General features: G+C 46.5%; 10 non-coding genes across 10 annotated transcripts; all 10 read right to left on the bottom strand.

Moving 5' to 3' along the window:
* Positions 1-7,296: 7,296 nt before the first annotated feature.
* On the bottom strand, positions 7,297-7,369 carry Trnak-cuu (transfer RNA lysine (anticodon CUU)). Its single transcript has one exon. It is a non-coding gene; the product is annotated as a tRNA-Lys (tRNA).
* Positions 7,370-29,535: 22,166 nt separating this feature from the next.
* On the bottom strand, positions 29,536-29,608 carry Trnak-cuu (transfer RNA lysine (anticodon CUU)). The gene has a single exon. It is a non-coding gene; the product is annotated as a tRNA-Lys (tRNA).
* A 10,072-nt stretch (positions 29,609-39,680) lies between these two features.
* On the bottom strand, positions 39,681-39,753 carry Trnak-cuu (transfer RNA lysine (anticodon CUU)). The gene has a single exon. It is a non-coding gene; the product is annotated as a tRNA-Lys (tRNA).
* Positions 39,754-42,705: 2,952 nt separating this feature from the next.
* On the bottom strand, positions 42,706-42,778 carry Trnak-cuu (transfer RNA lysine (anticodon CUU)). The gene has a single exon. It is a non-coding gene; the product is annotated as a tRNA-Lys (tRNA).
* An 11,260-nt stretch (positions 42,779-54,038) lies between these two features.
* Positions 54,039-54,111, bottom strand: Trnak-cuu (transfer RNA lysine (anticodon CUU)). The gene has a single exon. It is a non-coding gene; the product is annotated as a tRNA-Lys (tRNA).
* Positions 54,112-60,129: 6,018 nt separating this feature from the next.
* On the bottom strand, positions 60,130-60,202 carry Trnak-cuu (transfer RNA lysine (anticodon CUU)). The gene has a single exon. It is a non-coding gene; the product is annotated as a tRNA-Lys (tRNA).
* Positions 60,203-61,661: 1,459 nt separating this feature from the next.
* Trnak-cuu (transfer RNA lysine (anticodon CUU)) lies at positions 61,662-61,734 on the bottom strand. Its single transcript has one exon. It is a non-coding gene; the product is annotated as a tRNA-Lys (tRNA).
* Positions 61,735-63,184: 1,450 nt separating this feature from the next.
* On the bottom strand, positions 63,185-63,257 carry Trnak-cuu (transfer RNA lysine (anticodon CUU)). The gene has a single exon. It is a non-coding gene; the product is annotated as a tRNA-Lys (tRNA).
* A 1,435-nt stretch (positions 63,258-64,692) lies between these two features.
* Positions 64,693-64,765, bottom strand: Trnak-cuu (transfer RNA lysine (anticodon CUU)). Its single transcript has one exon. It is a non-coding gene; the product is annotated as a tRNA-Lys (tRNA).
* A 160-nt stretch (positions 64,766-64,925) lies between these two features.
* Trnak-cuu (transfer RNA lysine (anticodon CUU)) lies at positions 64,926-64,998 on the bottom strand. Its single transcript has one exon. It is a non-coding gene; the product is annotated as a tRNA-Lys (tRNA).
* Between the last annotated feature and the right edge of the window lie 7,091 nt (positions 64,999-72,089).

The following is a 72,089-nucleotide window of genomic DNA, read 5'->3' as shown; positions in this document are numbered from 1 at the left end:
TACCACTGAGCTAAAGAGGCGCGGCCTAGCGGTACTCTTGGGTACTTCGTCCTTACGGTCGTCTGCATCATCAGACTTCAGCTGACAACACTTCATATTACCGGCTAATATTTGCAGCTATGGCGACCCATTACTGCTTGGCTACACATCTGACACGTAACCGATGTGCTCTCCAAACAACAACACTTGCATTTCAGAACATGTCTTCCACACATGTCTACAAAATCACCTTCACATTCAAATACAGTTTTCTTGTGACTGACAGAGACGTAGGCAAAGTTTAAAGTTGCTATTTCCATTACATCTCCTTAATCAGAAAAACGGTAATTTACATCTGCAGCGGAACAAAATTCCGTTCCGCCCAGCGTGTGGCTCGACCCCACGACCCTAGGATTAAGAGCCTGATGCTCTACCGACTGAGCTAGCCGGCTACCTCGGTAAATACCTGCCGGATAGCACGTCACACAGTACTCGTTTGTGTTGGGTGGTCCCATACAGAATCTCTCCATGCTGCCTAATGTTTTCTTAACGTCACACTCGTCACGTACTTCACTTTTATGTCATAATCATTTCTGAGAGGTAAAGAAATTGCATGACAGCATGCAGAGCTAGTGGCGTCAAAATTAACACACATACTTTATATGACTCAAAAGCCGAACGAGTTACTTTCCGACGTTGTTTTAGATGTGCAAGTGCCAGTCAAAACTCGCGGTGTCGGCACTCTGCCGACCATTTCGCTAGTTAACACCGGTCTTGTTGTGTGTGTTTCAAGCTCAAGAGCATTTCGAAGCAAAAAATGGTCAACAGCAACATTCAGACGGTTTCGTTCTGCTCAATTGCTACATTAAAACGGTATGTTTCTTTTTCAGAACTGGAAAAAAACGAGCGTGACAACATTCGAACCCGTAATCATCAGATCCGAAGTCCGACGCCTTATCCATTTTTTTTTTTTTTTTCAAAATTCCGTTCCGCCCAGCGTGTTGCTCGAACCCACGACCCTGGGATTAAGAGTCTGACGCTCTACCGACTTTTTTTTTAAATCATTAACTTTATTTAAGAATCGTTACAATTTTTAATACAATGAAAAAACAAAATGAAACCGCACCGCAAGGTACGTAGAATCTAACGCAGATCGGCCACATGAGAGCATAGCACACTACTGACTTTATTTTTTTTTAATGCATCCTCTGCAAAAACAAAAACGAAAGAAAATCGTTGTACAACAAATCACAAAATGTAAAGGAAAAGGGATACAGGGATGTTGTTTTTATTTATTATATTTATTTATTTTCCACAATCACCCTGTTAAAAGGAACATGTAGATCATGTAGATCATTTCATGGTATAGTATGTGCATTACATATGGAGCGTTGAGAGAAGCGTGAGGTTCATTATCAGCTGTCAAATGTGCACACCGACTGCACCCGGCACATCTCAACTGCGTGGGGGGTCGAGGAAGACTGCCTGAAGATAGTTGGCAAAGGTTTTCCGATAGTGTGACCATCTATGAACCTCATAGTGGGCTTGCTGTAAGAAATACCAAAAGTCGAGTCGCGACTTGGCAGCTTCCCCATAGAGGTACGCGATCGTACAACCTTTGACCCAGATGATCGACTGTGATTTAGTCGCCGGAAAGTAGTCACTCTCCGGATGTAGGAAGGAAGCAGGTGTAATATGTTGCGGGGTCACACGGAGGTAGCAAGCCACCATCTGTCGTCCTAGGAGCCATACGTCCTCCACCGCTATACAAGTTAAGCGGTGATGGTCGTCATCCACTTGGCGACATTTCGGGCACAGTGGAGTGTCCACTAGTCCAATTGCATGGAGTCGTTGGTTGGTGTTGAACTTGCCACAGGTGACAGAGAACCACAGTGCCCGAACGAAGGTAGGAAAGAATTTTTGGTGCACATGTCTCCAAATCTTCGGCCAATGCAACGTGGGGTGTTTCAGTTCAATGACATTACGACTTATCCGTCGTAGCAGCCAAACATAAAAATCCTTCGCGCATGGTGGTCTCGTGCGCGGAAGCTCGTCTCTGATATAACTAAGTTCCACGATAAATGTTGATACATGCGCAAAATGTGGCGTAATGTTGCCCACCGCCACCGGAGGTGTGAGGGACGCTGGAACTAGGAGATCCAGTAGGCGGGATGTAAGGGAATCGCGCCCGCTACGCCATTGCTTGTACATCGTGGCTAGAAGGAGCGCCGTTGCTCGGCAGCGAACATTCGTAAGTCCGAGTCCCCCCTTGTCCGTAGGGAGCGTGAGCGTTGCGTATCGCACCTTGAGGGGCGACCCAATCATCACAAAATAGCCTAGTGCTGATTGAAGTCGATGCCCGAGTGTGAGTGGTAGGGGCAGGATCTGCGAAATATGCACCATTCGAGAAACCACATAAGTGTTCAGATATTCGACTCGCTGCAAAGGATCAAGGCGTCGTAGGAGATGTTGGCGGACCATGGTACGTGTTGTCTGTAAAATACGTCGGTAGTTAACTGCCGCAGTATGTTTCACAGATGAGGTAAAGTCTATGCCGAGATAGCGGAATTGTTGCACATAAGGAAATGGACTGATTTCTTCCGGCGTAAGGCCCTTTCCAACCGGCATTGCTGCCGATTTGTTCATGTTCACTGCACTACCCGCCGTCACACTGTGGTCCAACAACAGTTCAAGAACCGTCTTCACCTCTTCCTCAGAACGAACGAGCAGCAGGAGGTCGTCCGCATAAGCACGACATTTGAAGGTGTAGCCCCGCAGTTCCACCCCAGAAAGAGAATTTGTTAGCCTCCCAATTAATGGTTCCAACGCTATCGCGAACAGCAGCATCGAAAGAGGGCAGCCCTGGCGAATGGAACGTCGAATTTGAATGGGTCCTGCTATACACCCATTAACATGTACCAAGGATTGTGCGCTCCCATAAATCCTTCTAATGAGACCAGTAAAACAGTCTGGAAATCCCATTTGTTCCAGTACAGCGTACAGATAGTTGTGGCGCACCTTATCAAAAGCACTGTCAAAATCAACCGCCACCATCGCCGCTTTAAGCCGGCACTCCTCCGCCAGCGCTATTACATCACGGCATTCGCCAGTAGCTGTTTGCACATTCACCGATCCACCCTGTGTCGTCTGTTCTGGGGAGAGAACGCTACGAATTAACATACGACATCGGGACGCTAGCATCCGTGCAAAGATCTTATAGACCTCATTAAGCAGGGTGATGGGGCGATAATGTGTGACCGTAATTCCTGGCTTCGGTTTATGTACTGGCACCAAGAGGCCTTCCATAAAAGCCGGTGGAATAGGTGCATCGGAATTTAACAACTCGTTGTACATTTCCGTCCATCGCGGTGCCATTTCGTTGCGAAATTCTCGATAAAATTCAGCAGGAAGTCCATCAATGCCTGGGGAGCGATTCAACGCACCCTTTGCGATCGCATCATGTACTTCCTCACAGCTAATAGCTTCCAATAAGGTTCCAGCGTCTTCCACCGTTAGTGTACGGGAGACGTATGTGGCTATACGTGCGAGGTCATCAACACGGGCTGCTTCCTCCCGATAGATGTGTTGGTAATGGTCGACGAATGCAGAGACAATGTCCGCGTCACTCTTCGGTCTTCACGGGTAATTAACTCCCGTACCAAAACGCGTCGTCGGTGCTTTCGTTCATTCACGACGTGGTGCATGGAAGGAATCTCGTGTTGTATCGTATCGTGACATCTGGCGCGCAACATGGTTCCCTGAAGATGTTTCCGAGCTAAAGCCACTAATTTAGCTTTTATCCTTTTGCGTTCGATCCAGACGTCCGGTCCCGGCGGATCATCGTCCAGTTCGCGCAGCGCTGCAAAATAAAAGTTGGTCGTACGGCGGCGCCATTCGGCCATCTCCCTGCTATATGAGATGAACGTACGGCGAAGCGCCGGTTTAGCACAAGTCAGCCACCAATCAAGCTTCGTCGCATACCTTCCAACCTTTCGCTCGCACATCGTCCATGTCTCAAGGATCCGTTGACGACATTCGGGATCATGCAGATGTTGAATGTTTAATTTCCACGGGGCCTTGCTGTTCCACACCTCTCTACGGGGAAGAAGCACCGTACAGATGTAAGCGCTGTGATCGGAAAATGCCAATGGCCAGCGTTCCGCGTCCTGGACATCATTTGCATGAGCCCGTGAGATATAAATGCGATCTAATCTGCTCGCCGAATGACTGGTCACATAGGTGTATCCCGGTGCATCTCCATGTCGTAATTCCCACGTGTCACTAAGTACAAGGTCGCTGACAACGATTCGCAACTCCTGGCTGATGTTTGCTTGCGGCCATTGGTCTTTCTGGCTGAGAACACAGTTGAAATCTCCACCAATTATTACACATTCATAACGTCCATGGAAAAGTGGTGCAATATCTTCTGCATAAAATCGCGCCCTTTCCCGCCGCCGATTGTTTCCCGACGGTGCATAAAGATTGATGATGCGTGTCCCAAACGTCGTGAAAGCCATTCCCCGGGCCGACGGAAGGTAACACACGTTTTCCATGGGTAAGCCATCTCGCACGTAAACTGCCACCCCACTCCCATTGCGATCTCCATGTGACGAATAGGATTGGTAGCCTGCGATGTGTGGGAGTGCAGCTATGTGGACTTCCTGCAGCAAAGCAATATCCGCATCAGATGCCCAAATCGTTTCCTTCAGTAGGTGTATTTTGGTTGGTGAACGCACGTCATTTATATTTAATGTCGCAATACGGTTCGCATGGCGTTGAATCCCACTCTGTCGAGGCGCAACAATATCTCCCTGCATCGGCGCTGGGGGCTGAGTTAGAAGACGTTCTCTCGCCCCTCTCTCTTCACCTTCAGCAATTACTAGGCCGTCTTTGTGAGTGCCGGCTGCCTCTGTATGACGTCCGGCGCCTCCTCAATATCGTCATACCACATCTTTGCAGGCAGTGATATATTCGTGTCCATAGCCACAGCATCTGCGTCTGGAGAGCCAACTGGTTGTCGTTCCTCTTCAGCATCACCACGTCCCGCTACCGTCAATGTGACAGACCGCTGCGGGTCTGATCGAACAGTTTCCATTGCCTCATCCTGCTTTGTAGAGGCTATTGTGTCGTCTTGCTCCACAGGCGCATCGTCGTCGGGGCAAGGGGAGTCATCCCTAGGAGATGTCGTGCGACGACGCCGTTTCCTCCTTTTCGGGGAACGTTGTTTGCATGATATTCCTTCCGTGTCCTCAGATTGTAGGGAATCACGGCTGCCCGACAGAAAAGCATCCGTAGGAACTGGAAGTGTTTCGAGTCCCATCGTTGTAGTTGGCGGGAGTTTGGTCGAAACTGATGTTGTCGTCACAGAGTGCGTTCCAGACGGAACAGCATCCGTAGTGGCTGGAACTGCTTCGTGTACTATCGGTGTGCTTGGTAGGAGTTCGGTGTCAACTGGTGTTGTCGCCGTAGATGGTATGCTAGATGGAGCAGCATCCTCTGTCATCCCTACGTCTGCTACAAGGTTTCGGAGAGTGCCATCGGAAACTTCCACCGGGGCTGTGTCCTTTCGGTCATCAGCGGACGCAGTGAGGGCTTTGGCATAGGTGATCGGTAGTACTGTCATCGCCGGCGACGGTTCCCGCACATCTGAAGGCAGTTGCGTAATCCGCCGTCGCATACAGTTCGACCTGAGGTGTCACTCCTGGCCACAGCCAGAACATGTATGTGGTTGCATATCGTAAATCACCACCGCCCTACAACCACCAATTGTCAGATAGGACGGTACATGCTTCTGAAGATCAATAGTGATCTGTCTCACTCCGTTAAGCACGGGGTACGTGGCGAATTGTGTCCAGCGTTCTGCTGTGTGACCATGTACCGTGCCGTATGGCTTAAAAGCCTCAATAACTTCGTCAGCCGGGAACTCAAATGGCAGCTCAAAAACACGTATTGTCCGTACACCCAGACCAGCATGTTCTACAGTTACAGTGCCGACATTCCCGTCACTATGGCAAAATCGGAGACCTGCTTTTGTCGCCCGTAGAATTCTCTCACACGCCGCGTCATTTACCATCTTAACATACACCGTGGGACTAACGACGGACAGGTGAATTCCGACAATATCGTTTGGCGGTATCTTGACGTCCTCACGTATGAATCGTTCCACTGCTAAAGCCTTTGGTCTTTCGTAGTCTTTGCAGAAATTGAATCGTAATGTAGTTTTTCTGTACTTGTTCGCCATGATCGTTGTTATTAGCCCGCGCGCAGACTAAGTCCACAAGTAAACAAACACTCGCACACGCCGCACAGGCGGAAGTATCGGACCTCCGCTCCGCACGGCCGCTAGCGCCGAACTGATCCATTAGGCCACATGGTCACTGACGACCAACTATATCATGTATACGACTCATCTCGGAACGCTTACACCCCTGAGGATTTGTGTTTTCGTTTTACACAGCCGCTGCCCCTTGCTCTTTCCCAACCATTCGTTACATTCAACCTCTTACGAGACCGACCAAATAAAGACTGAGAAACAAGACCACACACTTTGTGCATTCGGAATCGAAGGCAGGGCGTCCCTCGCCGCATTTGCTACGATGGCATTTGCTACTTCTGCAGAAGCGGCGGCGGCGGCGACGACGACGACGACGACGACGACGACGACGACGACGACGACGACGACCGCGAGAGGCTCTGAGATATGTGAGAAATACATCTATAAAATGTAATTCAGACTGCCTCTTCCCACTTTATGCTGTACCGTTTTGGCAAATGCTTTATCTGCGCCATTCGCCTTAATCACATCTGAGAGTAATTCTTAAAAAAAAACGCCTGTCGCTAATTGTTCGTCATCACAGATACTGTTTGCTATACGGCCACGACGCGCAACTGATTTCCGAAATTCATCTTTCTCCTGTGTGGATGGAACGTCCGATGCCTGGTTTATTAGAGCAGTGCTCTACCACTGAGCTAAAGAGGTGCGACCTAGCGGTACTCTTGGGTACTTCGTCCTTACGGTCGTCTGCATCATCAGACTTCAGCTGACAACACTTCATATTACCGGCTAATATTTGCAGCTATGGCGACCCATTACTGCTTGGCTACACATCTGACACGTAACCGATGTGCTCTCCAAACAACAACACTTGCATTTCAGAATATGTCTTCCACACATGTCTACAAAATCACCTTCACATTCAAATACAGTTTCCTTGTGACTGACAGAGACGTAGGCAAAGTTTAAAGTTGCTATTTCCATTACATCTCCTTAATCAGAAAAACGGTAATTTATATCTGCAGCAGAACAAAATTCCATTCCGCCCAGCGTGTGGCTCGAACCCACGACCATAGGATTAAGAGTCTGACGCTCTACCGACTGAGCTAGCCGGCTACCTCGGTGAATACCTGCCTGATAGCACGTCACACAGTACTCGTTTGGGTTGGGTGGTCCCATACAGAATCTCTCCATGCTGCCTAATGTTTTCCTAACGTCACACTCGTCACGAACTTCACTTTTATGTCATAATCATTTCTGAGAGGTAAAGAAATTGCATGACAGCATGCAGAGCTAGTGGCGTCAAAATTAACACACATACTTTATGTGACTCAAAAGCCGAACGAGTTACTTTCCGACGTTGTTTTAGATGTGCAAGTGCCAGTCAAAACTCGCGGTGTCGGCACTCTGCCGACCATTTCGCTAGTTAACACCGGTCTTGTTGTGTGTGTTTCAAGCTCAAGAGCATTTTGAAGCAAAAAATGGTCAACAGCAACATTCAGACGGTTTCGTACTGCTCAATTGCTCCATTAAAACGGTATGTTTCTTTTTCAGAACTGGAAAAAAACGAGCGTGACAACATACGAACCTGTAATCATCAGATCCGAAGTCCGACGCCTTATCCATTAGGCCACATGGTCACTGACGACCAACTATAACATGTGTACGACTCATCTCGAAACGCTCACACCCCTGAGGATTTGTGTTTTCGTTTTACACAGCCGCTGCCCCTTGCTCTTTCCCACCCATTCGTTACATTCAAACTCTTACGAGACCGACCAAATATAGACTGAGAAACAAGACCACACACTTTGTGCATTCGGAATCGAAGGCAGGGCGTCCCTCGCCGCATTTGCTACGATGGCCATTTGCTACTTCTGCAGAAGCGGCGGCGGCGACGACGACGACGACGACGACCGCGAGAGGCTCTGAGATATGTGAGAAATACATCTATAAAATGTAATTCAGACTGCCTCGTCCCACTTTATGCTGTACCGCTTTGGCAAATGCTTTATCTGCGCCATTCGCCTTAATCACATCTGAAAGTAATTCTTAAAAAAACGCCTGTCGCTAATTGTTCGTCATCACAGATACTGTTTGCTATACGGCCACGACGCGCAACTGATTTCCAAAATTCATCTTTCTCCTGTGTGGATGGAACGTCCGATGCCTGGTTTATTAGAGCAGTGCTCTACCACTTTTTTTTTTTTTTTTTTTTTTTTTTTTTTCTTTATAGGGAGGTTCTGACTCAGTGGGCATTCTCTGGAGCCTCTTTGCTGCTGAGATTAGAAAAACAGTCCTCTGGGCCGGATTTGAACCAGCGACCTATGGATAACTGTGAATCCTCCACTACAGTCCACCGCTCTACCAACTTTTTTTTTTTTTTTTTTTTTTTTTTTTTCTCTTTTTTTTTTTAAATAATTTAGAACAAAAATAGCCACCGCTCTACCAACTTTTTTTTTTTTTTTTTTTTTTTTTTTTTTTTTTTTTTTTTCCACGACCCTGAGATTAAGAGTCTCATGCTCTACCGACTTTTTTTTTTTTTTTTTTTTTTTTTTATCATATTTTGTATTTTTTTTTTTGGTTTTTTATTTTTTTATGTCTTTTTTAGTTTTATATATATTCCTGGGTGAGAGCCAGGTATCCTAGCCACTTTTTTTTTTTTTTTTTTTTTTTTTTTTTTTTTTTTCAATGAAGTAGTGGCAGGCAGGCGGCGGCAAAGAGGGCAGGGGTCAAGAATCCTGAGGCCTGGCCTCGATGTCGCCCCCATACCAGTCACCCATTTGTATATGTGAAATTTTTTTAATTTTTTTTATTTTTTATTTATAATTTTGTTTGAACCACTTTTTTTTTTCCTCTTTTTTTTTTTTTTTTTTTATGAGGATCTTCCAGAAGGGATCCATTCTTCCACCAGAACTCAATCCATTTCTTCTAGGTGAGTGAGGCGTTAACGGCAAAAAAAAAAAATGATGACACTATCAACTATGTTAAGCAGTGTCGAACTAAAGTACCTTTTCTGGTTAGGATTAATAAATAAATAAATAAGAAATAAGTGATTAAAAAGGAATCTTCTCCTTTGTTGGTGCAAAATATAAGAAAACGAAAAGTGTTTGTTTTTTTCTCTAGTGTTGTCTTCACATCTTTCGTCTGTTATTGTCCTCTGCTGCTCCTCAATGATGTAGCGAATAGTCGGTTTCGCCTTACTTCGAAAGAAGGTTAAACATGCATTCATGTCTCGTGGTATAGTTTCGGGCGTTCTTTAAATATTACGTTCCCCGTCATGGCAAGACTGACGGGTCGAGTGTCGAATCGCATATCACACAATGGTCTTGCTTAAAAAGTTGGCAAAGGTCGCCTTGTAGTTACGTTCGCGTGCGATCATGCTGTGCTGCAGGGTCAGGTATAGAACGAAATCGTCTTTGTTCTTATCGCCAGTACTAAAAATATAGTGCACTGTGTGACCTATTATCCAGTTGACAGCATTCCGCTTTGTCCTGGGAAATGGGATTGCTTCAGGGTTGAGAAAGTCAGCTGGCGTTATCGCAGATGGTGAGGTCCTCTTGATGCTCGACAGTTTCTGTCGGGCGTAACCCCATATATCTTTCGTGGTACCACAGACGAAACGGTGTTCTTCGCTGTCTATGAGATTACACGTGACACACATTGGCGAGTCCTGCAAATGAATTGCATGAAGCCTGGACTGCGTCGGGATTTTTCTATTGACGGCAGCGTACCACGTCGCCTTTACTTGCGAAGGTAAGTAGGGGCTGTGGATGTTTTGCCACGTCGCGTCCCAGTTGTAGTTTGGAAATTTTTGTTCGATAACATTCCGTGATTTAGTTGCCACAAAGGAGTTGTAGATTGCCTTAACTGTCGTCAAATTCTTTTCAGAGACTGTTGTATGGACATAACTATACTCTAAGAGAAAACTCTTGAAGTGGTAGAGCGCAGTCGGTATATGGTGCACATCAATTGGCGGTTGAAGATCAGTCGGTGCGATTTCATTCAGGACAAGAGCGGTCAAACTGGTCGGTGACTGTTTCCATAGCTTGTAAGTTTTGCAGAAATAAAGAGCTTTCGCTTTTTTGTGTACATCGGTGAGACTGAGTCCGCCATCTCGCGTTGGGAGTGTCAAGGTGTCATATCGAACTTTAAAGATCTGGCTACGACATACAAAGTGTCCAAGCGCGGACAGCATGCATTTGGCTATATCGGTGGGGATGGGCAAAACTTGAGCCACATAATTGATTTTGGCAGTGATATAAATATTGGCCAATTCAACCTTTTGAAGCTCGTCCAATTTCCTGACGCTATGTAACTTCGCACAAGCACGAATTTTGTTGAGCAATTGCTTATAATTGGCGGCAATGGTGTGGCGGATGGTGTTCCGAAAATCGACACCGAGACACGTCATCCTAGTGATCTCTTTAAGCTGGCCATGACCGATCGCGCCTATGCCTTGCCCAACGTTCATGATCCCTGATTTCGTCCAATGCAGTTTCGCACCAGATGCCTTTTCATATTGTGAGATGATCAGGAGACCCCTCTCGACCTCATTGACATTCATAGCTAGGAAGGTAACATCATCAGCGTAAGCTCGGCACACTATCTTCTGCCCGTGTATGTGGAGTCCTTGTAAACGTTCCGTCAAGGTGACTAGCAGCGGTTCGATCGCAATGGCAAACAGCGCCATCGACATAGGGCAGCCCTGCCTAACAGAACTGTTTATCGGGACGGCGCGACTTGGCTGACCGTTAACGACAAGTTTGGATGTACTATTCCGTAACAATTTCTGTATGATGCTGATGAACTGCGGAGGAAAACCCAGAGTCTGCATTATCTGGAAAAGGTAAGGATGGTTCACTCTGTCGAAAGCCTGTGCGAAATCTAAAGTTACGATAGCACATCGGATTTTGCAAGCGTCCGCAACAGAAATCACATCTCGATAGTCTGATAATGTCTGATATATAGCTCTGTCCTTTCCAACACTCGTTTGATGTGATCCAATGACGGTATGCATCACAGTTTTCATTCTCGTTGCGAGAATGCGAGCAAAAATTTTGTAGTCGCTGTTGAGCAACGTAATGGGTCGCAAAGTTGCGACGGTGTTATTGCTCGTCCGTTTCGGGAGTAAGACCACAAGTCCTTCACTGAATGGCGGAGGAATGGGCATGTCCGGTTGGAGAAGTTCGTTGCAGAGCACCGTCAGCTTTGTCTTCAGTTGTGGCCAGAAGACTTGATAAAGTTCCACCGGGAGACCGTCACATCCGGGAGATTTGTTTTTTGGACTGTGGAACACCACATCTTCCAGTTCATCTTCCGTTACATCGGTGACGAGTTCGGCTACATCCGCAGGGCGAAGCCTGTGCGTTAAGCTGCTCCGGAACTCTGCAAGGGCTTCGTCGTCGGTAGGTTTATTGGACATCAAGTCAGTGTAATAAGTTTGAACGGCGTCTCTGATATCGTGTTGCCGAGTTAGAATCGTGCCGTCTTCGGATTGTAGTTCAGTTAAGATCTTTGTCCGTGCTCGTTTAGTTTCACGTATCAGGTGATAAATGGATGGCTGTTCGCCTTTTGCCATAGTCGAAACCCGACCTCTAATTTTGTAACCTTCCATCTGTTTTCGTTTCAAAAGTAATATTTTTGCTTGCAGTCTTTTAATGCGGGGGTAGTTGTCAATCACAGTGGCATCAAGAGTATATAAGTCTCGAAGACATTGATAATAAAACTCCATCGTTCTCTTAAACCACCAGTTCTTATTCCGGGAATATTGTATCATGGATTTACGAATTTTCGGTTTAGCGCATTCGAGCCACCATTGCAATGCCGAGCCGTACGTACTGAATTTGGCTTCACTTTCATTCCACGCTCGAGTGAAGGCTTCTCTGCATTCAGGATCGTCTAAATGTGCAACATTTAGTTTCCATAGTCCTTTGCCTCGGTAGGTTTCCTGTTTCCCCAAATTCAGCGTGCAAATATAAGCCGCATGGTCGGAGAAACTGGTTGGCCAGACCTCAGTTTGTAAAATTCGCTGTCTGAGAGTGTCCGATACGTAAATGCGGTCCAATCTACTCGCTGAATGATTCGTGACGTGAGTAAAACCAGGTGTTGTACCAAACTTGTGCTCCCACGTATCGACTAAACGTAAATCCTTGACGATCTGTTCTAATTCAATCGATTTATTGAAATGCGGCGTCTGATCTTTGGCGTTAAGTACACAGTTAAAATCTCCCGCCAATATTAGGTGGTCATATTGTGTTGCAAAAAGCGGAAGTATTTCTTCCTTGAAAAAGTCCGCTCGGCGTCGCCTATTAGTTGAGCCGGATGGTGCATACAGATTTAGGAGTCTAACATTATTGATAGTCACGCCAATTCCCCTACAACTTATGAGTCGTTCTACATTCTGGACGATAATTCCTTCTTTCGTGAGAATAGCGGTGCCTAAATCGGAACCGTGTCCCGGATTGGCCGTCACATTATAACCGGGAATGTGGTTCAAAGCAATGTCGGCGACCTCCTGAAGCAAGAGGATATCAATGTCGGCGGCGTATAAGAGGTCTACGATGTTGTCGAGTTTGAGGGAACTGCGGATTTTATTTATATTTAATGTACCAATTTTATACGCCTGCTGATCAGTCATTCACGCTCTTACGAGAGTAAGAAGGAATCGGCGCCGTTTTAAAAGAAGTCAGAGTCCTCTTCTTTGTTTGCCTGCCGTGGATCCAGTAACTTATCATCATGTGCCGGTTCTACTGCCGTAGAAGGCTGTTCGGGAAATCGGGAAGTGACTGGAATATCAGTTGCATCAGCGTCCATGTGTTCGACCTCTGGTTCCGCCGCCCAGTCTATAGTGCTGGGGTTCTTGGACGCAAGAGGATGATGTTGTCGTTGTTCTTTTAAACAATGATCAACATCGTCACTGCACATGGGAGACACCTGGCCGGTAGCATCGCGAGAGGGCTCAGTTAGCGTGATTGCACGATCTTCATCCCGCAGGTGTGCAGAAGTTAGCGCCTGTTGTCGGGAGGATTCTGGTGATTTTGCACTGACTTTGTCCATGATTTGCTGCACCTTTCCCCGCAACGACGCCGCCGCCTCTTCCGCACCCTGGCGGGCGATTCTGCGTTTCTTGTTCTTCCGCGGGGATTTAGCAGGTGGACAACGCTCATCGGAATCCGAGATTTCATGGTGGGGTTGTGGGGAACGACATTCAGCAGTCACAGTCCTGACCTGCGTCTCTGAGGAGGGGGAATTTTGTTCTGTTGACAGAGTCGGGGACTGCGCTACGGAATCAACCACGTCACTCACACTCAGGTGTTGCTCTTGTCGCTCAGAAATGTCAACAAGTTGCTCGGCCGTTGGAGGAAGGGTTGGTTGGGGGCGAATGTCTACTTCGGTATCCATGGGCAGTTGGTCGGTCGGTTGGTCGCGAGCCACCGAAGCGTAAGTGGTGGACAAAATAGTCATCTCCGCGGACTTCACCGGTTCACCTGTCGGCAGCTGCACAACACGTCTTTGAATACATTCAGAACGAATATGACCTGGAGAATTGCAAGCTGCACACGTTCGTGGTTGACCATCATAAATGACGATACCTCGATAACCGCAAACGTTAATGTAAGACGGAATATGTCGTAATAAGTCCACCTTCAACTGCCTGACACCGTTCAAAACCGGATATTTGTGAGCACCGGACCATTTTTCTGCAAAATTACTGAGGACCTTCCCAAAGGGTGCAATAACAAGATTGATCGCATCTGTAGGAACTTCAAAGGGTAGCTCAAAAATTCGAATTGTTCGAATACCAAGTCCCACATGATCGACAGTAACTTCGCCAATATTTCCATCACTGTGTTTAAACTTAAGCTTACCACCGGTATTATTGACAACTCGTTCGCATAACTCAGGGTTTTTCAGCTTCAAGTACATCACACTACTCACAATTGACAAGTGAAAACCAACAGTATCTTCAAACGGAACTTGAACAACTTCCTCTAACCAATCCTCAATTTCGAAAGATTTAGGTCGAGCAAAACGTCGATCAAAGGTAAATTTCAGAGTGTCCTTTCTACTAAGTTGAGCCATTACTGCATTTTCGAACGTTGACAGAATATCTAACTACTGCGAAGCGCCGGCGAAAACGCACAGACTTACACAGCGGATGTAAACAAAGCCAGCCGCAGAGCGAAGCACAGCACGACGAACCGCTCGCCACCGCCGCTGCAGGCAGACTGTTGTCCACTGAGCTAAAGAGGCGCGGCCTACCGGTACTCTTGGGTACTTCGTCCTTACGGTCGTCTGCATCATCAGACTTCAGCTGACAACACTTCATATTACCGGCTAATATTTGCAGCTATGGCGACCCATTACTGCTTGGCTACACATCTGACACGTAACCGATGTGCTCTCCAAACAACAACACTTGCATTTCAGAACATGTCTTCCACACATGTCTACAAAATCACCTTCACATTCAAATACAGTTTCCTTGTGACTGACAGAGACGTAGGCAAAGTTTAAAGTTGCTATTTCCATTACATCTCCTTAATCAGAAAAACGGTAATTTATATCTGCAGCAGAACAAAATTCCGTTCCGCCCAGCGTGTGGCTCGAACCCACGACCCTAGGATTAAGAGTCTGACGCTCTACCGACAGAGCTAGCCGGCTACCTCGGTGAATACCTGCCTGATAGCACGTCACACAGTACTCGTTTGGGTTGGGTGGTCCCATACAGAATCTCTCCATGCTGCCTAATGTTTTCCTAACGTCACACTCGTCACGAACTTCACTTTTATGTCATAATCATTTCTGAGAGGTAAAGAAATTGCATGACAGCATGCAGAGCTAGTGGCGTCAAAATTAACACACATACTTTATGTGACTCAAAAGCCGAATGAGTTACTTTCCGACGTTGTTTTAGATGTGCAAGTGCCAGTCAAAATTCGCGGTGTCGGCACTCTGCCGACCATTTCGCTAGTGAACACCGGGCTTGTTGTGTGTGTTTCAAGCTCAAGAGCATTTCCAAGCAAAAAATGGTCAACAGCAACATTCAGACGGTTTCGTACTGCTCAATTGCTACATTAAAACGGTATGTTTCTTTTTCAGAACTGGAAAAAAACGAGCGTGACAACATTCGAACCTGTAATCATCAGATCAGAAGTCCGACGCCTTATCCATTAGGCCACATGGTCACTGACAACCAACTACCTCATGTATACGACTCATCTCGAAACGCTCACACCCCTGAGGATTTGTGTTTTCGTTTTACACAGCCGCTGCCCCTTGCTCTTTCCCACCCATTCGTTACATTCAACCTCTTACGAGACCGACCAAATATAGACTGAGAAACAAGACCACACACTTTGTGCATTCGGAATCGAAGGCAGGGCGTCCCTCGCCGCAATTGCTACGATGGCCATTTGCTACTTCTGCAGAAGCGGCGGCGGCGACGACGACGACGACGACGACCGCGAGAGGCTCTGAGATATGTGAGAAATACATCTATAAAATGTAATTCAGACTGCCTCGTCCCACTTTATGCTGTACCGCTTTGGCAAATGCTTTATCTGCGCCATTCGCCTTAATCACATCTGAAAGTAATTCTTAAAAAAACGCCTGTCGCTAATTGTTCGTCATCACAGATACTGTTTGCTATACGGCCACGACGCGCAACTGATTTCCAAAATTCATCTTTCTCCTGTGTGGATGGAACGTCCGATGCCTGGTTTATTAGAGCAGTGCTCTACCACTGAGCTAAAGAGGCGCGGCCTAGCGGTACTCTTGGGTACTTCGTCCTTACGGTCGTCTGCATCATCAGACTTCAGCTGACAACACTTCATATTACCGGCTAATATTTGCAGCTATGGCGACCCATTACTGCTTGGCTACACATCTGACACGTAACCGATGTGCTCTCCAAACAACAACACTTGCATTTCAGAACATGTCTTCCACACATGTCTACAAAATCACCTTCACATTCAAATACAGTTTCCTTGTGACTGACAGAGACGTAGGCAAAGTTTAAAGTTGCTATTTCCATTACATCTCCTTAATCAGAAAAACGGTAATTTACATCTGCAGCGGAACAAAATTCCGTTCCGCCCAGCGTGTGGCTCGAACCCACGATTAAGAGTCTGACACTCTACCGACTAAGCTAGCCGGCTACCTCGGTGAATACCTGCCGAATAGCACGTCACACAGTACTCGTTTGGGTTGGGTGGTCCCATACAGAATCTCTCCATGCTGCCTAATGTTTTCCTAACGTCACACTCGTCACGTACTTCACTTTTATGTCATAATCATTTCTGAGAGGTAAAGAAATTGCATGACAGCATGCAGAGCTAATGGCGTCAAAATTAACACACATACTTTATGTGACTCAAAAGCCGAACGAGTTACTTTCCGACGTTGTTTTAGATGTGCAAGTGCCAGTCAAAACTCGTGGTGTCGTCACTCTGCCGACCATTTCGCTAGTTAACACCGGTCTTGTTGTGTGTGTTTCAAGCTCAAGAGCATTTCCAAGCAAAAAATGGTCAACAGCAACATTCAGTCGGTTTCGTACTGCTCAATTGCTACATTAAAACGGTATGTTTCTTTTTCAGAACTGGAAAAAAACGAGCGTGACAACATTCGAACCTGTAATCATCAGATCCGAAGTCCGACGCCTTATCCATTAGGCCACATGGTCAGTGACGACCAACAATATCATGTATACGACTCATCTCGAAACGCTCACACCCCTAAGGATTTGTGTTTTCGTTTTACAAAGCCGCTGCCCCTTGCTCTTTCCCACCCATTCGTTACATTCAACCTCTTACGAGACCGACCAAATAGAGACTGAGAAACAAGACCACACACTTTGTGCATTCGGAATCGAAGGCAGGGCATCCCTCGCCGCATTTGCTACGATGTGTTTTCTTTTTACAAAGCCGCTGCCCCTTGCTCTTTCCCACCCATTCGTTACATTCAACCTCTTACGAGACCGACCAAATATAGACTGAGAAACAAGACCACACACTTTGTGCATTCGGAATCGAAGGCAGGGCGTCCCTCGCCGCATTTGCTACGATGGCCATTTGCTACTTCTGCAGAAGCGGCGGCGGCGGCGACGGCGACGACGACGACGACGACGACCGCGAGAGGCTCTGAGATATGTGAGAAATACATCTATAAAATGTAATTCAGACTGCCTCGTCCCACTTTATGCTGTACCGCTTTGGCAAATGCTTTATCTGCGCCATTCGCCTTAATCACATCTGAGAGTAATTCTTAAAAAAAACGCCTGTCGCTAATTGTTCGTCATCACAGATACTGTTTGCTATACGGCCACGACGCGCAACTGATTTCCAAAATTCATCTTTCTCCTGTGTGGATGGAACGTCCGATGCCTGGTTTATTAGAACAGTGCTCTACCACTGAGCTAAAGAGGCGCGGCCTAGCGGTACTCTTGGGTACTTCGTCCTTACGGTCGTCTGCATCATCAGACTTCAGCTGACAACACTTCATATTACCGGCTAATATTTGCAGCCATGGCGACCCATTACTGCTTGGCTACACATCTGACACGTAACCGATGTGCTCTCCAAACAACAACTCTTGCATTTCAGAACATGTTTTGCACACATGTCTACAAAATCACCTTCACATTCAAATACAGTTTCCTTGTGACTGACAGAGACGTAGGCAAAGTTTAAAGTTGCTATTTCCATTACATCTCCTTAATCAGAAAAACGGTAATTTACATCTGCAGCGGAACAAAATTCCTTTCCGCCCAGCGTGTGGCTCGAACCCACGACCCTAGGATTAAGAGTCTGACACTCTACCGACTGAGCTAGCCGGCTACCTCGGTGAATACCTGCCGGATAGCACGTCACACAGTACTCGTTTGGGTTGGGTGGTCCCATACAGAATCTCTCCATGCTGCCTAATGTTTTCCTATCGTCACATTCGTCACGTACTTCACTGTTATGTCATAATCATTTCTGAGAGGTAAAGAAATTGCATGACAGCATGCAGAGCTAGTGGCGTCAAAATTAACACACATACTTTATGTGACTCAAAAGCCGAACGAGTTACTTTCCGACGTTGTTTTAGATGTGCAAGTGCCAGTCAAAATTCGCGGTGTCAGCACTCTGCCGACCATTTCGCTAGTGAACACCGGTCTTGTTGTGTGTGTTTCAAGCTCAAGAGCATTTCCAAGCAAAAAATGGTCAACAGCAACATTCAGACGGTTTCGTACTGCTCAATTGCTACATTAAAACGGTATGTTTCTTTTTCAGAACTGGAAAAAAACGAGCGTGACAACATTCGAAACTGTAATCATCAGATCAGAAGTCCGACGCCTTATCCATTAGGCCACATGGTCACTGACGATCAACTATATCATGTATACAACTCATCTCGAAACGCTCACACCCCTAAGGATTTGTGTTTTCGTTTTACAAAGCCGCTGCCCCTTGCTCTTTCCCACCCATTCGTTACATTCAACCTCTTACTAGACCGACCAAATATAGACTGAGAAACAAGACCACTCACTTTGAGCATTCGGAATCGAAGGCAGGGCGTCCCTCGCCGCATTTGCTACGATGGCCATTTGCTAGTTCTGCAGAAGCGGCGGCGGCGGCGACGACCACGAAGACGACGACGACGACGACGACAACCGCGAGAGGCTCTGAGATATGTGAGAAATACATCTATAAAATGTAATTCAGACTGCCTCGTCCCACTTTATGCTGTACCGCTTTGGCAAATGCTTTATCTGCGCCATTCGCCTTAATCACATCTGAGAGTAATTCTTAAAAAAAACGCCTGTCGCTAATTGTTCGTCATCACAGATACAGTTTGCTATACGGCCACGACGCGCAACTGATTTCCAAAATTCATCTTTCTCCTGTGTGGATGGAACGTTCGATGCCTGGTTTATTAGAGCAGTGCTCTACCACTGAGCTAAAGAGGCGCGGCCTACCGGTACTCTTGGGTACTTCGTCCTTACGGTCGTCTGCATCATCAGACTTCAGCTGACAACACTTCATATTACCGGCTAATATTTGCAGCTATGGCGACCCATTACTGCTTGGCTACACATCTGACACGTAACCGATGTGCTCTCCAAACAACAACACTTGCATTTCAGAACATGTCTTCCACACATGTCTACAAAATCACCTTCACATTCAAATACAGTTTCCTTGTGACTGACAGAGACGTAGGCAAAGTTTAAAGTTGCTATTTCCATTACATCTCCTTACTCAGAAAAACGGTAATTTACATCTGCAGCGGAACAAAATTAAGTTCCGCCCAGCGTGTGGCTCGAACCCACGACCCTAGGATAAAGAGTCTGACACTCTAGCGACTGGGCTAGCCGGCTACCTCGGTGAATAACTGCCGGATAGCACGTCACACAGTACTCGTTTGGGTTGGGTGGTCCCATACAGAATCTCTCCATGCTGCCTAATGTTTTCCTAACGTCACACTCGTCACGTACTTCACTTTTATGTCATAATCATTTCTGAGAGGTAAAGAAATTGCATGACAGCATGCGGAGCTAGTGGCGTCAAAATTAACACACATACTTTATGTGACTCAAAAGCCGAACGAGTTACTTTCCGACGTTGTTTTAGATGTGCAAGTGCCAGTCAAAACTCGTGGTGTCGTCACTCTGCCGACCATTTCGCTAGTTAACACCGGTCTTGTTGTGTGTGTTTCAAGCTCAAGAGCATTTCCAAGCAAAAAATGGTCAACAGCAACATTCAGACGGTTTCGTACTGCTCAATTGCTACATTAAAACGGTATGTTTCTTTTTCAGAACTGGAAAAAAACGAGCGTGACAACATTCGAACCTGTAATCATCAGCTCCGAAGTCCGACGCCTTGTCAATTAGGCCTCATGGTCACTGACGACCAACCATATCATGTATACGACTCATCTCGAATCGCTCACACCCCTCAGGATTTGTGTTTTCGTTTTACAAAGCCGCTGCCCCTTGCTCTTTCCCACCCATTCGTTACATTCAACCTCTTACGAGACCGACCAAATATAGACTGAGAAACAAGACCACACACTTTATGCATTCGGAATCGAAGGCAGGGCGTCCCTCGCCGCATTTGCTACGATGGCCATTTGCTAGTTCTGCAAAAGCGGCGGCGGCGACGACGACGACGACGACGACGACGACGACGACGACGACGACGACGACGACGGCCGCGAGAGGCTCTGAGATATGTGAGAAATACATCTATAAAATGTAATTCAGACTGCCTCGTCCCACTTTATGCTGTACCGCTTTGGCAAATGCTTTATCTGCGCCATTCGCCTTAATCACATCTGAGAGTAATTCTTAAAAAAAACGCCTGTCGCTAATTGTTCGTCATCACAGATACTGTTTGCTATACGGCCACGACGCGCAACTGATTTCCAAAATTCATCTTTCTCCTGTGTGGATGGAACGTCCGATGCCTGGTTTATTAGAGCAGTGCTCTACCACTGAGCTAAAGAGGCGCGGCCCAGCGGTACTCTTGGGTACTTCGTCCTTACGGTCGTCTGCATCATCAGACTTCAGCTGACAACACTTCATATTACCGGCTAATATTTGCAGCTATGGCGACCCATTACTGCTTGGCTACACATCTGACACGTAACCGATGTGCTCTCCAAACAACAACACTTGCATTTCAGAACATGTCTTCCACACATGTCTACAAAATCACCTTCACATTCAAATACAGTTTCCTTGTGACTGACAGAGACGTAGGCAAAGTTTAAAGTTGCTATTTCCATTACATCTCCTTACTCAGAAAAACGGTAATTTACATCTGCAGCGGAACAAAATTAAGTTCCGACCAGCGTGTGGCTCGAACCCACGACCCTAGGATAAAGAGTCTGACACTCTAGCGACTGGGATAGCCGGCTACCTCGGTGAATAACTGCCGGATAGCACGTCACACAGTACTCGTTTGGGTTGGGTGGTCCCATACAGAATCTCTCCATGCTGCCTAATGTTTTCCTAACGTCACACTCGTCACGTACTTCACTTTTATGTCATAATCATTTCTGAGAGGTAAAGAAATTGCATGACAGCATGCGGAGCTAGTGGCGTCAAAATTAACACACATACTTTATGTGACTCAAAAGCCGAACGAGTTACTTTCCGACGTTGTTTTACACGTGCAAGTGCCAGTCAAAACTCGTGGTGTCGGCACTCTGCCGACCATTTCGCTAGTTAACACCGGTCTTGTTGTGTGTGTTTCAAGCTCAAGAGCATTTCCAAGCAAAAAATGGTCAACAGCAACATTCAGACGGTTTCGTACTGCTCAATTGCTACATTAAAACGGTATGTTTCTTTTTCAGAACTGGAAAAAAACGAGCGTGAAAACATTCGAACCTGTAATCATCAGCTCCGAAGTCCGACGCCTTGTCAATTAGGCCTCATGGTCACTGACGACCAACTATATCATGTATACGACTCATCTCGAATCGCTCACACCCCTCAGGATTTGTGTTTTCGTTTTACAAAGCCGCTGCCCCTTGCTCTTTCCCACCCATTCGTTACATTCAACCTCTTACGAGACCGACCAAATATAGACTGAGAAACAAGACCACACACTTTATGCATTCGGAATCGAAGGCAGGGCGTCCCTCGCCGCATTTGCTACGATGGCCATTTGCTAGTTCTGCAAAAGCGGCGGCGGCGACGACGACGACGACGACGACGACGACGACGACGACGACGGCCGCGAGAGGCTCTGAGATATGTGAGAAATACATCTATAAAATGTAATTCAGACTGCCTCGTCCCACTTTATGCTGTACCGCTTTGGCAAATGCTTTATCTGCGCCATTCGCCTTAATCACATCTGAGAGTAATTCTTAAAAAAAACGCCTGTCGCTAATTGTTCGTCATCACAGATACTGTTTGCTATACGGTCACGACGCGCAACTGATTTCCAAAATTCATCTTTTTCCTGTGTGGATGGAACGTCCGATGACTGGTTTATTAGAGCAGTGCTCTACCACTGAGCTAAAGAGGCGTGGCCTAGCGAAACTCTTGGGTACTTCGTCCTTACGGTCGTCTGCATCATCAGACTTCAGCTGACAACACTTCATAATACCGGCTAATATTTGCAGCTATGGCGACCCATTACTGCTTGGCTACACATCTGACACGTAACCGATGTGCTCTCCAAACAACAACACTTGCATTTCAGAACATGTCTTCCACACATGTCTACAAAATCACCTTCACATTCAAATACAGTTTCCTTGTGACTGACAGAGACGTAGGCAAAGTTTAAAGTTGCTATTTCCATTACATCTCCTTAATCAGAAAAACGGTAATTTACATCTGCAGCGGAACAAAATTCCGTTCCGCCCAGCATGTGGCTCGAACCCACGACCCTAGGATTAAGAGTCTGACATTCTACCGACTGAGCTAGCCGGCTACCTCGGTGAATACATGCCGGATAGCACGTCACACAGTACTCGTTTGGGTTGGGTGGTCCCATACAGAATCTCTCCATGCTGCCTAATGTTTTCTTAACGTCACACTCGTCACGTACTTCACTTTTATGTCATAATCATTTCTGAGAGGTAAAGAAATTGCATGACAGCATGCAGAGCTAGTGGCGTCAAAATTAACACACATACTTTATATGACTCAAAAGCCGAACGAGTTACTTTCCGACGTTGTTTTAGATGTGCAAGTGCCAGTCAAAACTCGCGGTGTCGGCACTCTGCCGACCATTTCGCTAGTTAACACCGGTCTTGTTGTGTGTGTTTCAAGCTCAAGAGCATTTCGAAGCAAAAAATGGTCAACAGCAACATTCAGACGGTTTCGTTCTGCTCAATTGCTACATTAAAACGGTATGTTTCTTTTTCAGAACTGGAAAAAAACGAGCGTGACAACATTCGAACCCGTAATCATCAGATCCGAAGTCCGACGCCTTATCCATTTTTTTTTTTTTTTCAAAATTCCGTTCCGCCCAGCGTGTTGCTCGAACCCACGACCCTGGGATTAAGAGTCTGACGCTCTACCGACTTTTTTTTTAAATCATTAACTTTATTTAAGAATCGTTACAATTTTTAATACAATGAAAAAACAAAATGAAACCGCACCGCAAGGTACGTAGAATCTAACGCAGATCGGCCACATGAGAGCATAGCACACTACTGACTTTATTTTTTTTTAATGCATCCTCTGCAAAAACAAAAACGAAAGAAAATCGTTGTACAACAAATCACAAAATGTAAAGGAAAAGGGATACAGGGATGTTGTTTTTATTTATTATATTTATTTATTTTCCACAATCACCCTGTTAAAAGGAACATGTAGATCATGTAGATCATTTCATGGTATAGTATGTGCATTACATATGGAGCGTTGAGAGAAGCGTGAGGTTCATTATCAGCTGTCAAATGTGCACACCGACTGCACCCGGCACATCTCAACTGCGTGGGGGGTCGAGGAAGACTGCCTGAAGATAGTTGGCAAAGGTTTTCCGATAGTGTGACCATCTATGAACCTCATAGTGGGCTTGCTGTAAGAAATACCAAAAGTCGAGTCGCGACTTGGCAGCTTCCCCATAGAGGTACGCGATCGTACAACCTTTGACCCAGATGATCGACTGTGATTTAGTCGCCGGAAAGTAGTCACTCTCCGGATGTAGGAAGGAAGCAGGTGTAATATGTTGCGGGGTCACACGGAGGTAGCAAGCCACCATCTGTCGTCCTAGGAGCCATACGTCCTCCACCGCTATACAAGTTAAGCGGTGATGGTCGTCATCCACTTGGCGACATTTCGGGCACAGTGGAGTGTCCACTAGTCCAATTGCATGGAGTCGTTGGTTGGTGTTGAACTTGCCACAGGTGACAGAGAACCACAGTGCCCGAACGAAGGTAGGAAAGAATTTTTGGTGCACATGTCTCCAAATCTTCGGCCAATGCAACGTGGGGTGTTTCAGTTCAATGACATTACGACTTATCCGTCGTAGCAGCCAAACATAAAAATCCTTCGCGCATGGTGGTCTCGTGCGCGGAAGCTCGTCTCTGATATAACTAAGTTCCACGATAAATGTTGATACATGCGCAAAATGTGGCGTAATGTTGCCCACCGCCACCGGAGGTGTGAGGGACGCTGGAACTAGGAGATCCAGTAGGCGGGATGTAAGGGAATCGCGCCCGCTACGCCATTGCTTGTACATCGTGGCTAGAAGGAGCGCCGTTGCTCGGCAGCGAACATTCGTAAGTCCGAGTCCCCCCTTGTCCGTAGGGAGCGTGAGCGTTGCGTATCGCACCTTGAGGGGCGACCCAATCATCACAAAATAGCCTAGTGCTGATTGAAGTCGATGCCCGAGTGTGAGTGGTAGGGGCAGGATCTGCGAAATATGCACCATTCGAGAAACCACATAAGTGTTCAGATATTCGACTCGCTGCAAAGGATCAAGGCGTCGTAGGAGATGTTGGCGGACCATGGTACGTGTTGTCTGTAAAATACGTCGGTAGTTAACTGCCGCAGTATGTTTCACAGATGAGGTAAAGTCTATGCCGAGATAGCGGAATTGTTGCACATAAGGAAATGGACTGATTTCTTCCGGCGTAAGGCCCTTTCCAACCGGCATTGCTGCCGATTTGTTCATGTTCACTGCACTACCCGCCGTCACACTGTGGTCCAACAACAGTTCAAGAACCGTCTTCACCTCTTCCTCAGAACGAACGAGCAGCAGGAGGTCGTCCGCATAAGCACGACATTTGAAGGTGTAGCCCCGCAGTTCCACCCCAGAAAGAGAATTTGTTAGCCTCCCAATTAATGGTTCCAACGCTATCGCGAACAGCAGCATCGAAAGAGGGCAGCCCTGGCGAATGGAACGTCGAATTTGAATGGGTCCTGCTATACACCCATTAACATGTACCAAGGATTGTGCGCTCCCATAAATCCTTCTAATGAGACCAGTAAAACAGTCTGGAAATCCCATTTGTTCCAGTACAGCGTACAGATAGTTGTGGCGCACCTTATCAAAAGCACTGTCAAAATCAACCGCCACCATCGCCGCTTTAAGCCGGCACTCCTCCGCCAGCGCTATTACATCACGGCATTCGCCAGTAGCTGTTTGCACATTCACCGATCCACCCTGTGTCGTCTGTTCTGGGGAGAGAACGCTACGAATTAACATACGACATCGGGACGCTAGCATCCGTGCAAAGATCTTATAGACCTCATTAAGCAGGGTGATGGGGCGATAATGTGTGACCGTAATTCCTGGCTTCGGTTTATGTACTGGCACCAAGAGGCCTTCCATAAAAGCCGGTGGAATAGGTGCATCGGAATTTAACAACTCGTTGTACATTTCCGTCCATCGCGGTGCCATTTCGTTGCGAAATTCTCGATAAAATTCAGCAGGAAGTCCATCAATGCCTGGGGAGCGATTCAACGCACCCTTTGCGATCGCATCATGTACTTCCTCACAGCTAATAGCTTCCAATAAGGTTCCAGCGTCTTCCACCGTTAGTGTACGGGAGACGTATGTGGCTATACGTGCGAGGTCATCAACACGGGCTGCTTCCTCCCGATAGATGTGTTGGTAATGGTCGACGAATGCAGAGACAATGTCCGCGTCACTCTTCGGTCTTCACGGGTAATTAACTCCCGTACCAAAACGCGTCGTCGGTGCTTTCGTTCATTCACGACGTGGTGCATGGAAGGAATCTCGTGTTGTATCGTATCGTGACATCTGGCGCGCAACATGGTTCCCTGAAGATGTTTCCGAGCTAAAGCCACTAATTTAGCTTTTATCCTTTTGCGTTCGATCCAGACGTCCGGTCCCGGCGGATCATCGTCCAGTTCGCGCAGCGCTGCAAAATAAAAGTTGGTCGTACGGCGGCGCCATTCGGCCATCTCCCTGCTATATGAGATGAACGTACGGCGAAGCGCCGGTTTAGCACAAGTCAGCCACCAATCAAGCTTCGTCGCATACCTTCCAACCTTTCGCTCGCACATCGTCCATGTCTCAAGGATCCGTTGACGACATTCGGGATCATGCAGATGTTGAATGTTTAATTTCCACGGGGCCTTGCTGTTCCACACCTCTCTACGGGGAAGAAGCACCGTACAGATGTAAGCGCTGTGATCGGAAAATGCCAATGGCCAGCGTTCCGCGTCCTGGACATCATTTGCATGAGCCCGTGAGATATAAATGCGATCTAATCTGCTCGCCGAATGACTGGTCACATAGGTGTATCCCGGTGCATCTCCATGTCGTAATTCCCACGTGTCACTAAGTACAAGGTCGCTGACAACGATTCGCAACTCCTGGCTGATGTTTGCTTGCGGCCATTGGTCTTTCTGGCTGAGAACACAGTTGAAATCTCCACCAATTATTACACATTCATAACGTCCATGGAAAAGTGGTGCAATATCTTCTGCATAAAATCGCGCCCTTTCCCGCCGCCGATTGTTTCCCGACGGTGCATAAAGATTGATGATGCGTGTCCCAAACGTCGTGAAAGCCATTCCCCGGGCCGACGGAAGGTAACACACGTTTTCCATGGGTAAGCCATCTCGCACGTAAACTGCCACCCCACTCCCATTGCGATCTCCATGTGACGAATAGGATTGGTAGCCTGCGATGTGTGGGAGTGCAGCTATGTGGACTTCCTGCAGCAAAGCAATATCCGCATCAGATGCCCAAATCGTTTCCTTCAGTAGGTGTATTTTGGTTGGTGAACGCACGTCATTTATATTTAATGTCGCAATACGGTTCGCATGGCGTTGAATCCCACTCTGTCGAGGCGCAACAATATCTCCCTGCATCGGCGCTGGGGGCTGAGTTAGAAGACGTTCTCTCGCCCCTCTCTCTTCACCTTCAGCAATTACTAGGCCGTCTTTGTGAGTGCCGGCTGCCTCTGTATGACGTCCGGCGCCTCCTCAATATCGTCATACCACATCTTTGCAGGCAGTGATATATTCGTGTCCATAGCCACAGCATCTGCGTCTGGAGAGCCAACTGGTTGTCGTTCCTCTTCAGCATCACCACGTCCCGCTACCGTCAATGTGACAGACCGCTGCGGGTCTGATCGAACAGTTTCCATTGCCTCATCCTGCTTTGTAGAGGCTATTGTGTCGTCTTGCTCCACAGGCGCATCGTCGTCGGGGCAAGGGGAGTCATCCCTAGGAGATGTCGTGCGACGACGCCGTTTCCTCCTTTTCGGGGAACGTTGTTTGCATGATATTCCTTCCGTGTCCTCAGATTGTAGGGAATCACGGCTGCCCGACAGAAAAGCATCCGTAGGAACTGGAAGTGTTTCGAGTCCCATCGTTGTAGTTGGCGGGAGTTTGGTCGAAACTGATGTTGTCGTCACAGAGTGCGTTCCAGACGGAACAGCATCCGTAGTGGCTGGAACTGCTTCGTGTACTATCGGTGTGCTTGGTAGGAGTTCGGTGTCAACTGGTGTTGTCGCCGTAGATGGTATGCTAGATGGAGCAGCATCCTCTGTCATCCCTACGTCTGCTACTAGGTTTCGGAGAGTGCCATCGGAAACTTCCACCGGGGCTGTGTCCTTTCGGTCATCAGCGGACGCAGTGAGGGCTTTGGCATAGGTGATCGGTAGTACTGTCATCGCCGGCGACGGTTCCCGCACATCTGAAGGCAGTTGCGTAATCCGCCGTCGCATACAGTTCGACCTGAGGTGTCACTCCTGGCCACAGCCAGAACATGTATGTGGTTGCATATCGTAAATCACCACCGCCCTACAACCACCAATTGTCAGATAGGACGGTACATGCTTCTGAAGATCAATAGTGATCTGTCTCACTCCGTTAAGCACGGGGTACGTGGCGAATTGTGTCCAGCGTTCTGCTGTGTGACCATGTACCGTGCCGTATGGCTTAAAAGCCTCAATAACTTCGTCAGCCGGGAACTCAAATGGCAGCTCAAAAACACGTATTGTCCGTACACCCAGACCAGCATGTTCTACAGTTACAGTGCCGACATTCCCGTCACTATGGCAAAATCGGAGACCTGCTTTTGTCGCCCGTAGAATTCTCTCACACGCCGCGTCATTTACCATCTTAACATACACCGTGGGACTAACGACGGACAGGTGAATTCCGACAATATCGTTTGGCGGTATCTTGACGTCCTCACGTATGAATCGTTCCACTGCTAAAGCCTTTGGTCTTTCGTAGTCTTTGCAGAAATTGAATCGTAATGTAGTTTTTCTGTACTTGTTCGCCATGATCGTTGTTATTAGCCCGCGCGCAGACTAAGTCCACAAGTAAACAAACACTCGCACACGCCGCACAGGCGGAAGTATCGGACCTCCGCTCCGCACGGCCGCTAGCGCCGAACTGATCCATTAGGCCACATGGTCACTGACGACCAACTATATCATGTATACGACTCATCTCGGAACGCTTACACCCCTGAGGATTTGTGTTTTCGTTTTACACAGCCGCTGCCCCTTGCTCTTTCCCAACCATTCGTTACATTCAACCTCTTACGAGACCGACCAAATATAGACTGAGAAACAAGACCACACACTTTGTGCATTCGGAATCGAAGGCAGGGCGTCCCTCGCCGCATTTGCTACGATGGCATTTGCTACTTCTGCAGAAGCGGCGGCGGCGGCGACGACGACGACGACGACGACGACGACCGCGAGAGGCTCTGAGATATGTGAGAAATACATCTATAAAATGTAATTCAGACTGCCCCTTCCCACTTTATGCTGTACCGTTTTGGCAAATGCTTTATCTGCGCCATTCGCCTTAATCACATCTGAGAGTAATTCTTAAAAAAAAACGCCTGTCGCTAATTGTTCGTCATCACAGATACTGTTTGCTATACGGCCACGACGCGCAACTGATTTCCGAAATTCATCTTTCTCCTGTGTGGATGGAACGTCCGATGCCTGGTTTATTAGAGCAGTGCTCTACCACTGAGCTAAAGAGGTGCGACCTAGCGGTACTCTTGGGTACTTCGTCCTTACGGTCGTCTGCATCATCAGACTTCAGCTGACAACACTTCATATTACCGGCTAATATTTGCAGCTATGGCGACCCATTACTGCTTGGCTACACATCTGACACGTAACCGATGTGCTCTCCAAACAACAACACTTGCATTTCAGAATATGTCTTCCACACATGTCTACAAAATCACCTTCACATTCAAATACAGTTTCCTTGTGACTGACAGAGACGTAGGCAAAGTTTAAAGTTGCTATTTCCATTACATCTCCTTAATCAGAAAAACGGTAATTTATATCTGCAGCAGAACAAAATTCCATTCCGCCCAGCGTGTGGCTCGAACCCACGACCATAGGATTAAGAGTCTGACGCTCTACCGACTGAGCTAGCCGGCTACCTCGGTGAATACCTGCCTGATAGCACGTCACACAGTACTCGTTTGGGTTGGGTGGTCCCATACAGAATCTCTCCATGCTGCCTAATGTTTTCCTAACGTCACACTCGTCACGAACTTCACTTTTATGTCATAATCATTTCTGAGAGGTAAAGAAATTGCATGACAGCATGCAGAGCTAGTGGCGTCAAAATTAACACACATACTTTATGTGACTCAAAAGCCGAACGAGTTACTTTCCGACGTTGTTTTAGATGTGCAAGTGCCAGTCAAAACTCGCGGTGTCGGCACTCTGCCGACCATTTCGCTAGTTAACACCGGTCTTGTTGTGTGTGTTTCAAGCTCAAGAGCATTTTGAAGCAAAAAATGGTCAACAGCAACATTCAGACGGTTTCGTACTGCTCAATTGCTCCATTAAAACGGTATGTTTCTTTTTCAGAACTGGAAAAAAACGAGCGTGACAACATACGAACCTGTAATCATCAGATCCGAAGTCCGACGCCTTATCCATTAGGCCACATGGTCACTGACGACCAACTATAACATGTGTACGACTCATCTCGAAACGCTCACACCCCTGAGGATTTGTGTTTTCGTTTTACACAGCCGCTGCCCCTTGCTCTTTCCCACCCATTCGTTACATTCAAACTCTTACGAGACCGACCAAATATAGACTGAGAAACAAGACCACACACTTTGTGCATTCGGAATCGAAGGTAGGGCGTCCCTCGCCGCATTTGCTACGATGGCCATTTGCTACTTCTGCAGAAGCGGCGGCGGCGACGACGACGACGACGACGACCGCGAGAGGCTCTGAGATATGTGAGAAATACATCTATAAAATGTAATTCAGACTGCCTCGTCCCACTTTATGCTGTACCGCTTTGGCAAATGCTTTATCTGCGCCATTCGCCTTAATCACATCTGAAAGTAATTCTTAAAAAAACGCCTGTCGCTAATTGTTCGTCATCACAGATACTGTTTGCTATACGGCCACGACGCGCAACTGATTTCCAAAATTCATCTTTCTCCTGTGTGGATGGAACGTCCGATGCCTGGTTTATTAGAGCAGTGCTCTACCACTGAGCTAAAGAGGCGCGGCCTACCGGTACTCTTGGGTACTTCGTCCTTACGGTCGTCTGCATCATCAGACTTCAGCTGACAACACTTCATATTACCGGCTAATATTTGCAGCTATGGCGACCCATTACTGCTTGGCTACACATCTGACACGTAACCGATGTGCTCTCCAAACAACAACACTTGCATTTCAGAACATGTCTTCCACACATGTCTACAAAATCACCTTCACATTCAAATACAGTTTCCTTGTGACTGACAGAGACGTAGGCAAAGTTTAAAGTTGCTATTTCCATTACATCTCCTTAATCAGAAAAACGGTAATTTACATCTGCAGCGGAACAAAATTCCGTTCCGCCCAGCGTGTGGCTCGAACCCACGATTAAGAGTCTGACACTCTACCGACTAAGCTAGCCGGCTACCTCGGTGAATACCTGCCGAATAGCACGTCACACAGTACTCGTTTGGGTTGGGTGGTCCCATACAGAATCTCTCCATGCTGCCTAATGTTTTCCTAACGTCACACTCGTCACGTACTTCACTTTTATGTCATAATCATTTCTGAGAGGTAAAGAAATTGCATGACAGCATGCAGAGCTAATGGCGTCAAAATTAACACACATACTTTATGTGACTCAAAAGCCGAACGAGTTACTTTCCGACGTTGTTTTAGATGTGCAAGTGCCAGTCAAAACTCGCGGTGTCGGCACTCTGCCGACCATTTCGCTAGTTAACACCGGTCTTGTTGTGTGTGTTTCAAGCTCAAGAGCATTTCCAAGCAAAAAATGGTCAACAGCAACATTCAGTCGGTTTCGTACTGCTCAATTGCTACATTAAAACGGTATGTTTCTTTTTCAGAACTGGAAAAAAACGAGCGTGACAACATTCGAACCTGTAATCATCAGATCCGAAGTCCGACGCCTTATCCATTAGGCCACATGGTCAGTGACGACCAACAATATCATGTATACGACTCATCTCGAAACGCTCACACCCCTAAGGATTTGTGTTTTCGTTTTACAAAGCCGCTGCCCCTTGCTCTTTCCCACCCATTCGTTACATTCAACCTCTTACGAGACCGACCAAATAGAGACTGAGAAACAAGACCACACACTTTGTGCATTCGGAATCGAAGGCAGGGCATCCCTCGCCGCATTTGCTACGATGTGTTTTCTTTTTACAAAGCCGCTGCCCCTTGCTCTTTCCCACCCATTCGTTACATTCAACCTCTTACGAGACCGACCAAATAGAGACTGAGAAACAAGACCACACACTTTGTGCATTCGGAATCGAAGGCAGGGCGTCCCTCGCCGCATTTGCTACGATGGCCATTTGCTAGTTCTGCAGAAGCGGCGGCGGCGGCGACGACCACGAAGACGACGACGACGACGACGACAACCGCGAGAGGCTCTGAGATATGTGAGAAATACATCTATAAAATGTAATTCAGACTGCCTCGTCCCACTTTATGCTGTACCGCTTTGGCAAATGCTTTATCTGCGCCATTCGCCTTAATCACATCTGAGAGTAATTCTTAAAAAAAACGCCTGTCGCTAATTGTTCGTCATCACAGATACAGTTTGCTATACGGCCACGACGCGCAACTGATTTCCAAAATTCATCTTTCTCCTGTGTGGATGGAACGTTCGATGCCTGGTTTATTAGAGCAGTGCTCTACCACTGAGCTAAAGAGGCGCGGCCTAGCCGTACTCTTGGGTACTTCGTCCTTACGGTCGTCTGCATCATCAGACTTCAGCTGACAACACTTCATATTACTGGCTAATATTTGCAGCTATGGCGACCCATTACTGCTTGGCTACACATCTGACACGTAACCGATGTGCTCTCCAAACAACAACACTTGCATTTCAGAACATGTCTTCCACACATGTCTACAAAATCACCTTCACATTCAAATACAGTTTCCTTGTGACTGACAGAGACGTAGGCAAAGTTTAAAGTTGCTATTTCCATTACATCTCCTTAATCAGAAAAAACGGTAATTTACATCTGCAGCGGAACAAAATTTCGTTCCGCCCAGCGTGTGGCTCGAACCCACAACCCCAGGATTAAGAGTCTGACGCTCTACCGACTGAGCTAGCCGGCTACCTCGGTGAATACCTGCCGGATAGCACGTCACACAGTACTCGTTTGGGTTGGGTGGTCCCATACAGAATCTCTCCATGCTGCCTAATGTTTTCCTATCGTCACATTCGTCACGTACTTCACTTTTATGTCATAATCATTTCTGAGAGGTAAAGAAATTGCATGACAGCATGCAGAGCTAGTGGCGTCAAAATTAACACACATACTTTATGTGACTCAAAAGCCGAACGAGTTACTTTCCGACGTTGTTTTAGATGTGCAAGTGCCAGTCAAAATTCGCGGTGTCGGCACTCTGCCGACCATTTCGCTAGTGAACACCGGTCTTGTTGTGTGTGTTTCAAGCTCAAGAGCATTTCCAAGCAAAAAATGGTCAACAGCAACATTCAGACGGTTTCGTACTGCTCAATTGCTACATTAAAACGGTATGTTTCTTTTTCAGAACTGGAAAAAAACGAGCGTGACAACATTCGAACCTGTAATCATCAGATCAGAAGTCCCACGCCTTATCCATTAGGCCACATGGTCACTGACGATCAACTATATCATGTATACAACTCATCTCGAAACGCTCACACCCCTGAGGATTTGTGTTTTCGTTTTACAAAGCCGCTGCCCCTTGCTCTTTCCCACCCATTCGTTACATTCAACCTCTTACGAGACCGACCAAATATAGACTGAGAAACAAGACCACACACTTTGTGCATTCGGAATCGAAGGCAGGGCGTCCCTCGCCGCATTTGCTACGATGGCCATTTGCTAGTTCTGCAGAAGCGGCGGCGGCGGCGACGACGACGACGACGACGACGACGACGACGACGACGACGACGACCGCGAGAGGCTCTGAGATATGTGAGAAATACATCTATAAAATGTAATTCAGACTGCCTCGTCCCACTTTATGCTGTACCGCTTTGGCAAATGCTTTATCTGCGCCATTCGCCTTAATCACATCTGAGAGTAATTCTTAAAAAAAACGCCTGTCGCTAATTGTTCGTCATCACAGATACAGTTTGCTATACGGCCACGACGCGCAACTGATTTCCAAAATTCATCTTTCTCCTGTGTGGATGGAACGTCCGATGCCTGGTTTATTAGAGCAGTGGTCTGCCACTGAGCTAAAGAGGCGCGGCCTAGCCGTACTCTTGGGTACTTCGTCCTTACGGTCGTCTGCATCATCAGACTTCAGCTGACAACACTTCATATTACCGGCTAATATTTGCAGCTATGGCGACCCATTACTGCTTGGCTACACATCTGACACGTAACCGATGTGCTCTCCAAACAACAACACTTGCATTTCAGAACATGTCTTCCACACATGTCTACAAAATCACCTTCACATTCAAATACAGTTTCCTTGTGACTGACAGAGACGTAGGCAAAGTTTAAAGTTGCTATTTCCATTACATCTCCTTAATCAGAAAAACGGTAATTTACATCTGTAGCGGAACAAAATTCCGTTCCGCCCAGCGTGTGGCTCGAACCGACGACCATAGGATTAAGAGTCTGACACTCTAGCGACTGGGCTAGCCGGCTACCTCGGTGAATAACTGCCGGATAGCACGTCACACAGTACTCGTTTGGGTTGGGTGGTCCCATACAGAATCTCTCCATGCTGCCTAATGTTTTCCTAACGTCACACTCGTTACGTACTTCACTTTTATGTCATAATCATTTCTGAGAGGTAAAGAAATTGCATGACAGCATGCGGAGCTAGTGGCGTCAAAATTAACACACATACTTTATGTGACTCAAAAGCCGAACGAGTTACTTTCCGACGTTGTTTTAGATGTGCAAGTGCCAGTCAAAACTCGCGGTGTCGGCACTCTGCCGACCATTTCGCTAGTTAACACCGGTATTGTTGTGTGTGTTTCAAGCTCAAGAGCATTTCCAAGCAAAAAATGGTCAACAGCAACATTCAGACGGTTTCGTACTGCTCAATTGCTACATTAAAACGGTATGTTTATTTTTCAGAACTGGAAAAAAACGAGCGTGACAACATTCGAACCTGTAATCACCAGCTCCGAAGTCCGACGCCTTGTCAATTAGGCCACATGGTCACTGACGACCAACTATATCATGTATACGACTCATCTCGAAACGCTCACACCCCTGAGGATTTGTGTTTTCGTTTTACAAAGCGACTGCCCCTTGCTCTTTCCCACACATTCGTTACATTAAACCTCTTACGAGACCGCCCAAATATAAACTGAGAAACAAGACCACACACTTTGTGCATTCGGAATCGAAGGCAGGGCGTCCCTCGCCGCATTTGCTACGATGGCCATTTGCTAGTTCTGCAGAAGCGGCGGCGACGACGGCGACGACGACGACGACGGCGACGACGACGACGACGACGACGACGACGACCGCGAGAGGCTCTGAGATATGTGAGAAATACATCTATAAAATGTAATTCAGACTGCCTCGTCCCACTTTATGCTGTACCGCTTTGGCAAATGCTTTATCTGCGCCATTCGCCTTAATCACATCTGAGAGTAATTCTTAAAAAAAACGCCTGTCGCTAATTGTTCGTCATCACAGATACTGTTTGCTATACGGTCACGACGCGCAACTGATTTCCAAAATTCATCTTTCTCCTGTGTGGATAGAACGTCCGATGCCTGGTTTATTAGAGCAGTGCTCTACCACTGAGCTAAAGAGGCGCGGCCTAGCGGTACTCTTGGGTACTTCGTCCTTACGGTCGTCTGCATCATCAGACTTCAGCTGACAACACTTCATATTACCGGCTAATATTTGCAGCTATGGCGACCCATTACTGCTTGGCTACACATCTGACACGTAACCGATGTGCTCTCCAAACAACAACACTTGCATTTCAGAACATGTCTTCCACACATGTCTACAAAATCACCTTCACATTCAAATACAGTTTCCTTGTGACTGACAGAGACGTAGGCAAAGTTTAAAGTTGCTATTTCCATTACATCTCCTTACTCAGAAAAACGGTAATTTACATCTGCAGCGGAACAAAATTAAGTTCCGCCCAGCGTGTGGCTCGAACCCACGACCCTAGGATAAAGAGTCTGACACTCTAGCGACTGGGCTAGCCGGCTACCTCGGTGAATAACTGCCGGATAGCACGTCACACAGTACTCGTTTGGGTTGGGTGGTCCCATACAGAATCTCTCCATGCTGCCTAATGTTTTCCTAACGTCACACTCGTCACGTACTTCACTTTTATGTCATAATCATTTCTGAGAGGTAAAGAAATTGCATGACAGCATGCGGAGCTAGTGGCGTCAAAATTAACACACATACTTTATGTGACTCAAAAGCCGAACGAGTTACTTTCCGACGTTGTTTTAGATGTGCAAGTGCCAGTCAAAACTCGTGGTGTCGGCACTCTGCCGACCATTTCGCTAGTTAACACCGGTCTTGTTGTGTGTGTTTCAAGCTCAAGAGCATTTCCAAGCAAAAAATGGTCAACAGCAACATTCAGACGGTTTCGTACTGCTCAATTGCTACATTAAAACGGTATGTTTCTTTTTCAGAACTGGAAAAAAACGAGCGTGACAACATTCGAACCTGTAATCATCAGCTCCGAAGTCCGACGCCTTGTCAATTAGGCCTCATGGTCACTGACGACCAACTATATCATGTATACGACTCATCTCGAATCGCTCACACCCCTCAGGATTTGTGTTTTCGTTTTACAAAGCCGCTGCCCCTTGCTCTTTCCCACCCATTCGTTACATTCAACCTCTTACGAGACCGACCAAATATAGACTGAGAAACAAGACCACACACTTTATGCATTCGGAATCGAAGGCAGGGCGTCCCTCGCCGCATTTGCTACGATGGCCATTTGCTAGTTCTGCAAAAGCGGCGGCGGCGACGACGACGACGACGACGACGACGACGACGACGACGACGACGGCCGCGAGAGGCTCTGAGATATGTGAGAAATACATCTATAAAATGTAATTCAGACTGCCTCGTCCCACTTTATGCTGTACCGCTTTGGCAAATGCTTTATCTGCGCCATTCGCCTTAATCACATCTGAGAGTAATTCTTAAAAAAAACGCCTGTCGCTAATTGTTCGTCATCACAGATACTGTTTGCTATACGGTCACGACGCGCAACTGATTTCCAAAATTCATCTTTTTCCTGTGTGGATGGAACGTCCGATGACTGGTTTATTAGAGCAGTGCTCTACCACTGAGCTAAAGAGGCGTGGCCTAGCGAAACTCTTGGGTACTTCGTCCTTACGGTCGTCTGCATCATCAGACTTCAGCTGACAACACTTCATAATACCGGCTAATATTTGCAGCTATGGCGACCCATTACTGCTTGGCTACACATCTGACACGTAACCGATGTGCTCTCCAAACAACAACACTTGCATTTCAGAACATGTCTTCCACACATGTCTACAAAATCACCTTCACATTCAAATACAGTTTCCTTGTGACTGACAGAGACGTAGGCAAAGTTTAAAGTTGCTATTTCCATTACATCTCCTTAATCAGAAAAACGGTAATTTACATCTGCAGCGGAACAAAATTCCGTTCCGCCCAGCATGTGGCTCGAACCCACGACCCTAGGATTAAGAGTCTGACATTCTACCGACTGAGCTAGCCGGCTACCTCGGTGAATACCTGCCGGATAGCACGTCACACAGTACTCGTTTGGGTTGGGTGGTCCCATACAGAATCTCTCCATGCTGCCTAATGTTTTCCTAACGTCACACTCGTCACGTACTTCACTTTTATGTCATAATCATTTCTGAGAGGTAAAGAAATTGCATTACAGCATGCAGAGCTAGTGGCGCCATTCGCCTTAATCACATCTGAGAGTAATTCTTAAAAAAACGCCTGTCGCTAATTGTTCGTCATCACAGATACTGTTTGCTATACGGCCACGACGCGCAACTAATTTCCAAAATTCATCTTTCTTCTGTGTGGATGGAACGTCCGATGCCTGGTTTATTAGTGCAGTGCTCTACCACTGAGCTTAAGAGGCGCGGCCTAGCGGTACTCTTGGGTACTTCGTCCTTACGGTCGTCTGCATCATCAGACTTCAGCTGACAACACTTCATATTACCGGCTAATATTTGCAGCTATGGCAACCCATTACTGCTTGGCTACACATCTGACACGTAACCGATGTGCTCTCCAAACAACAACACTTGCATTTCAGAACATGTCTTCCACACATGTCTACAAAATCACCTTCACATTCAAATACAGTTTCCTTGTGACTGACAGACGTAGGCAAAGTTTAAAGTTGCTATTTCCATTACATCTCCTTAATCAGAAAAACGGTAATTTACATCTGCAGCGGAACAAAATTCCGTTCTGCCCAGCGTGTGGCTCGAACCCACGACCCTAGGATTAAGAGTCTGACAGTCTACCGACTGATCTAGCCGGCTACCTCGGTGAATACCTGACGGATAGCACGTCACATTTTACTCGTATGGGTTGGGTGGTCCCATACAGAATCTCTCCATGCTGCCTAATGTTTTCCTAACGTCACACTCGTCACGTACTTCACTTTTATGTCATAATCATTTCTGAGAGGTAAAGAAATTGCATGACAGCATGCAGAGCTAGTGGCGTCAAAATTAACACACATACTTTATGTGACTCAAAAGCCGAACGAGTTACTTTCCGACGTTGTTTTAGATGTGCAAGTGCCAGTCAAAACTCGCGGTGTCGGCACTCTGCCGACCATTTCGCTAGTTAACACCGGTCTTGTTGTGTGTGTTTGAAGCTCAAGAGCATTTCGAAGCAAAAAATGGTCAACAGCAACATTCAGACGGTTTCGCACTGCTCAATTGCTACATTAAAACGGTATGTTTCTTTTTCAGAAGTGGAAAAAAACGAGGGTGACAACATTCGAACCTATAATCATCAGATCCGAAGTCCGACGCCTTATCCATTTTTTTTCTTTTTTTTTTATCCATTAGGCCACATGGTCACTGACGACCAACTATATCATGTATCCGACTCATCTCGAAACGCTCACACCCCTGAGGATTTGTGTTTTCGTTTTACACAGCCACTGCCCCTTGCTCTTTCCCACCCATTCGTTACATTCAACCTCTTACGAGACCGACCAAATATAGACTGAGAAACAAGACCACACACTTTGTGCATTCGGAAACGAAGGCAGGGCGTCCCTCGCCGCAATTGCTACGATGGCCATTTGCTACTTCTGCAGAAGCGGCGGCGGCGGCGGCGGCGGCGACGACGACGACGACGACGACGACGACGACGACGACGACGACCGCGAGAGGCTCTGAGATATGTGAGAAATACATCTATAAAATGTAATTCAGACTGCCTTGTCCCACTTTATGCTATACCGCTTTGGCAAATGCTTTATCTGCGCCATTCGCCTTAATCACATCTGAGAGTAATTCTTAAAAAAACGCCTGTCGCTAATTGTTCGTCATCACAGATACTGTTTGCTATACGGCCACGATGCGCAACTGATTTCCAAAATTCATCTTTCTCCTGTGTGGATGGAACGTCCGATGCCTGGTTTATTAGAGCAGTGCTCTACCACTGAGCTAAAGAGGCGCGGCCTAGCGGTACTCTTGGGTACTTCATCCTTACGGTCGTCAGCATCATCAGACTTCAGCTGACAACACTTCATATTACCGGCTAATATTTGCAGCTATGGCGACCCATTACTGCTTGGCTACACATCTGACACGTAACCGATGTGCTCTCCAAACAACAACACTTGCATTTCAGAACATGTCTTCCACACATGTCAACAAAATCACCTTCACATTCAAATACAGTTTCCTTGTGACTGTCAGAGACGTAGGCAAAGTTTAAAGTTGCTATTTCCATTACATCTCCTTAATCAGAAAAACATTAATTTACATCTGCAGCGGAACAAAATTGCGTTCCGCCCAGCGTGTGGCTCGAACCCACGACCCTAGGATTAAGAGTCTGACGCTCTACCGACTGAGCTAGCCGGCTACCTCGATGAATACCTGCCGGATAGCACGTCACACAGTACTCGTTTGGGTTGGGTGGTCCCATACAGAATCTCTCCATGCTGCCTAATGTTTTCCTAACGTCACACTCGTCACGTACTTCACTTTTATGTCATAATCATTTCTGAGAGGTAAAGAAATTGCATGACAGCATGCAGAGCTAGTGGCGTCAAAATTAACACACATACTTTATGTGACTAAAAAGCCGAACGAGTTACTTTCCGACGTTGTTTTAGATGTGCAAGTGCCAGTCAAAACTCGCGGTGTCGGCACTCTGCCGACCATTTCGCTAGTTAACACCGGTCTTGTTGTGTGTGTTTCAAGCTCAAGAGCATTTCCAAGCAAAAAATGGTCAACAGCAACATTCAGACGGTTTCGCACTGCTCAATTGCTACATTAAAACGGTATGTTTCTTTTTCAGAAGTGGAAAAAAACGAGCGTGACAACATTCGAACCTATAATCATCAGATCCGAAGTCAGACGCCTTATCCATTAGGCCACATGGTCACTGACGACCAACTATATCATGTATACGACTCATCTTGAAACGCTCACACCCCTGAGGATTTGTGTTTTCGTTTTACACAGCCGCTGCCCCTTGCTCTTTCCCACCCATTCGTTACATTCAACCTCTTACGAGACCGACCAAATATAGACTGAGAAACAAGACCACACACTTTATGCATTCGGAATCGAAGGCAGGGCGTCCCTCGCCGCATTTTCTACGATGGCCATTTGCTAGTTCTGCAGAACCGGCGGCGGCGGCGACGACGACGACGACGACGACGACGACGACCGCGAGTGGCTCTGAGATATGTGAGAAATACATCTATAAAATGTAATTCAGACTGCCTCGTCCCACTTTATGCTATACCGCTTTGGCAAATGCTTTATCTGCGCCATTCGCCTTAATCACATCTGAGAGTAATTCTTAAAAAAACGCCTGTCGCTAATTGTTCGTCATCACAGATACTGTTTGCTATACGGCCACGACGCGCAACTGATTTCCAAAATTCATCTTTCTCCTGTGTGGATGGAACGTCCGATGTCTGGTTTATTAGACCAGTGCTCTACCACTGAGCTAAAGAGGCGCGGCCTAGCGGTACACTTGGGTACTTCGTCCTTACGGTCGTCTGCGTCATCAGACTTCAGCTGACATCACTTCATATTACCGGCTAATATTTGCAGCTATGGCGACCCATTACTGCTTGGCTACACATCTGACACGTAACCGATGTGCTCTCCAAACAACAACACTTGCATTTCAGAACATGTCTTCCACACATGTCTACAAAATCACCTTCACATTCAAATACAGTTTCCTTGTGACTGACAGAGACGTAGGCAAAGTTTAAAGTTGCTATTTCCATTACATCTCCTTAATCAGAAAAACGGTAATTTACATCTGCAGCGGAACAAAATTCCGCTCCGCCCAGCGTGTGGCTCGAACCCACGACCCTAGGATTAAGAATCTGACGCCCTACCGACTGAGCTAGCCGGCTACCTCGGTGAATACCTGCCGGATAGCACGTCACACAGTACTCGTTTGGGTTGGGTGGTCCCATACAGAATCTCTCCATGCTGCCTAATGTTTTCCTAACGTCACACTCGTCACGTACTTCACTTTTATGTCATAATCATTTCTGAGATGTAAAGAAATTGCATGACAGCATGCAGAGCTAGTGGCGTCAAAATTAACACACATACTTTATGTGACTAAAAAGCCGAACGAGTTACTTTCCGACGTTGTTTTAGATGTGCAAGTGCCAGTCAAAACTCGCGGTGTCGGCACTCTGCCGACCATTTCGCTAGTTAACACCGGTCTTGTTGTGTGTGTTTCAAGCTCAAGAGCATTTCCAAGCAAAAAATGGTCAACAGCAACATTCAGACGGTTTCGTACTGCTCAATTGCTCCATTAAAACGGTATGTTTCTTTTTCAGAAGTGGAAAAATCGAGCGTGACAACATTCGAACCTATAATCATCAGATCCGAAGTCCGACGCCTTATCCATTAGGCCACATGGTCACTGATGACCAACTATATCATGTATATGACTCATCTTGAAACGCTCACACCCCTGAGGATTTGTGTTTTCGTTTTACACAGCCGCTGCCCCTTGCTCTTTCCCACCCATTCGTTACATTCAACCTCTTACGATACCGACCAAATATAGACTGAGAAACAAGACCACACACTTTGTGCATTCGGAAACGAAGGCAGGGCGTCCCTCGCCGCAATTGCTACGATGGCCATTTGCTACTTCTGCAGAAGCGGCGGCGGCGACGACGACGACGACGACGACCGCGAGAGGCTCTGAGATATGTGAGAAATACATCTATAAAATGTAATTCAGACTGCCTCGTCCCACTTTATGCTGTACCGCTTTGGCAAATGCTTTATCTGCGCCATTCGCCTTAATCACATCTGAGAGTAATTCTTAAAAAAACGCCTGTCGCTAATTGTTCGTCATCACAGATACTGTTTGCTATACGGCCACGACGCGCAACTGATTTCCAAAATTCATCTTTCTCCTGTGTGGATGGAACGTCCGATGCCTGGTTTATTAGAGCAGTGCTCTACCACTGAGCTAAAGAGGCGCGGCCTAGCGGTACTCTTGGGTACTTCATCCTTACGGTCGTCAGCATCATCAGACTTCAGCTGACAACACTTCATATTACCGGCTAATATTTGCAGCTATGGCGACCCATTACTGCTTGGCTACACATCTGACACGTAACCGATGTGCTCTCCAAACAACAACACTTGCATTTCAGAACATGTCTTCCACACATGTCAACAAAATCACCTTCACATTCAAATACAGTTTCCTTGTGACTGACAGAGACGTAGGCAAAGTTTAAAGTTGCTATTTCCATTACATCTCCTTAATCAGAAAAACATTAATTTACATCTGCAGCGGAACAAAATTGCGTTCCGCCCAGCGTGTGGCTCGAACCCACGACCCTAGGATTAAGAGTCTGACGCTCTACCGACTGAGCTAGCCGGCTACCTCGGTGAATACCTGCCGGATAGCACGTCACACAGTACTCGTTTGGGTTGGGTGGTCCCATACAGAATCTCTCCATGCTGCCTAATGTTTTCCTAACGTCACACTCGTCACGTACTTCACTTTTATGTCATAATCATTTCTGAGAGGTAAAGAAATTGCATGACAGCATGCAGAGCTAGTGGCGTCAAAATTAACACACATACTTTATGTGACTAAAAAGCCGAACGAGTTACTTTCCGACGTTGTTTTAGATGTGCAAGTGCCAGTCAAAACTCGCGGTGTCGGCACTCTGCCGACCATTTCGCTAGTTAACACCGGTCTTGTTGTGTGTGTTTCAAGCTCAAGAGCATTTCCAAGCAAAAAATGGTCAACAGCAACATTCAGACGGTTTCGCACTGCTCAATTGCTACATTAAAACGGTATGTTTCTTTTTCAGAAGTGGAAAAATCGAGCGTGACAACATTCGAACCTATAATCATCAGATCCGAAGTCCGACGCCTTATCCATTAGGCCACATGGTCACTGACGACCAACTATATCATGTATACGACTCATCTTGAAACGCCCACACCCCTGAGGATTTGTGTTTTCGTTTTACACAGCCGCTGCCCCTTGCTCTTTCCCACCCATTCGTTACATTCAACCTCTTACGAGACCGACCAAATATAGACTGAGAAACAAGACCACACACTTTGTGCATTCGGAAACGAAGGCAGGGCGTCCCTCGCCGCAATTGCTACGATGGCCATTTGCTACTTCTGCAGAAGCGGCGGCGGCGACGACGACGAAGACGACGACGACCGCGAGAGGCTCTGAGATATGTGAGAAATACATCTATAAAATGTAATTCAGACTGCCTTGTCCCACTTTATGCTGTACCGCTTTGGCAAATGCTTTATCTGCGCCATTCGCCTTAATCACATCTGAGAGTAATTCTTAAAAAAACGCCTGTCGCTAATTGTTCGTCATCACAAATACTGTTTGCTATACGGCCACGACGCGCAACTGATTTCCAAAATTCATCTTTCTCCTGTGTGGATGGAACGTCCGATGCCTGGTTTATTAGAGCAGTGCTCTACCACAGAGCTAAAGAGGCGCGGCCTAGCGGTACTCTTGGGTACTTCGTCCTTACGGTCGTCTGCATCATCAGACTTCAGCTGACAACACTTCATATTACCGGCTAATATTTGCAGCCATGGCGACCCATTACTGCTTGGCTACACATCTGACACGTAACCGATGTGCTCTCCAAACAACAACACTTGCATTTCAGAACATGTCTTCCACACATGTCTACAAAATCACCTTCACATTCAAATACAGTTTCCTTGTGACTGACAGAGACCTAGGCAAAGTTTAAAGTTGCTATTTCCATTACATCTCCTTAATCGGAAAAACGGTAATTTACATCTGCAGCGGAACAAAATTCCGTTCCGCCCAGCGTGTGGCTCGAACCCACGACCCTAGGATTAAGAGTCTGACGCTCTACCGACTGAGGTAGCCGGCTACCTCGGTGAATACCTGCCGGATAGTACGTCACACAGTACTCGTTTGGGTTGGATAGTCCCATACAGAATCTCTCCATGCTGCCTAATGTTTTCCTAACGTCACACTCGTCACGTACTTCACTTTTATGTCATAATCATTTCTGAGAGGTAAAGAAATTGCATGACAGCATGCAGAGCTAGTGGCGTCAAAATTAACACACATACTTTATGTGACTAAAAAGCCGAACGAGTTACTTTCCGACGTTGTTTTAGATGTGCAAGTGCCAGTCAAAACTCGCGGTGTCGGCACTCTGCCGACCATTTCGCTAGTTAACACCGGTCTTGTTGTGTGTGTTTCAAGCTCAAGAGCATTTCGAAGCAAAAAATGGTCAACAGCAACATTCAGACGGTTTCGTACTGCTCAATTGCTACATTAAAACGGTATGTTTCTTTTTCAGAAGTGGAAAAAAACGAGGGTGACAACATTCGAACCTGTAATCATCAGATCCGAAGTCCGACGCCTTATCCATTAGGCCACATGGTCACTGACGACCAACTATATCATGTATACGACTCATCTCGAAACGCTCACACCCCTGAGGATTTGTGTTTTCGTTTTACACAGCCGCTGCCCCTTGCTCTTTCCCACCCATTCGTTACATTCAACCTCTTACGAGACCGACCAAATAATGACTGAGAAACAAGACCACACACTTTGTGCATTCGGAATCGAAGGCAGGGCGTCCCTCGCCGCATTTGCTACGATGGCCATTTGCTAGTTCTGCAGAAGCGGCGGCGGCGACGACGACCGCGAGAGGCTCTGAGATATGTGAGAAATACATCTATAAAATGTAATTCAGACTGCCTCGTCCCACTTTATGCTGTACCGCTTTGGCAAATGCTTTATCTGCGCCATTCGCCTTAATCACATCTGAGATCAATTCTTAAAAAAAACGCCTGTCCCTAATTGTTCGTCATCACAGATACTGTTTGCTATACGGCCACGACGCGCAACTGATTTCCAAAATTCATCTTTCTGCTGTGTGGATGGAACGTCCGATGCATTGTTTATTAGAGCAGTGCTCTACCACTGAGCAAAGGCGCGGCCTAGCGATACTCTTGGGTACTTCGTCCTTACGGTCGTCTGCATCATCAGACTTCAGCTGACAACACTTCATATTACCGGCTAATATTTGCAGCTGTGGCGACCCATTACTGCTTGGCTACACATCTGACACGTAACCGATGTGCTCTCCAAACAACAACACTTGCATTTCAGAACATGTCTTCCACACATGTCTACAAAATCACCTTCACATTCAAATACAGTTTCCTTGTGACTGACAGAGACGTAGGCAAAGTTTAAAGTTGCTATTTCCATTACATCTCCTTAATCAGACAAACGGTAATTTACATCTGCAGCGGAACAAAATTCCGTTCCGCCCAGCGTGTGGCTCGAACTAACGACCCTAGGATTAAGAGCCTGACGCTCTACCGACTGAGCTAGCCGGCTACCTCGGTGAATACCTGCCGGATAGCACGTCACACAGTACTCGTTTGGGTTGGGTGGTCCCATACAGAATCTCTCCATGCTGCCTAATGTTTTCCTAACGTCACACTCGTCACGTACTTCACTTTTATGTCATAATCATTTCTGAGAGGTAAAGAAATTGCATGACAGCATGCAGAGCTAGTGGCGTCAAAATTAACACACATACTTTATGTGACTCAAAAGCCGAACGAGTTACTTTCCGACGTTGTTTTAGATGTGCAAGTGCCAGTCAAAACTCGCGGTGTCGGCACTCTGCCGACCATTTCGCTAGTTAACACCGGTCTTGTTGTGTGTGTTTCAAGCTCAAGAGCATTTCGAAGCAAAAAATGGTCAACAGCCACATTCAGACGGTTTCGTACTGCTCAATTGCTACATTAAAACGGTATGTTTCTTTTTCAGAACTGGAAAAAAACGAGCGTGACAACATTCGAACCTGTAATCATCAGATCCGAAGTCCGACGCCTTATCCATTTTTTTTTCTCCGACGCCTTATCCATTTTTTTTTCTTATTTTTTTTTTTTCCTCCAACGCCTTAACCACTTTTTTTTTTCTTGCGGTCTACCGCATTTTTTTTTTTTTTTTTGTTTTCTATCCATCTTCTTTGCTCGTTTCTACTGTCTGTTTTGCGCTTTTGTTTCATGCAAAATACACCAAATTTAATATGTCGTAGAAATAACTGCTCCTGGGAAGGACATATTCTTGATCTCATACGTTGCTTTATTCAGAATCACAATGAGACAAATTTAAGTCTTTGCAGTGAGTATAACCTTGACTATAGTACAGGAAAAACGAATTGTTATAACAGATATTCATGTTATCTACGTCCTACTTCATCTCAAGGACGATGTGAAGAAAATTTTGAAATGTTGACTGATACCGGTGCCCATATTGGTTGGTTGTGCGCCAGTGTTGGTGTGAGAGATATACTTGAAAATCTAAGACATTAGGCGCACTGCCGGACAGAATATAGTGGATAAAATGTCCCATAAGCCATAGGTAGCTGTTATGTTTGGCTGCAGGGAAGAGTCGGTAGTCCGGGCGCAGAATGTCGTGGATCTGAATCGCATGAGGCGCAGTCCGGTTGAGCACAGCGAGTTTTTTGCGCGTCCAATTCCAGATGTGCACTTGATCCTTGCAGACAAACAGATGTGCAATAGTCTCAACCATGTGGCACAAGTCGCAGTAGGGACTGGGTGCAAGATTAATCCTGTGCCGCTTTTCTTTCGTCGGAATAGTGTCAGCGACCACGTCATACCATTTGGAGCGGACATCTGTCGGAAGCGTTGGATTATGGATGTTAGCCCAAACGAGGGACCAATTGCAAGCCGGATACTTCTTTTCCAAGGGCCCAGGCAGTGACGGCCGAAGTAAGTGGCGGTACAGTTTTACCGTCGGCTTCTTGAAAAGCTCGTCGTCGAGATAGCTACTTTCAAGGTAATACAGTGCTATATGCTGAAAGTGCGGGCCGACGTGGCCAATGTCCACAGGCGGAGATATATTGCGGGGGCGGGACAGTTGATAGAGCCGCTTCGTGACGGTGTCCTCGCTGGCGGTGAGTATCTGCCATGAGCGTTTCAGATACAGGGCTAGGGCATGAATGCCGGGGTTTTTCAAGCCAAGGCCTCCCATATCGCATGGCAGTGCTGTCGTGGTGAAGGAAACCTTAAAAATATTGAGCTTCCAGACGTACCAGGCGGCCGCCGCTAGGAGTGATCTTGCTACTGTGGGTGGCATAGGTAGGACGGCGGCAACAAATTGTAATTTGGAGAGGGCATAAGAGTTGACGAAAAAGGCTCGCTGCAGACGATCGAGGTGTCGCATGTTCTGGTCGCGCAGGAGTGCTTTTATCGCCTGAATTTTGGGTATCCAATTTTTGTGAGACATGTCCAGAGGCCGGGCCGTAACGTAGAGACCAAGGTGTTTTCTAGTCTGTACACAGGGCAGCCAAGCGTCGCCTGTGATAGGTCGTTCTTGACCAAGCGTTAAGGCGGCGGATTTATTGACGTTTAACATGGCACCACTATCTCTTTGGAATTCCTCAAGAATGCGTTTCGCTGCGGTGACATCGCGAACGTCGTTAAGAAGCACGCTGACATCGTCTGCGTAAGCTTGGACCACAGACTTGATACCATAAAACTGGAATCCAGGGAGGCTATGATGTAGATGGCGCAACAAGTGTTCCATGAGGATCGCATAGAGCGTCGTTGAAAGTGGACAGCCTTGCTTGATACCCCGTGAGAGCTGGACGTACTCCGTCAATGTATTATTGATCAGGAAGCGTGTACGGGTACCACTGATACAGTTGCTGATGAGGTGGATAAAATTAAGACTGAAGCCCATTGATTCCATCACGCCGCTGAGATAGTGATAGTCAGCTCGATCGTAAGCCTTATCGAAGTCAAGAAATGCTATGGCCATAGGAGTGCGGGTGGCCCAGGTGAGGGAGACGAGATCCCGATATAGCGCCAAAATGGTGGACAGCGACCGACCACGGATCGCACTCATTTGGTATGGTCCCAGAAGACAGGGTAACAGCTCTCGTAATCGGGCATTGAGGGCGCGCGTCAGAAGCTTAAAGTCGGCATTGAGCAGAGTAATGGGCCGCAGATCTTTGGTGGTGGTCGGCGTCGGCGTCTTAGGTATTAAAACAGTTAACCCTTCTGTGAAGGCTGGGGGTAGAGCAATCCCACGCAGTACTTCATTGTACATCTCTGTGAGTTCGTCCCCTAATATAGGCCAATATTTGACGTAAAACTCGACAGAGAGCCCGTCCGTGCCCGGAGATTTATTTCGTGGCGCTGCAAGCAGGGCATCCTTCAGTTCTTCTTTGGTAAAGGGAGCAAGCAGGTCCCGATTGAGGTCGTCGGTAATGTAGTACGGCGGGGGTCCAGAATGATACCATTCTCGCACTTTCTCATGTGGTACACCAGCACAGGTGTAAAGTGCAGCAAAGTGGTTGGTAACATGGTTTTTGATGTCTCGCTGTAGGGTATAACAAGCACCGTCTGCATCCTGCAACTTATGAATAAGTTTCCTACGCGCTGCACGTAACTGTTGGACGATATGATGGACTGACGTCTGCTGTTGCGGCAAGTTTGTGGAGTCACGTGCTCGAATCTGGTGGCCGACGGCGGTGCAGCCCGTCAAGGATGTAATCTTGGCTTGGAGTCTGCGTACGTGCGTGATGTTATTAGGCACCTGATGATAATCCCGGTACAATTCTCGCAGGGCACAGAAATAGAATTCAGTGATTTCCTTCTCACCGCGAGCGCGAATCCGGGCGTGGTGCTTGATGCAAGTAATGAGTTTCCCCTTTGCATGAAGCGTCCACCAATCAATCCACGTGGAATACGTGGGCCTGCTTGATGTTACGGAGTGCCAAACTGACCGGATCTCACGCTCTAAAGTGGCGTCTTGTAAGAGGCGACAGTTGAGTTGCCATCGTCCGAAGCCTCTATAAACTTTCTGCGGTGAGTGATTAAAGACGATGTGGTAAGCGATATGGTCACTGAAATTAACGGGCCAATATTCGCAAGTTCCCACGTCGGCTAAAAGACCGCGTTGCACATATATGCGATCTAACCTGCTGGAAGATGTCTGCGTAAAGTGAGTAAAGGCAACTTCATCTGGGTGTAAGGTCGCCCACGTGTCGACTGACTGCAATTCTGTAACCAGTGTTAGCAGTTCCTGGCTGAAGTTAAAGTTCGGCGTTTGATCGGTGCGGCGCAATACGCAGTTAAAGTCACCACCCATAATAATACGCAGACGCAAGTCGGTGATTAGATTCGCTATCTCTCCCGTGTAAAACTCCCTCCTCGCCGCTCGCGCGTTGGAACCGGAAGGGGCGTACACATTAAGAAGGAGTACATCATGGAACTGTGCGGCAATGCCTCGTCCGGTAGGTAACATGGACAAACAAGAACATTCAATGCCTTCCCGATACAGAATGATCGTACCCGCCTCCGTCCCTATATTGACAATGGCGTCATAACCGGGTACGTCGGCTAGGAGTGGAGTCAGTGCTTCCTGTACGAACAGAATGTCTATATCAGCGGCCCGTAAATAATGTCGAAGGCTGTGGATTTTTGCTTGAGAGACAATGCGGTTAACATTTATGGTAGAAATCTTATAGGATTGTCGTGAACGGAGCAATGTGGGATGAGTGGTCATCTGCAGATGAAAACAGGTACGATTTTTATCCCTTCATCAGTCGTCCGCTTCGGAGGTCGTATAAGTCTAGACGTCGCCGTCCGTGGACGCTGCATTGCGCCGAGACGTAAGCAGCGTATCACCAGTTGCCATCGGTTCTTCACGCTCGGGATTGCCAGTCATATCTTCAATATCATCCGCCCAATTATCGACAGACACTGCCGTCGTCGCGCCTGCTGCAGCAGTTCCGGAACCGCATTGCGGGCCGTCACCCTGCACATCTGCAACTTGGGCCGTCCGCGGTGGTGCACTAATATGTGCCCTCCCCGTGTCAAGGTTGGATACATCCTCGTCAATATTCATGGGTGAGGCCAACGACGGAAGATAATCTTCGGTCCCCGAAGTGTCATCGCAGATCATGCGGCCCGCGTGTTTGGCCTTTTCACGCAAGGGAGGTGCCGATTGAGCTGCCGCCGGACGAGCGATCCGACGTTTCTTGTGCTTTTTCGGGGAGGACCCACTGACAGAGGCTTCCGCATTCTTTAAAGGAAGAGGAAGAGCCTCTGTCTCTTGCTGGCTGTCAGTGGCGGTAGTGGCCGCCTCCACAACGTCAACCCTGGCTTCCTCACGTGAGTCGTCACGGGGCACCGCGGCTAGTAAGCCAGCGACCGGCAAGGCTTCCTGAGCGGTAGAGATTTCCATAGGTACATCTCCGTCATTCGTAACATCTGCCACACTAAGTCCGACTTCCGCAGCCGACGCAGTGGGTGTATTTGCACGGACCGCCGCTACATAAGTAGTCGGTAATATTGTCGGTTGCGGGGGAGGGCCCAGTTCACCCGCAGGCAGCTGCGTTACACGTCGTTGGATGCACTGTGCCCGGACGTGTCCCGTGGAATTACAGCCTGAACATGTACGAGGCTGTCCCTCATATATGATTATCGCCCTATATCCACAAATCGTTAGGTAGGACGGAATATGCCGTTGCAATTCGATCTTAATTTGCCGCACACCGTTCAAAACAGGGTACTTATGGAACGAGGCCCACTTTTCGGCAATGTTACTGATAATTTTGCCGTAGGACTTAATAGAAGCATTCATTTGTTCAGCCGAGATTTCAAAAGGCAACTCGAAAATCCTGACGGTACGAATACCAAGACCAGCGTGGACAACAGTCACCTCACCAACATTCCCGTCACTGTGTCGAAATTTATAAGTACCGCCACATGAATCGATGATTTTGTCGCACAATTCTGGGTCACGCAATTTGATATAAACTGTGCTACTGACAATAGACAAATGGATACCAATGATATCGGTGGGAGGCAATTTTACGTCTTCATCGAGAAATCGTTCGACTTCGTAATATTTCGGTCGAGAAAAACTTCCATCAAACATAAACTTCAAAGTATCTTTCCGCTCTGGGTGATCCATGTTAGGTTCTATTCGTTACAAACAAGATGTTTGCGCGCCGCAACGGCCCTCGACTCACCACGTGCCGCACCGCAGGCCGCAGCTGAGCATGTAAACAACGCTCCAGGCACGTCCGACCTGCACGACGGCCGCGCCTCGACTACCGTCCATTAGGCCACATGGTCACTGACGACCAACTATATCATGTATACGACTCATCTCGAAACGCTCACACCCCTGAGGATTTGTGTTTTCGTTTTACACAGCCGCTGCCAATTGCTCTTTCCCACCCATTCGTTACATTCAACCTCTTACGAGACCGACCAAATATAGACTGAGAAACAAGACCACACACTTTGTGCATTCGGAATCGAAGGCAGGGCGTCCCTCGCCGCATTTGCTACGATGGCCATTTGCTAGTTCTGCAGAAGCGGCGGCGGCGACGACGACGACGACGACGACGACGACGACGACGACGACGACGACGACGACGACGACGACGACGACGACCGCGAGAGGCTCTGAGATATGTGAGAAGTACATCTATAAAATGTAATTCAGACTGCCTCGTCCCACTTTATGCTGTACCGTTTTAACAAATGCTTTATCTGCGCCATTCGCCTTAATCACATCTGAGAGTAATTCTTAAACAAAACGCCTGTCGCTAATTGTTCGTCATCACAGATACTATTTGCTATACGGCCACGACGCGCAACTAATTTCCAAAATTCATCTTTCTCCTGTGTGGATGGAACGTCCGATGCCTGGTTTATTAGAGCAGTGCTCTACCACTGAGCAAAGGCGCGGCCTAGCGGTACTCTTGGATACTTCGTCCTTACGGTCGTCTGCATCATCAGACTTCAGATGACAACACTTCATATTACCGGCTAATATTTGCAGCTATGGCGACCCATTACTGCTTGGCTACACATCTGATACGTAACCGATGTGCTCTCCAAACAACAACACTTGCATTTCAGAACATGTCTTCCACACATGTCTACAAAATCACCTTCACATTCAAATACAGTTTCCTTGTGACTGACAGAGACGTAGGCAAAGTTTAAAGTTGCTATTTCCATTACATCTCCTTGATCAGAAAAATGGTAATTTACATCTGCAGCGGAACAAAATTCCGTTCCGCCCAGCGTGTGGCTCGAACCCACGACCCTAGGATTAAGAGACTGACACTCTACCGACTGAGCTAGCCGGCTACCTCGGTGAATACCTGCCGGATAGCACGTCACACAGTACTCGTTTGGGTTGGGTGGTCCCATACAGAATCTCTCCATGCTGCCTAATGTTTTCCTAACGTCACACTCGTCACGTACTTCACTTTTATGTCATAATCATTTCTGAGAGGTAAAGAAATTGCATGACAGCGTGCAGAGCTAGTGGCGTCAAAATTAACACACATACTTTATGTGACTCAAAAGCAGAACGAGTTACTTTCCGACGTTGTTTTAGATGTGCAAGTGCCGGTCAAAACTCGCGTTGTCGGCACTCTGCCGACCATTCCGCTAGTTAACACCGGTCTTGTTGTGTGTGTTTCAAGCTCAAGAGCATTTCCAAGCAAAAAATGGTCAACAGCAACATTCAGACGGTTTCGTACTGCTCAATTGCTACATTAAAACGGTATGTTTCTTTTTCAGAACTGGAAAAAAACGAGCGTGACAACATTCGAACCTGTAATCATCAGATCCGAAGTCCGACGCCTTATCCATTAGGCCACATGGTCACTGACGACCAACCATATCATGTATGCGACTCATCTCGAAACGCTCACACCCCTGAGGATTTGTGTTTTCGTTTTACACAGCCGCTGCCCCTTGCTCTTTCACACCCATTCGTTACATTCAACCTCTTACGAGACCGACCAATTATAGACTGAGAAACAAGACCACACACTTTGTGCATTCGGAATCGAAGGCAGGGCTTCCCTCGCCGCATTTGCTACGATGGCCATTTGCTAGTTCTGCAGAAGCGGCGGCGACGACGACGACGACGACGACGACGACGACGACGACTGCGAGAGGCTCTGAGATATGTGAGAAATACATCTATAAAATGTAATTCAGACTGCCTCGTCCCACTTTATGCTGTACCGCTTTGGCAAATGCTTTATCTGCGCCATTCGCCTTAATCACATCTGAGAGTAATTCTTAAAAAAACGCCTGTCGCTAATTGTTCGTCATCACAGATACTGTTTGCTATACGGCCACGACGCGCAACTGATTTCCAAAATTCATCTTTCTCCTGTGTGGATGGAACGTCCGATGCATGGTTTATTAGAGCAGTGCTCTACCACTGAGCAAAGGCGCGGCCTAGCGATACTCTTGGGTACTTCGTCCTTACGGTCGTCTGCATCATCAGACTTCAGCTGACAACACTTCATATTACCGGCTAATATTTGCAGCTATGGCGACCCATTACTGCTTGGCTACACATCTGACACGTAACCGATGTGCTCTCCAAACAACAACACTTGCATTTCAGAACTTGTCTTCCACACATGTCTACAAAATCACCTTCACATTCAAATACAGTTTCCTTGTGACTGACAGAGACGTAGGCAAAGTTTAAAGTTGCTATTTCTATTACATCTCCTTAATCAGAAAAACGGTAATTTACATCTGCAGCGGAACAAAATTCCGTTCTGCCCAGCGTGTGGCTCGAACCCACGACCCTAGGATTAAGAGTCTGACACTCTACCGACTGAGCTAGCCGGCTACCTCGGTTAATACCTGCCGGATAGCACGTCACACAGTACTCGTTTGGGTTGGGTGGTCCCATACAGAATCTCTCCATGCTGCCTAATGTTTTCCTAACGTCACACTCGTCACGTACTTCACTTTTATGTCATAATCATTTCTGAGAGGTAAAGAAATTGCATGACAGCATGCAGAGCTAGTGGCGTCAAAATTAACACACATACTTTATGTGACTCAAAAGCCGAACGAGTTACTTTCCGACGATGTTTTAGATGTGCAAATGCCAGTCAGAACTCGCGGTGTCGGCACTCTGCCGACCATTTCGCTAGTTAACACCGGTCTTGTTGTGTGTGTTTCAAGCTCAAGAGCATTTCCAAGCAAAAAATGGTCAACAGCAACATTCAGACGGTTTCGTACTGCTCAATTGCTACATTAAAACGGTATGTTTCTTTTTCAGAACTGAAAAAAACGAGCGTGACAACATTCGAACCTGTAATCATCAGATCCGAAGCCCGACGCCTTATCCATTAGGCCACATGGTCACTGATGACCAACTGTATCATGTACACGGCTCATCTCGAAACGCTCACACCCCTGAGGATTTGTGTTTTCGTTTTACAAAGCCGCTGCCCCTTGCTCTTTCCCACCCATTCGTTACATTCAACCTCTTACGAGACCGACCAAATATAGACTGAGAAACAAGACCACACACTTTGTGCATTCGGAATCGAAGGCAGGGCGTCCCTCGCCGCATTTGCTACGATGGCCATTTGCTAGTTCTGCAGAAGCGGCGGCGGCGGCGACGACGACGACGACGACCGCGAGAGGCTCTGAGATATGTGAGAAATACATCTATAAAATGTAATTCAGACTGCCTCGTCCCACTTTATGCTGTACCGCTTTGGCAAATGCTTTATCTGCGCCATTCGCCTTAATCACATCTGACAGTAATTCTTAAAAAAAACGCCTGTCGCTAATTGTTCGTCATCACAGATACAGTTTGCTATACGGCCACGACGCGCAACTGATTTCCAAAATTCATCTTTCTCCTGTGTGGATGGAACGTCCGATGCCTGGTTTATTAGAGCAGTGCTCAACCACTGAGCTAAAGAGGCGTGGCCTGGCGGTACTCTTGGGTACTTCGTCCTTACGGTCGTCTGCATCATCAGACTTCAGCTGACAACACTTCATATTACCGGCTCATATTTGCAGCTATGGCGACCCATTACTGCTCGGCTACACATCTGACACGTAACCGATGTGCTCTCCAAACAACAACACTTGCATTTCAGAACATGTCTTCCACACATGTCTACAAAATCACCTTCACATTCAAATACAGTTTCCTTGTGACTGACAGAGACGTAGGCAAAGTTTAAAGTTGCTATTTCCATTACATCTCCTTAATCAGAAAAACGGTAGTTTACATCTGCAGCGGAACAAAATTCCGTTCCGCCCAGCGTGTGGCTCGAACCCACGACTCTACGATTAAGAGTCTGACACTCTACCGACTGAGCTAGCCGGCTACCTCGGTGAATACCTGCCGGATAGCACGTCACACAGTACTCGTTTGGGTTGGGTGGTCCCATACAGAATCTCTCCATGCTGCCTAATGTTTTCCTAACGTCACACTCGTCACGTACTTCACTTTTATGTCATAATCATTTCTGAGAGGTAAAGAAATTGCATGACAGCATGCAGAGCTAGTGGCGTCAAAATTAACACACATACTTTATGTGACTCAAAAGCCGAACGAGTTACTTTCCGACGTTGTTTTAGATGTGCAAGTGCCAGTCAAAACTCGCGGTGTCGGCACTCTGCCGACCATTTCGCTAGTTAACACCGGTCTTGTTGTGTGTGTTTCAAGCTCAAGAGCATTTCGAAGCAAAAAATGGTCAACAGCAACATTCAGACGGTTTCGTACTGCTCAATTGCTACATTAAAACGGTATGTTTCTTTTTCAGAACTGGAAAAAAACGAGCGTGACAACATTCGAACCTGTAATCATCAGATCCGAAGTCCGACGCCTTATCCATTAGGCCACATGGTCACTGACGACCAACTGTATCATGTATACGACTCATCTCGAGACGCTCACACCCCTGAGGATTTGTGTTTTCGTTTTACAAAGCCGCTGCCCCTTGCTCTTTCCCACCCATTCGTTACATTCAACCTCTTACGAGACCGACCAAATATAGACTGAGAAACAAGACCACACACTTTGTGCATTCGGAATCGAAGGCAGGGCGTCCCTCGCCGCATTTGCTACGATGGCCATTTGCTAGTTCTGCAGAAGCGGCGGCGGCGGCGACGACGACGACGACGACGACGACGACGACGACGACGACGACGACGACCGCGAGAGGCTCTGAGATATGTGAGAAATACATCTATAAAATGTAATTCAGACTGCCTCGTCCCACTTTATGCTGTACCGCTTTGGCAAATGCTTTATCTGCGCCATTCGCCTTAATCACATCTGAGAGTAATTCTTAAAAAAAACGCCTGTCGCTAATTGTTCGTCATCACAGATACTGTTTGCTATACGGCCACGACGCGCAACTGATTTCCAAAATTCATCTTTCTCCTGTGTGGATGGAACGTCCGATGCATGGTTTATTAGAGCAGTGCTCTACCACTGAGCAAAGGCGCGGCCTAGCGATACTCTTGGGTACTTCGTCCTTACGGTCGTCTGCATCATCAGACTTCAGCTGACAACACTTCATATTACCGGCTAATATTTGCAGCTATGGCGACCCATTACTGCTTGGCTACACATCTGACACGTAACCGATGTGCTCTCCAAACAACAACACTTGCATTTCAGAACATGTCTTCCACACATGTCTACAAAATCACCTTCACATTCAAATACAGTTTCCTTGTGACTGACAGAGACGTAGGCAAAGTTTAAAGTTGCTATTTCCATTACATCTCCTTAATCAGAAAAACGGTAATTTACATCTGCAGCGGAACAAAATTCCGTTCCGCCCAGCGTGTGGCTCGAACCCACGACCCTAGGATTAAGAGTTTGACACTCTACCGACTGAGCTAGCCGGCTACCTCGGTGAATACCTGCCGGATAGCACGTCACACAGTACTCGTTTGGGTTGGGTGGTCCCATACAGAATCTCTCCATGCTGCCTAATGTTTTCCTAACGTCACACTCGTCACGTACTTCACTTTTATGTCATAATCATTTCTGAGAGGTAAAGAAATTGCATGACAGCATGCAGAGCTAGTGGCGTCAAAATTAACACACATACTTTATGTGACTCAAAAGCCGAACGAGTTACTTTCCGACGTTGTTTTAGATGTGCAAGTGCCAGTCAAAACTCGCGGTGTCGGCACTCTGCCGACCATTTCGCTAGTTAACACCGGTCTTGTTGTGTGTGTTTCAAGCTCAAGAGCATTTCGAAGCAAAAAATGGTCAACAGCAACATTCAGACGGTTTCGTACTGCTCAATTGCTACATTAAAACGGTATGTTTCTTTTTCAGAACTGGAAAAAAACGAGCGTGACAACATTCGAACCTGTAATCATCAGATCCGAAGTCCGACGCCTTATCCATTGGGCCACATGGTCACTGACGACCAACTGTATCATGTATACGACTCATCTCGAGACGCTCACACCCCTGAGGATTTGTGTTTTCGTTTTACAAAGCCGCTGCCCCTTGCTCTTTCCCACCCATTCGTTACATTCAACCTCTTACGAGACCGACCAAATATAGACTGAGAAACAAGACCACACACTTTGTGCATTCGGAATCGAAGGCAGGGCGTCCCTCGCCGCATTTGCTACGATGGCCATTTGCTAGTTCTGCAGAAGCGGCGGCGGCGGCGACGACGACGACGACGACGACGACGACGACGACGACGACCGCGAGAGGCTCTGAGATATGTGAGAAATACATCTATAAAATGTAATTCAGACTGCCTCGTCCCACTTTATGCTGTACCGCTTTGGCAAATGCTTTATCTGCGCCATTCGCCTTAATCACATCTGAGAGTAATTCTTAAAAAAAACGCCTGTCGCTAATTGTTCGTCATCACAGATACTGTTTGCTATACGGCCACGACGCGCAACTGATTTCCAAAATTCATCTTTCTCCTGTGTGGATGGAACGTCCGATGCATGGTTTATTAGAGCAGTGCTCTACCACTGAGCAAAGGCGCGGCTTAGCGATACTCTTGGGTACTTCGTCCTTACGGTCGTCTGCATCATCAGACTTCAGCTGACAACACTTCATATTACCGGCTCATATTTGCAGCTATGGCGACCCATTACTGCTTGGCTACACATCTGACACGTAACCGATGTGCTCTCCAAACAACAACACTTGCATTTCAGAACATGTCTTCCACACATGTCTACAAAATCACCTTCACATTCAAATACAGTTTCCTTGTGACTGACAGAGACGTAGGCAAAGTTTAAAGTTGCTATTTCCATTACATCTCCTTAATCAGAAAAACGGTAATTTACATCTGTAGCGGAACAAAATTCCGTTCCGCCCAGCGTGTGGCTCGAACCCACGACCCTAGGATTAAGAGTCTGACACTCTAGCGACTGGGCTAGCCGGCTACCTCGGTGAATAACTGCCGGATAGCACGTCACACAGTACTCGTTTGGGTTGGGTGGTCCCATACAGAATCTCTCCATGCTGCCTAATGTTTTCCTAACGTCACACTCGTCACGTACTTTACTTTTATGTCATAATCATTTCTGAGAGGTAAAGAAATTGCATGACAGCATGCAGAGCTAGTGGCGTCAAAATTAACACACATACTTTATGTGACTCAAAAGCCGAACAAGTTACTTTCCGACGTTGTTTTAGATTTGCAAGTGCCAGTCAAAACTCGCGGTGTCGGCACTCTGCCGACCACTTCGCTAGTTAACACCGGTCTTGTTGTGTGTGTTTCAAACTCAAGAGCATTTCCAAGCAAAAAATGGTCAACAGCAACATTCAGACGGTTTCGTACTGCTCAATTGCTACATTAAAACGGTATGTTTCTTTTTCAGAAGTGGAAAAAAACGAGCTTGACAACATTCGAACCTGTAATCATCAGACCCGAAGTCCGACGCCCTACCCATTAGGCCACATGGTCACTGACGACCAACTATATCATGTATACGACTCATCTCGAAACGCTCACACCCCTGAGGATTTGTGTTTTCGTTTTACAAAGCCGCTGCCCCTTGCTCTTTCCCACCCATTCGTTACATTCAACCTCTTACGAGACCGACCAAATGTAGACTGAGAAACAAGACCACACACTTTGTGCATTCGGAATCGAAGGCAGGGCGTCCCTCGCCGCATTTGCTACGATGGCCATTTGCTAGTTCTGCAGAAGCGGCGGCGTCGTCGACGACGACGACGACGACGACGACGACGACGACCGCGAGAGGCTCTGAGATATGTGAGAAATACATCTATAAAATGTAATTCAGACTGCCTCGTCCCACTTTATGCTGTACCGCTTTGGCAAATGCTTTATCTTCGCCATTCGCCTTAATCACATCTGAGAGTAATTCTTAAAAAAAACGCCTGTCGCTAATTGTTCGTCATCACAGATACTGTTTGCTATACGGCCACGACGCGCAACTGATTTCCAAAATTCATCTTTCTCCTGTGTGGATGGAACGTCCGATGCCTGGTTTATTAGAGCAGTGCTCTACCACTGAGCTAAAGAGGCGCGGCCTAGCGGTACTCTTGGGTACTTCGTCCTTACGGTCGTCTGCATCATCAGACTTCAGCTGACAACACTTCATATTACCGGCTAATATTTGCAGCTATGGCGACCCATTACTGCTTGGCTACACATCTGACACGTAACCGATGTGCTCTCCAAACAACAACACTTGCATTTCAGAACATGTCTTCCACACATGTCTACAAAATCACCTTCACATTCAAATACAGTTTCCTTGTGACTGACAGAGACGTAGGCAAAGTTTAAAGTTGCAATTTCCATTACATCTCCTTAATCAGAAAAACGGTAATTTACATCTGCAGCGGAACAAAATTCCGTTCCGCCCAGCGTGTGGCTCGAACCCACGACCCTAGGATTAAGAGTCTGACGCTCTACCGACTGAGCTAGCCGGCTACCTCGGTGAATAACTGCCGGATAGCACGTCACACAGTACTCGTTTGGGTTGGGTGGTCCCATACAGAATCTCTCCATGCTGCCTAATGTTTTCCTTACGTCACACTCGTCACGTACTTCACTTTTATGTCATAATCATTTCTGAGAGGTAAAGAAATTGCATGACAGCATGCAGAGATAGTGGCGTCAAAATTAACACACATACTTTATGTGACTCAAATGCCGAACGAGTTACTTTCCGACGTTGTTTTAGATGTGCAAGTGCCAGTCAAAACTCGCGGTGTCGGCACTCTGCCGACCATTTCGCTAGTTAACACCGGTCTTGTAGTGCGTGTTTCAAGCTCAAGAGCATTTCCAAGCAAAAAATGGTCAACAGCAACATTCAGACGATTTCGTACTGCTCAATTGCTACATTAAAACGGTATGTTTCTTTTTCAGAACTGGAAAAAAACGAGCGTGACAACATTCGAACCTGTAATCATCAGATCCGAAGTCCGACGCCCTATCCATTAGGCCACATGGTCACTGACGACCAACTCTATCATGTATACGACTCATCTCGAAACGCTCACACCCCTGAGGATTTGTGTTTTCGTTTTACAAATCCGCTGCCCCTTGCTCTTTCCCACCCATTCGTTACATTCAACCTCTTACGAGACCGACCAAATATAGACTGAGAAACAAGACCACACACTTTGTGCATTAAGAATCGAAGGCAGGGCGTCCCTCGCCGCATTTGCTACGATGGCCATTTGCTAGTTCTGCAGAAGCGGCGGCTTCGACGACGACGACGACGACGACGACGATGACGACGACGACGACGACCGCGAGAGGCTCTGAGATATGTGAGAAATACATCTATAAAATGTAATTCAGACTGCCTCGTCCCACTTTATGCTGTACCGCTTTGGCAAATGCTTTATCTGCGCCATTCGCCTTAATCACATCTGAGAGTAATTCTTAAAAAAAACACCTGTCGCTAATTGTTCGTCATCACAGATACTGTTTGCTATACGGCCACGACGCGCAACTGATTTCCAAAATTCATCTTTCTCCTGTGTGGATGGAACGTCCGATGCCTGGTTTATTAGAGCAGTGCTCTAGCACTGAGCAAAAGAGGCGCGGCCTAGCGGTACTCTTGGGTACTTCGTCCTTACGGTCGTCTGCATCATCAGACTTCAGCTGACAACACTTCATATTACCGGCTAATATTTGCAGCTATGGCGACCCATTACTGCTTGGCTACACATCTGACACGTAACCGATGTGCTCTCCAAACAACAACACTTGCATTTCAGAACATGTCTTCCACACATGTCTACAAAATCACCTTCACATTCAAATACAGTTTCCTTGTGACTGACAGAGACGTAGGCAAAGTTTAAAGTTGCAATTTCCATTACATCTCCTTAATCAGAAAAACGGTAATTTACATCTGCAGCGGAACAAAATTCCGTTCCGCCCAGCGTGTGGCTCGAACCCACGACCCTAGGATTAAGAGTCTGACGCTCTACCGACTGAGCTAGCCGGCTACCTCGGTGAATATCTGCCGGATAGCACGTCACACAGTACTCGTTTGGGTTGGGTGGTCCCATACAGAATCTCTCCATGCTGCCTAATGTTTTCCTAACGTCACACTCGTCACGTACTTCACTTTTATGTCATAATCATTTCTGAGAGGTAAAGAAATTGCATGACAGCATGCAGAGCTAGTGGCGTCAAAATTAACACACATACTTTATGTGACTCAAAAGCCGAACGAGTTACTTTCCGACGTTGTTTTAGATGTGCAAGTGCCAGTCAAAACTCGCGGTGTCGGCACTCTGCCGACCATTTCGCTAGTTAACACCGGTCTTGTTTTGTGTGTTTCAAGCTCAAGAGCATTTCCAAGCAAAAAATGGTCAACAGCAACATTCAGACGGTTTCGTACTGCTCAATTGCTACATTAAAACGGTATGTTTCTTTTTCAGAACTGGAAAAAAACGAGCGTGACAACATTCGAACCTGTAATCATCAGATCCGACGTCTGACGCCTTATCCATTAGGCCACAAGGTCACTGGCGACCAACTATATCATGTATACGTCTCATCTCGAAACGCTCACACCCCTGAGGATTTGTGTTTTCGTTTTACAAAGCCGCTGCCCCTTGCTCTTTCCCACCCATTCGTTACATTCAACCTCTTACGAGACCGACCAAATATAGACTGAGAAACAAGACCACACACTTTGTGCATTCGGAATCGAAGGCAGGGCGTCCCTCGCCGCATTTGCTACGATGGCCATTTGCTAGTTCTGCAGAAGCGGCGGCGGCGACGACGACGACGACGACGGCGACGACGACGACGACCGCGAGAGGCTCTGAGATATGTTAGAAATACATCTATAAAATGTAATTCAGACTGCCTCGTCCCACTTTATGCTGTACCACTTTGGCAAATGCTTTATCTGCGCCATTCGCCTTAATCACATCTGAGAGTAATTCTTAAAAAAAACGCCTGTCGCTAATTGTTCGTCATCACAGATACTGTTTGCTATACGGCCACGACGCGCAACTGATTTCCAAAATTCATCTTTCTCCTGTGTGGATGGAACGTCCGATGCCTGGTTTATTAGAGCAGTGCTCTACCACTGAGCTAAAGAGGCGCGGCCCAGCGGTACTCTTGGGTACTTCGTCCTTACGGTCGTCTGCATCATCAGACTTCAGCTGACAACACTTCATATTACCGGCTAATATTTGCAGCTATGGCGACCAATTACTGCTTGGCTACACATCTGACACGTAACCGATGTGCTCTCCAAACAACAACACTTGCATTTCAGAACATGTCTTCCACACATGTCTACAAAATCACCTTCACATTCAAATACAGTTTCCTTGTGACTGACAGAGACGTAGGCAAAGTTTAAAGTTGCTATTTCCATTACATCTCCTTAATCAGAAAAACGGTAATTTACATCTGCAGCGGAACAAAATTCCGTTCCGCCCAGCGTGTGGCTCGAACCCACGACCCTAGGATTAAGAGTCTGACGCTCTACCGACTGAGCTAGCCGGCTACCTCGGTGAATACCTGCCGGATAGCACGTCACACAGTACTCGTTTGGGTTGGGTGGTCCCATACAGAATCTCTCCATGCTGCCTAATGTTTTCCTAACGTCACACTCGTCACGTACTTCACTTTTATGTCATAATCATTTCTGAGAGGTAAAGAAATTGCATGACAGCATGCAGAGCTAGTGGCGTCAAAATTAACACACATACCTTATGTGACTCAAAAGCCGAACGAATTACTTTCCTACGTTGTTTTAGATGTGACAGTCAAAACTCGCGGTGTCGGCACTCTGCCGACCATTTCGCTAGTTAACACCGGTCTTGTTGTGTGTGTTTCAAGCTCAAGAGCATTTCCAAGCAAAAAATGGTCAACAGCAACATTCAGACGGTTTCGTACTGCTCAATTGCTACATTAAAACGGTATGTTTCTTTTTCAGAACTGGAAAAAAACGAGCGTGACAACATTCGAACCTGTAATCTTCAGATCCGAAGTCCGACGCCTTATCCATTAGGCCACATGGTCACTGACGACCAACTACATCATGTATACGACTCATCTCGAAACGCTCACACCCCTGAGGATTTGTGTTTTCGTTTTACACAGCCGCTGCCCCTTGCTCTTTCCCACCCATTCGTTACATTCAACCTCTTACGAGACCGACCAAATATAGACTGAGAAACAAGACCACACACTTTGTGCATTCGGAATCGAAGGCAGGGCGTCCCTCGCCGCATTTGCTACGATGGCCATTTGCTAGTTCTGCAGAAGCGGCGGCGGCGGCGACGACGACGACGACGACGACGACCGCGAGAGGCTCTGAGATATGTGAGAAATACATCTATAAAATGTAATTCAGACTGCCTCGTCCCACTTTATGCTGTACCGCTTTGGCAAATGCTTTATCTGCGCCATTCGCCTTAATCACATCTGAGAGTAATTCTTAAAAAAAACGCCTGTCGCTAATTGTTCGTCATCACAGATACTGTTTGCTATACGGCCACGACGCGCAACTGATTTCCAAAATTCATCTTTCTCCTGTGTGGATGGAACGTCCGATGCCTGGTTTGTTAGAGCAGTGCTCTACCACTGAGCTAAAGAGGCGCGGCCTAGCGGTACTCTTGGGTACTTCGTCCTTACGGTCGTCTGCATCATCAGACTTCAGCTGACAACACTTCATATTACCGGCTAATATTTGCAGCTATGGCGACCCATTACTGCTTGGCTACACATCTGACACGTAACCGATGTGCTCTCCAAACAACAACACTTGCATTTCAGAACATGTCTTCCACACATGTCTACAAAATCACCTTCACATTCAAATACAGTTTCCTTGTGACTGACAGAGACGTAGGCAAAGTTTAAAGTTGCTATTTCCATTACATCTCCTTAATCAGAAAAACGGTAATTTACATCTGCAGCGGAACAAAATTCCGTTCCGCCCAGCGTGTGGCTCGAACCCACGACCCTAGGATTAAGAGTCTGACGCTCTACCGACTGAGCTAGCCGGCTACCTCGGTGAATACCTGCCGGATAGCACGTCACACAGTACTCGTTTGGGTTGGGTGGTCCCATACAGAGACGTAGGCAAAGTTTAAAGTTGCTATTTCCATTACATCTCCTTAATCAGAAAAACGGTAATTTACATCTGCAGCGGAACAAAATTCCGTTCCGCCCAGCGTGTGGCTCGAACCCACGACCCTAGGATTAAGAGTCTGACGCTCTACCGACTGAGCTAGCCGGCTACCTCGGTGAATACCTGCCGGATAGCACGTCACACAGTACTCGTTTGGGTTGGGTGGTCCCATACAGAATCTCTCCATGCTGCCTAATGTTTTCCTAACGTCACACTCGTCACGTACTTCACTTTTATGTCATAATCATTTCTGAGAGGTAAAGAAATTGCATGACAGCATGCAGAGCTAGTGGCGTCAAAATTAACACACATACCTTATGTGACTCAAAAACCTAACGAATTACTTTCCTACGTTGTTTTAGATGTGCAAGTGCCAGTCAAAACTCGCGGTGTCGGCACTCTGCCGACCATTTCGCTAGTTAACACCGGTCTTGTTGTGTGTGTTTCAAACTCAAAGCATTTCGAAGCAAAAAATGGTCAACAGCAACATTCAGACGGTTTCGTACTGCTCAATTGCTACATTAAAACGGTATGTTTCTTTTTCAGAACTGGAAAAAAACGAGCGTGACAACATTCGAACCTGTAATCATCAGATCCGAAGTCCGACGCCTTATCCAGTAGGCCACATGGTCACTGACGACCAACTATATCATGTATACGACTCATCTCGAAACGCTCACACCCCTGAGGATTTGTGTTTTCGTTTTACACAGCCGCTGCCCCTTGCTCTTTCCCACCCATTCGTTACATTCAACCTCTTACGAGACCGACCAAATATAGAGTGAGAAACAAGACCACACACTTTGTGCATTCGGAATCGAAGGCAGGGCGTCCCTCGCCGCATTTGCTACGATGGCCATTTGCTAGTTCTGCAGAAGCGGCGGCGGCGGCGACGACGACGACGACGACGACGACGACGACGACTGCGAGAGGCTCTGAGATATGTGAGAAATACATCTATAAATTGTAATTCAGAGTGACTCGTCCCACTTTATGCTGTACCGCTTTGGCAAATGCTTTATCTGCGCCATTCGCCTTAATCACATCTAAAAGTAATTCTTACAAAAAACGCCTGTCGCTAATTGTTCGTCATCACAGATACTGTTTGCTATACGGCCACGACGCGCAACTGATTTCCAAAATTCATCTCTCTCCTGTGTGGATGGAACGTCCGATGCCTGGTTTATTAGAGCAGTGCTCTACCACTGAGCTAAAGAGGCGCGGCCTAGCGGTACTCTCGGGTACTTCGTCCTTACGGTCGTCTGCATCATCAGACTTCAGCTGACAACACTTCATATTACCGGCTAATATTTGCAGCTATGGCGACCCATTACTGCTTGGCTACACATCTGACACGTAACCGATGTGCTCTCCAAACAACAACACTTGTATTTCAGAACATGTCTTCCACACATGTCTACAAAATCACTTTCACATTCAAATTCAGTTTCCTTGTGACTGACAGAGACGTAGGCAAAGTTTAAAGTTGCTATTTCCATTACATCTCCTTAATCAGAAAAACGGTAATTTACATCTGCAGCGGAACAAAATTCCGTTCCGCCCAGCGTGTGGCTCGAACCCACGACCCTAGGATTAAGAGTCTGACGCTCTACCGACTTTTTTTTTTTTTTTTTTTTTTTTTTGATTCAGAGTCCAGAGTGCTAACCGTTACACCATGGAACTTTTTTTTTTAACCACTTTTGTTTCTCATTTTTTTAAAGCCAGGTATCCTAGCCACTTTTCCTTTAGTCTGGCCCCTTGGACCGCTTTTTATTGTTTTTTATAAGGATGCATATCAGGAGGCGCATGACGGGGACAAAGAGGGCAGGGGTCAAAGAACTCGAGGCCTGGCCACGATGCCCCCACCATCACTCCCACCGAATTGCTCCTTCAGTGCATTTTAATTGTTATAGAAAAGCGGGTATAGTCGTGTATATTTTTCGCCTGCTCTCTTTATTGTGGTAAGGAGCACTGATTGTACGACATCTGGGGGTGAGATCCCATTGCAAAGCCGTCATTCGAGTTTTCAGTCAACAGACATTCGAGTAAGAAACATGTGATTATACTGCAATATACAGCGAGCATTTATGAGACACTTATTGGGGGGCAGACGTAACATGAATGGATAAAAGAAGAGGCATTTCCTTCATCTTGAACGTAGATTTATACTTCACTTCTTCATTACCCCTAAAATAGTACATTTAGTGTTAGACTGTGCGCTTTAACCAACACCTATTCGTTCGAATAAAACGATCAACATGTTTCCATACATTTTCCTGTGGTCTGCATATTGCTGAATGTTGCTGTACTCCATTTGCATAAAAAGCTTGAATTCCGTTTCGTCGTCACCACCTATTTTATTGATAATGTAATGGACAAACTGTCCCATTAACCAGTGTATTGCATTATTTTTGGTTTTCGGGTAATATTTAGTTTCAGGTCTGAAAAGCACCATAGGAGTAATGGAATTGGGTGACGTTCGTTGCAGTAGTGCAAGACTTTTCCTGAGCCAATGCCAATTGTAGAGATTTCCAGCACACGTAAATCTATGAATCACAGTGTCAACTAGGTTACATTTCTGACATAAGGGGGTTTCAGCTTTCCCAATTTTATAAAGCCGCTCGTTGGTGCTGACAATATTATTGACGGCTTTGTACCATGCCGTTACCACATCCGAATTGAGCCTGTTAAAACTAATATTCTCCCAAATTGCATCCCAGTTGTGACTCATATATTTCGTGGCAATTTTATTTTGTCCTTCATATTGTTGTCTTTGTCTCATGATATCTCTGGCTGTAATGTGCAGTGAAGTTCTGAGTTTCTCGTTAACATAGCTCAATTCTGTGTATAAGATCCTAACGTATCGCAGTCGGGGGTTAATTTTTTGTACGTCTGCCGGTGGTTGAGGCTTTCTGGTTGGACACATTTAAACAATCGTGTAGTAATACTGCCGGGGTTGGCGTGAAATATGTTTAAAGACCTTTTTATGAAAAGCGCAGAAGCTTTATTGCGTATGTCCACCAGTCCGAGGCCTCCATTTCTAGGATGTAAAGTCGCAGTTCTTAGGTTAACCCTGAAGATTTCCCCCTTCCATAAGAAATTTGCAACCCTCGACATTATTTTCTGAGCTATCAACTTCGGCAAGGGAAAAACTTGTGCCATATAGAATGCCTTTGAGAGAATGCATAAGTTAATGAACCTGACCCTCTGAACCTGGTTCATAAGTCGTTGTGAGTTCTCAATAAGTCCCCCTTGAATCTTTGTTAAAACCTCTTTCCAATTGAGGGCTGTCATCCTCATTGGACATGCCGTCAGGATTGTCCCCAGGGTTTTATGTGTGGTAACTGACTTCGCCCAATCGATTTGTATCCGTTCAACACCCCGCATTCCCAGGATTGTACTTTTATTTTCGTTTGTTGTCGCACCCGATGCGTGGCAGTAGTTTTGAAGAATGGCCCCTAGTCGAATTACATCATCTTGCCCTCTTATGACGACACCAACATCGTCAGCATAGGCTCTCACTACAGTTTTCCTGCCAGTTATAGTTATGCCCTTTAACCTTTCATGAACACTTCTTAAAAAGGGCTCTAACGACACAACAAACAAAAACATAGATAATGGACTTCCCTGTGGGATGCCACGGTTTATTTGAATTTGCCGCGTCAGCTGACAGTTGACAGCTAATTTAGCGTTCAGACCAGTAGCAACGTTTTTTATAACATTAACTGTTTTGTGGACGAGTCCCATTTTTGTCAGTACCTCAAATAGGAAGCGGTGATTCACCGAGTCGAAAGCCTTAGTAAAATCTATAAAAAGTAAAGCACATTTGATATTAGAAACCGATGCTAAGGCGATGATGTCTCTATATTCAGAAATCGTATTAAAAATACTTCTATTTGCTGCACATGACTGATGTTGACTAATTAATTTGTCGGTCAGAGGGGAAAGTCTCTTTTTTAAAATCCTGCATACTATTTTGTAGTCAGAGTTTAAAAGTGAAATAGGGCGGTAATTGTTTAAACTTTTCGTCCCTTTGTTTTTCGGTAGAAGTACAATTTTGCTGTCTTTAAAATCTGCAGGTATCGTCTGCTCGTTAAAAATCTCATTGACAATGCATGTAAACGTGTCACCAATTAAAAACCAGAACTTTCTGTAAAATTCTACAGGGAGTCCGTCGGGTCCAGCAGATTTATTCATCGGGGACTTGGTTATTGTCTCACGAACCTCTTCGTTACTGACTTCAGAAAGGATTTCGTCGTTTTCAGAACTTGTCAACTGTGGGGATAAAACACTGAGAAACTCTTGCAGAGACCCCTCGTGAGGTGGGCTGGAGGAATATAATGCATAGTAGTACTGGTATACTGCATTTAGAATCTCCTTCTGAGACGTCAGTGTTGTCCCATTGGGGGTTTTAAGTTCACTAATAACAGTGCGTCGCCTATTCTTTGCATGCCGAAGCAGATGATATAAGGATGTTGTTTCATCATCTACCACCGACTTCGCCTTTGACTTCAGTTTTAAACCTTCCATCTGTTGTCGTTTAATGGCGAGTAATTTCGCTTTGGTGTGTCTGATGTCTTGTAATCTAATGGTTGACACGTTTGCCTGTTCATAGAGGTCTCGCAACAAACTGTAATAAAATTCCATACTGTTTTTTAACTCCCACGCTCTTTCTCTGCTGTATCTGATACACACTTTTCTCAGTCTCGGCTTTGCAACCTTAAGCCACCAGTCTAATACTGTGGGGTGCCTCCCGATCGATCGCAGACATAAGGTCCACGCATCCGATACCGCGTCTGCCAAATCTTGCTCTTTTAAGAGAGAGACATTTAGCTGCCACTGGTTCCTAAAAATCTGAATCGGCTGTGGAGCTAAATTAATGCACGCCTTCATACTGCAGTGGTCACTAAAATATACAGGTACGATTTCTGAATTTAGTAGACATCTTTCCAAGTTTTGGGAAACATAGATTCTGTCTATTCTACTGCGCGAAGTCTGTGTTATATACGTATATTCAACCTTCGTTGGATATTTTAGTTCCCATGCGTCCTTTAGTTTTAGGTCGATTACTAGGCGTTTAAGTTCTAAAGAACCGTTAAAATGTGGTTGTTGATCTTTACGATTTAACACGCAGTTAAAATCACCGCCCATTATAAAACTGTTTGGGTTTCGACGTAATAAATATATAAGTTCCTCTTTATAAAATGCTGCCCTGTCCTGTCTATTACTATTTCCTGAGGGCGCGTATAAGTTAATCAATGTGGTACCTAAAACGTTAATACTAATTGCCCTTCCAGATTCCAACCGCTCCACTTGAGATACGGGAATCCCTTCCCTGAGCAGAACCGCTGTTCCTGTATGTGTGTCACAAGATACGTTAACAATTGCGGTGTATCCTGGTATTACAAATTCCGTCGTTACAACCTCCTGTAGCAAAGCGATATCGGTTCCAGAGTCATACAAAAATTCCTTGAGAGCAGCTAGCTTTAATGAGGTTCGAATTTTATTTATATTGATCGTTGTGATAGAGTATGCTTGCATCCCTAACTTGCTATTGGCCACGGACAAAGTTGGTAAAAAAAAAAAAAAAAAAAAAAAAACTGTTCTACTTTTGGTATGCTGAAATCCGGTTTAGAACTACAGTCATTCAGAACTTGGTAGCAGTCCTAGTAACACGGTCGCTAAACGTTAGTTTGTCTGCCATTGTCATCCCGCGCCTTAGTACTGAGGGGCTGTTCTACATTGAGTGTGTCAGGAGGCTCATCTGGAGCACCTTCTCTGACAATTTCATATCGTATATTTTTCTGTGATTTTACGTCCGACTTGTCCGCTTTTTGTTTGGCTTGGGTGCGAGAAACAGTAAGATTCGGTTGTGGTTTTAGCGTACGGCGGTGGACGCCCTGAAAACCCTGACCTGATTTTGTTGTGGCAACACTCGACGCGGCCGCTTCAGCAGCAGTGTCTAGAGAGACCTGGTTTGTAAACACTGCCTGCTGTTTACATGCTACCTTCGGTTGATGTGACGCTTGCGACGGTGTTTGCTTATTTTCCGGTTCAGGAGTAAACACTTTCACTTGTTTACACTCTGGTGCCGGTTGCTGTGCTGTTGCGGTGTCGCGGTGTTGTTGTTCTACCGCTTCCGCGAACTTCCCGTCGGTAAACAGCTGATTATCGCTGTTTACAGCTGGGCAAGTTGTCACTGCTTGGGGGACTTCTACTTTCTCGCTGTCGGCAGCTGCCGTTGCATTTTCTGGCAGTGAGCGAGATGTATCAGAAACTGCAATTAAATTTACTTGCATTTCGTCTTGGGGCACATGCAGATTTTCATCGCCAGCTTTCTGTTTACGTACAGCAGGAGATTGTCGGGAGGTGTCATCATCAGAATGATCATCTGTATGTTCAAGTGGTCGTTTCTTGGTTAGTACGTCTAACTCACGGGCAGAGGAATCACAATTGAAGCGTGTTACCAGGGGTGGAAAATCACTGCCTTCAACAGCAATAGTTCCAGTACTAAGTACAGGATCCGAACCCTCACCCTGTTTGGCCGTGTTATCGGTTGCCAAAACTTCGCTCAAGGTCATCTTGCGGCGTTGGACTAAATTTGTTTTTAGTACAAAGACACGACGGGGACAGTCCTGCCTTAAATGACCCGATTCATTGCATATATGGCACGTAGGGGTTTGACCAGTATAAATCACGTGTGCTTTATGCCCGTCAACAGTTATATGAGACGGGATATTCGTCTTTACTTCCATCTCTACCGAACGAATACCATTGAAGCTCTGAATTTTAAATTGCTTCGACCAACGTTCGTTAACTATATCCTTTACCTCACCATATTGAGACAGGGCAACCTTGATTTTCTCATTATCTATCTCGATAGGTAAATTTAACACCCGCACAGATCTATAAAGAGCATCAGCTCTCCTGATAGCCACTTTACTTGTAGAGCCGTCTCTATGCAAAAATTCGACATGATACCCGAATTTTCCAATAATTTTATCGACCGAAACGGGATCCAAAAACTTTACGAAAACACAGTAGTTGTCAGTATCTAGCTGAGTGGTATGCACCATATCAGAATTTATGTCAAGTACCTGATCAAGCCAATCATGAATTTCCAGAGCAGTCGGCTGAACACGTCGTGTTTCCTTAGCGAAGGCAAAAACCAGCGTATTCTTCCTCACAGTTGTAGCCATG

Source organism: Schistocerca gregaria, chromosome 7 (genome assembly GCF_023897955.1).
Source record: "Schistocerca gregaria isolate iqSchGreg1 chromosome 7, iqSchGreg1.2, whole genome shotgun sequence".
Classification (NCBI taxonomy): Eukaryota; Metazoa; Arthropoda; class Insecta; order Orthoptera; family Acrididae; genus Schistocerca; species Schistocerca gregaria.
The sequence above is the reverse complement of the archived record's forward strand: the minus strand, read 5'-3'. Positions and strand labels throughout refer to the sequence as shown.